The sequence below is a fragment of the Myotis nattereri genome (assembly GCF_964212035.1).
Source record: "Myotis nattereri genome assembly, chromosome: 15".
NCBI classification, from domain to species: Eukaryota; Metazoa; Chordata; class Mammalia; order Chiroptera; family Vespertilionidae; genus Myotis; species Myotis nattereri.
The window spans coordinates 34,657,820-34,729,908 of record NC_138090.1 but is presented as its reverse complement, the minus strand read 5'-3'; the positions used below and the strand labels follow the sequence as shown (position 1 = coordinate 34,729,908).

General features: G+C 44.9%; 1 protein-coding gene across 1 annotated transcript; it reads left to right on the top strand.

Annotated features, from left to right (window-relative positions):
* Positions 1 to 18,751: 18,751 nt before the first annotated feature.
* Positions 18,752 to 64,262, top strand: LOC308531456 (uncharacterized protein; the record flags this gene model as incomplete). Its single annotated transcript, XM_081108384.1, has 5 exons — positions 18,752 to 19,056; positions 19,640 to 19,818; positions 58,005 to 58,145; positions 60,342 to 60,485; positions 63,458 to 64,262. The coding sequence occupies 5 exons, from the start codon at positions 18,752 to 18,754 to the stop codon at positions 63,484 to 63,486; spliced, it is 798 nt and encodes a 265-aa protein (XP_080964510.1). The 3' UTR covers positions 63,487 to 64,262.
* Between the last annotated feature and the right edge of the window lie 7,827 nt (positions 64,263 to 72,089).

The following is a 72,089-nucleotide window of genomic DNA, read 5'->3' as shown; positions in this document are numbered from 1 at the left end:
CCCTGTACAAGATCAAGGATTAAAATAACCTGATCAGTCCCTGGGAGTTAACAGGGTCTGGCCTATAGAGGGATTTTCAATCCCAGCAACAACACAGCGCTGGTAACTAACTATTACGCAGCCAGCTCTGGGCAGTGAACTTCCACTGGACAGAAAGGCCCTACAGCCTCAGAGGCCAACCCCAAAACACTGCCACCCAGAGGCTGACCCACAAACTGACTCTTTGCTAAACACAAAATAAGGCAGTCTGGGAAACAAAAGCGGTCTGCTTTAAAATAAGGACTGTGGTTTACAACACAGAGGAACAGTGTATCGCAGGGAAATTCAACACTCTCCTGAATACCTGGCAGGTCTAAGGCGAGCCACACTGAAGAATAGAAGAACCAAGGGACCTTCACTACTGCAATTTTTTTTTTTCCACCTTTTAACTAAGAAACCAATTTTTTTTCTTTTTTTTTTTTCTTTTCTTTTTTTTTTCTTCTTTTTCCATCACCTGATTTTACCCTTTTAATTACTACCTTCTTATTTTTAACCAGTATTACTACTGCTACCATTTTACCATTTTTTAAAGTGCCATTTTATTTTCTCTTTATTTTATTTTGGGATTAGTGTTCTCCATTCTATTTTCATTGTTATATTATTGGTTGTTTCTAGTTTGCATTCATCTCCAGGGAGCTGTTGCTGGAATTTGTTGGGATTAATGGCTGTTCTATAGGAGTATTCTCCTCATATAAAAAGTCTCTTCCCCTCTTCCACTTCATTCTCTCTTTTCGCTCTTTTTTTTTTCTTTTCTTTTCTCGCTTTTATTTTCCCCCCTTCTTTTTCCAAATTTCATTTTTGCACTCCTTTTTTTTTTTGGTCCCTACTTTTCTTTTCTTTTTCTCTTTTATCTTTTTCTCTTTCTTCTTCCTTGTTCCCTAATTCTCTTAATTCGGGTGATCACCTTTATTTGGGGTTATTAATATCGTGAATATATTTGTGTATAGTGCCTGGTACGTGGTGCCTTGTTGTGTTGTATTTTGTGCCTTTAAATCAACGCAGCAGGTCCAAGCAACAGCAACCTCCTGAGCAACACACCCTCTGCCGAGGAACAGCAGCTGTACGTGAAACCTCGCCCCACCAGCCAGAAGAGCCACCACAGCTGTGAACAGAACCCACCAGAGGAGCTGCTGCCAACTGAAGAGCAGCTGCTACCGCAACCGCCTGAAGAGCAACCACAGATCAAGGAGTCACTGCCACCAAGGGAGCAACCACTGAACGACTCAACGTCTAGATATGTCAGTGAGATCAAACATGGGTAGACAAAGAAACCCCCAAAGGAAAGAGAAGGAGGACTCTCCAGAAAAGCAGCTAAGTAATACAGAGGCATGCAACATGACAGAAAAAGAATTCAGAATAAGGGTCCTAGAGTGCATAAACCGGATGGAGGAAAAAATCGACAACCTCTGCAAGAAGCAAGACGAAACAGATGAAAAAATCGATAACATATGGAAGAAGCTAGAAGAAACAGATGAAAAAATCAACAACTTAAGACCCAAGAAGAAATGAAGAGTGATATAGCTGCAATGAAAAACTCCATTGAAAGTATCAACAGTAGACTAGGAGAAGCGGAGGACCGAATTAGTGAATTAGAAGACAAGGAAGCAAAACACACCCAAAATGTACTGCAATTGGAGAAAAAAATTAAAAGACAGGAGGAGAGCCTAAGGGAGCTTTGGGACAACATGAAACGAAACAACATACGAATAATAGGAGTACCAGAACAACAAAAGGATGAACAAGGATTAGAAAACCTATTAGAAGAAATAATATCAGAAAACTTCCCTGAGGTGGGGAAGAAAAAAGTCACACATGCCCAGAGAGTCCCAAACAAGGTGAACCCGAAAAGACCCACACCAAGACACATCATAATTACCATGGCAAATGTTCAGGACAAAGAGAGAATCTTACAGGCTGCAAGAGAGAGACGGAAAGTTACATACAAGGGCTCTCCCATTAGATTGTCAAATGATTTCTCAACAGAAACACATCAGGCCAGAAAAGAATGGACTGAAATTTACAAAGTGATGCAAAGCAAAGGACTGAATCCAAGAATACTCTATCCAGCAAGGCTATCATTCAAACTTGAAGGGGAAATAAGAAGCTTCACAGACAAAAAAAGGCTAAGGGAGTTTATCACCACCAAGCCAGCAATGCAAGGAATGCTAAAGGGACTGGTATAAAAATAAGAAATAAAAAGCTCAGAAAGAAAACAGCCACACAAAAACAGAAATGGCTACAAACAAGTACCTTTCAATAATAACTTTAAACGTAAACGGACTAAATGCTCCAAACAAAAGACATCGAGTGGCTGAATGGATAAAAAAACATGACCCATACATCTGCTGTCTACAAGAAACCCACCTCATTAGAAGGGACTCACACAGACTGAAAGTGAAAGGATGGAAAAATATCTTTCAGGCAAATGGAAAGGAAAAGAAAGCTGGGGTAGCAATACTTATATCGGACAAAATAGACCTCAAAGTGAAGGCCATAACAAGAGATAAGGAAGGCCACTTCATAATACTAAAGGGATCAATACAACAAGAAGATATAACCCTGGTAAACATATATGCACCCAATGCAGGAGCACCCAAATTCATAAAAAAAACTCCTGGAAGATATCAAAGGAGAGATCGACAACAATACAATCATAGTAGGGGACTTTAATACACCACTGACAGCACTGGATAAGCCCTCTAGACAAACAATCAGCAAAGATACAGCAATCCTAAATGACTCACTAGATCAGATGGACTTAATAGACATCTTCAGAACACTCCACCCCAAAGCCAGGGAATATACATTCTACTCAAATGCTCATAAGACGTATTCAAAAATAGACCATATATTGGGTCACAAGCAAAGTATCCCCAAATTCAAGAAGATTGAAATCATAAAAAGCATCTTCACAGACCACGATGGCATAATATTAGAAATAAACTACAATAAAAACAACCAAAAATACTCAAACACCTGGAAGCTGAATAGCATGCTATTAAATATTGATTGGGTTACCAATGAAATCAAAGAAGAAATTAAAAACATCCTGGAAACTAATGACAATGAAAACACAACAATCCAAAACCTATGGGACACAATGAAAGCAGTCTTGAGAGGGAAGTTTATAGCTCTACAGGCCTATCTCAAAAAACAAGAAAACATGGTAGTAAATCATCTAACTCTACAACTCAAAGAATTAGAAAGAGAGCAACAAGAAAACCCCAGAGTGAGCAGAAGGAAGGAAATAATAAAGGTTAGAGCAGAAATAAATGACATAGAGACCAAAAAAACAATACAGAAAATCAATGAAACCAAGAGCTGGTTCTTTGAAAGGATAAACAAGATTGACAAACCTCTAGCCAGACTCACCAAGAAGCAAAGAGAGAGGACCCAAATAAACAAAATCAGAAACGATAGAGGCGAAATAACAACAGACCCCACAGAAATACAAATGATCATTAAAAAATACTATGGACTGCTCTACTCCAACAAACTAGACAACCTGGAGGAAATGGACAAATTCCTAGAAAAATACAACATTCCAAAACTCAATCAGGAAGAATCTAAAAATCTCAACAGGCAAATAACTATGGAAGAAATTGAAGCAGTCATCAAAAAGCTTCCATCAAACAAAAGCCCAGGACCAGACGGCTTCACAGGGGAGTTTTACCAAACATTCAAGGAAGAACTAAAACCTATCCTCCTCAGACTACTACAAAAAATTCAAGAGGAAGGAACACTTCCAAGCTCATTCTATGAAGCCAGCATCACCCTAATACCAAAACCAGGTAAAGACAACACAATGAAAGAGAACTACAGGCCAATATCCCTCATGAACATAGATGCCAAAATCCTCAACAAAATCTTAGCAAATCGGATCCAGCAGTACATCAGAAAGATCATACACCATGACCAAGTAGGATTTATCCCAGGGATGCAAGGATGGTACAATATCCGCAAATCAATAAACGTGATATATCACATAAACAAACTGAAAGAAAAAAACCACATGGTCGTATCAATTGATGCAGAAAAAGCATTTGACAAAATTCAACACCCATTTTTGATAAAAACTCTCAGCAAGGTGGGAGTAGAAGGATCATACCTCAACATAATAAAAGCCATATATGACAGGCCCACAGCCAACATCATACTCAATGGGCAAAAACTAACACCATTTCCGCTAAGAACAGGAACAAGACAGGGATGCCCCCTCTCACCACTCCTGTTCAACATAGTACTGGAAGTGTTAGCCATTGCAATTCGGCAAGAAGAAGAAATAAAAGGCATCCAAATTGGAAAAGAGGAAGTAAAACTGTCCTTATTTGCAGACGACATGATATTATACATACAAAACCCCAGAGACTCCATCCAAAAGCTACTAGACTTAATACATGAATTTGGCAATGTAGCAGGATACAAAATTAACCCCAAGAAATCTGAGGCATTTCTATACACCAGTAGTGAACTTTCAGAAAGAGAGATTATAAAAGCAATCCCGTTTACCATTGCACCAAAAAAATTAAGCTACCTAGGAATCAACTTAACTAAAGAGGTAAAAGACCTCTACTCAGAAAACTATAGGACGTTGAAAAAAGATATAGAGGAAGACATAAACAGATGGAAGAACATACCGTGTTCATGGATTGGTAGAATCAACATCATTAAAATGTCCATACTACCCAAAGCAATCTATAAATTCAACGCACTTCCCATTAAAATACCAACGGCATACTTCAGAGATCTAGAACGAACTCTCCAAAAATTCATCTGGAATAAAAAAAGACCCCGAATAGCTGCAGCAATCCTGAAAAAGAACAAAGTAGGTGGGATCTCAATACCAGATATCAAGTTGTATTACAAAGCCACTGTTCTCAAAACTGCCTGGTACTGGCACAAGAATAGGCATATAGATCAATGGAATAGAATAGAGAGCCCAGAAATCGGCCCGAACCAATATGCTCAATTAATATTTGACAAAGGAGGCAAGAACATACAATGGAGCCAAGATAGTCTCTTCAATAAATGGTGTTGGGAAAATTGGACAGATATATGCAAGAAAATGAAACTAGACCACCAACTTACACCATACACAAAAATAAACTCAAAATGGATAAAGGACTTAAATGTACGACAGGAAACCATAAAAATTCTAGAAGAATCCAAAGGCAACAAAATCTCAGACATATGCCGAAGCAATTTCTTCACTGACACAGCTCCTAGGGCACTTGAAACTAAAGAGAAAATAAACAAATGGGACTTCATCAAAATAAAAAGCTTCTGCACAGCAAAAGAAACCATCAACAAAACAACAAGAAAACCCACTGTGTGGGAAAACATATTTGCCAATGTCATATCTGATAAGGGCCTAATCTCCAAAATTTATAGGGAACTCATACAACTCAACAAAAGGAAGATAAACAATCCAATCAAAAAGTGGGCAAAGGACCTAAATAGACACCTTTCAAAAGAGGACATTCAGAAAGCCAAGAGACATATGAAAACATGCTCAAAGTCACTAATCATCCGAGAGATGCAAATCAAAACAACAATGAGGTATCATCTCACACCTGTCAGACTGGCTATCATCAACAAATCAACAAACGACAAGTGCTGGAGAGGATGTGGAGAAAAAGGAACACTTGTGCACTGCTGGTGGGAATGCAGACTGGTGCAGCCGCTATGGAAGACAGTATGGAGCTTCCTTAAAAAACTGAAAATGGAACTCCCATTTGACCCTGTGATCCCACTTCTAGGAATATATCCCAAGAAACCAGAAACACCAATCAGAAAGGATATATGCACCCCTATGTTCATAGCAGCACAATTCACCATAGCTAAGATCTGGAAACAGCCTACGTGCCCATCAGTAGATGAATGGATTAGAAAACTGTGGTACATCTACACGATGGAATACTATGCTGCTGTAAAAAGGAAGGAACTCTTACCATTTGCAACGTCATGGATGGAACTGGAGAGCATTATGCTAAGTGAAATAAGCCAGTCAATGAAGGAAAAATGCCACATGATCTCACTCATTCATGGATAATAGAGACCATTATAAACTTTTGAACAATAATAGATACAGAGGCAGAGCTGCCTCAAACAGATTGTCAAACTGCAGCAGGAAGGCAGGGGAGGGTTGGGGGGCAGGAGGTAGGGGGGTAAGAGATCAACTAAAGGACTTGTATGCATGCATATAAGCATAACCAATGGACATAAGACACTGGGGGATAGGGGAGGCTAGGGGACTGTCTAGGGCGGGGTGATAAAATGGACACATATGTAATACCCTTTGTAATACTTTAAGCAATAAAAAAAATAAATAAATAAATAAATAAAATAAATATCAAAAATATAAAAAAAAAGTAATTGTTGTGAAGTTATTTAATAGAAGTGTATCTTTATCTAATGTTGTTTTTAACTGTTTAGCTATCTATAACAATAAAAGCATAGTATGCTAATTAGACCAGACAATCTTCTGGATGAAGCTGGGGCTGCGAGGGAAGCCAGTGCTGGCAGGCAGGGGAAGGAAGGCCTACTCTTGCATGAATTTTGTGCATCGAGCTCCTAGTTGTTAAGTAAAGCCAGTGACCTGGATATTTGGTACATATTTATTTTCCTTTACTTTCTAAAAAAGGAAGCAGCTAAATTGTGATAATTTCAGCAACACCACTGTAAAAAAATACTTTTTTAAATATCAGATATAATATTGAAGGTTTAGTATAATTGGTGTTTCTGAAAAAACGTTTCCTGCTTTGCAACATTGAAAATACTGATTTGCTTGCTGTAAATGATAAATGTTGATATAACTGAATGATGGTAATAATTGTCATTAATCCAGAAAATATTTAAATCTCTCTCAACATTTATGTCCCAAAATTTTTTAAAGCTTCAAGTAGGATCTGGTTTGGGAAGACAGAAAGCCTACAGAATTCTTAATTGGAACATTATCTTTAGATTCATTTGTCAAATTGACCTGGAGCTGGTTTGTTTAGGTGATAGAATTTTTATTGCCATTCTGGTCCTCTCTCCCTAAAAAATATCTCCTGAAAAGTTAAAATACAATAAATATAGTAGTTGATGCCTTATTATTTTCTGAAACTCACCATTAATCTTTACAGAAATGTATTCTATTCCCAACAGTTTTAACTAGGATGAACCTTTTTTTTAAAAGGATGAAGAAAAAAAGGTGTGCCTTTGATTTGCATTTTTTAACTGCCAGTATCATTTGGATTTTGTTTCTGTGAATTGCTTCTTTTTACCTATTTCCTTTTTAAAACTTGGAGTTGTTTTTAAGCAATCTGTAGAAACTTTATAGAGATTGTTTTGTCATATACTTTGCAGTTTGTTTTCTGGTCTTGGTATGTATCTTGTGCCTTTCTTGTGGCAAAAGGGGTCAACAAACTTTTTCTGTGAAGGGCCAGATGGTAAACATTTTAGGCTTTGTGGTCATACAGTCTCTATTTCACCTTTGTAGTATGAATACCCATAATACATAAACCAGTGGTTCTCAACCAGTGGTAATTTTGCTTTCTCTTCCCCCAACCACAAGAGACATTCATCAATGTCCCAAGACATATTTGGTTATCACTGTGAAGGGAGATCCTGCTGGCATCTCAGTAAAGGCCAAGGATGCTGCTAAACATCTTAGGATGCATAGTGTACCCCTCCCCCTCATAAAATTATCTGGTTCTGAATGTCAGTAATACTGAATTTGAGAAATCCTGACCTGTAAATAAATGAACATGGCTATGTTCTAATAAAACTATAAAAACAAGCAAGAGGCCACATTTGACCAAGAGGCTGTAGTTTGCTGACCCGTTTGCAGCAATTTTTTTGCTATATGATATCTATTTTCTGGTTTTGTTCCCGAATTATCTATTTCAACTCATTTTTTCAAATTTTATTTTATTTTAAATTTCTTTGACTAAAAATGCAGAAAAATAGCACCTTAGTAATTAGGTATTTTATTGTTTTTAATTAAAATTTTAAAAAGAAGTAAATCATTTCAAAAGTAGGTGAAGTTTCTTTTCTCTTCTTCAGTCTACTTTTCTTCCTGTATCTGCTGAAGAAATAAATTGATGCACTTCATATCTATAAAATAATATTTATAAATGTTGACTTTATTGTACAACTCAAACATGATATTGTATGTCAACTATGATTCAAAATAAATTTTAAAAAACACTTAGATGTACATGAAAGGGTTAAAGAGAATAAAATGGGGCAGAGAAAAACTTATTGTGCTTAGCAGATATCTTGCAGAAAGCTTGCAGCCTTGAGCACAGCATAGCTCAGATAACCAGCAGACACCTGCCATGGAAGGAACCAAGAACGGACCAGACCCTTACGTCAGCAGAGTGGCTTGCAGCCAGCAAAAATTAATAAAAACCTATTGCTCCCTGCTCTCTTCGCTGATGCCTTTCTCGGTCTCAGCCCACCTGCACTCAGGTGCCTGGAATAAAATCTCTTTTGATACATTATGGCCTCATGTCATAGGTGTGCAACCCTGGCCCGCTTCAAACCTTTCATTTGGTGCCAAACACCGGGGAAGGTCTAGTGAGGGATCCGGTAAGAGCCATCGCAGGATTCCAGCAACCAGGCACTTGGCACTCAGAGAGACCTTGATCATCTGGCTCCTGAGCTCTCCTTGTGTCCGGGGAAGCCCCCCCCCCCCCCCCCCCGCTCCTCGTTCCCCCCCAGCCACGCTCCTACACAGCTGAACTTCTGCTGGACTCGTGACACTTACTTGGGCTCCCCTCGCCTTCCTCCGCATTGGTCTGGGTTGTGCCCATTACTGGATAGTGGACCTCTCCTTGCCTTGCCTCCTCCTGCATCAACACCAGACATACATTCATAGGTAAGTGGCTTTAGTCTGTTTTTCTCCGTCTGGACTGTCCTATCATTTTGGGTTTGGAGCCAGGCTCTGGGTTGATACTGTTCAGCCAGCCCCACGGAAATCCAGCGCTGGTCAGGACAAGTCCCCGGGGGAATCAGGTTCCCTCGCCCATTCTCCTGACCGGGACGCCTGTCACGGAGGGAGGGCTGCTTCCGTTTCTGGTGAACATTAGGGGGAGACAAGGACGCCTTTCTCAGCCTTAACTTCACGGAAAGCAGACCTGAAGCCAGTCGCCATGGGGAATTCTCAGTCGAGCATTCCCCACACCACACCCCTGGGCTGTCTACTTAAAAGCCTCCATACCCTAGAATTCACGCAGGACTTCTGGCCTCAGTAAAACAGCACTTTCAATTTCCAAATCCTAACTGACCTTGAAAATTCTGCCGCAGGCAGGGCAACTGGTCTAAGGTCCCATATATCCAGGCTTTTTTACACTCAAGGACACATCCTTCTCTCTGTAACAGGTGCTCTCCCTCACAGATTTTTCATTTTTTACTCTAAGCCCCCAAAGAATATCAAATCCTCCTCTTCCTTCACTACTTCTGATCTCACCAACCATTCCCCCATCTCCCAGCCTATGGCTCCTCAGTCTCAGCAGCCTGAAAGTCCGCCACCCTACCCAGCGGATCCCACCACCACCATTCCACCTCACACCTGCTCTGGAGCAGTCTTTGGCTCTCTTCCTCCCCCCACTCCAGCACTAGCCTTAAAGTGCCCCCTTTGAGAGATTGCTGGCGCCAAATATGGCTCATGCCCAGGGCCACGCAGATACCCTCTGCCAGCAGGCCCTTGCCCTCCCAGTCGGAGCAGATGCTGTCCCTGACAGAGACCCACTGTAAATCTATCAGGAAGGACAGGCAGGTCACAGGTCTCAAGACCACACAGTTCTCTGCCTAGGAGGACTGAAAAACGCAGACCACAAAGCAGGTAATTATAAAAAATTAGCAAAGGTCACCCAGGAAAGACATGAAAATCTGGCAGTATTCTTCTCGTCTTACACAGGCCATGAGAAAATACACCAATCTTGACCCTATAAGCTGAGAAGGAAAAACCCCTCAACGAGACCTTTTAAACATGACCTTTAAGGTCTCCAATAGTAGAGACAAGGAGACCCAAATTCAAAAACAAAAGACGAAATCAGGTCAAGGCAAAGGCCTTTCATCTCCTAGCCGCCACACTCACGAACCCCAAATGAATTGCAGGTTCCAAGCAAGAGTAAGCCAGGGGCTAAGTCTCCTCCAGGCCCATGTTTCAAATGCAACAAGAGAGGACACTGGGCCAAGTCCTGCCAAAACCTGAGACCCCTGCCTGGGCCCTGCCCAAGGTGAGGAAAGGAAGGCCACTGGAAATCAGACTGCAGTCTGGCCCCTCCAGGTCTGACCTCAACAAGGCTGCCCTCTGGATCTGCTTTGAAGCTCCCAGACCTCCTGGGACTGGCCACTGAAGAAGCTGTCCAGGCCTTGAAAAGGCCCCACAGAATTACACCACCAGGACAGAGCCTCTGGTAAGATTGTGGTGGCAGGTAAGCATATATCCTTTTTAATTGACACTGGGGCCACTTATTCTGCCCTCTCCGAATTCACTGGGACCCTTGTCCCTCCTCAGTCTCTATTATAGGGGTTGACAGATTAGTCTCACAGTCGTTAGCCACCTCACCTCTACACTGCATCTTACTAAATACCCACTTATCTACTCTTCTTGCCTGACCAAAACAGTACAGACAGTCCCTCATAAAGCCCAGCTGTCCCAAACAACAGTCACCTACTTCAGTTTCACTCACCCCCACAAAGCCATGCCATTCCTTAGACTATACACTCCTTATCTTCTTCATCACTGTCCCCTCCTCTAAACAAGAAATACTTTTCTTTCTCGGGCTCACTAGGTACTTTCGCCTCTGAGTTCTCAACTTCAATTTTCTTACAAAGCTCCTCTATAATGTAACATGGCAAAGGGACTCCTCACTGAGCCTTTAGATCCCAAGGCCAGCATTCTCACCCCTTTAATGCTCTGAAAACTTCTCTGACCTCAGCGCCTTCTCATACACACACCCCTTCCCAAAGAACAACTTTCTTTACTGCAAAACTACAAACTTCCCAAAGAACAACTTTCTTTGGAAAGTTGCAAAACTACAAACACTTAACGCTTCTGGCTATTAGCAGAAGTTGAACTCATTATCACTCAAACCTTAGCATATTATCTCTAAGGAAAAATATGGTAGTTTTAAATCCAAGCGGCTAGATGCCTGGGAACAAACTACTAGGCCTGCTCTCTCCTCCCCCACCTTTTCTGCAGTCTCATATGCCTATACATAATTTTTCAAAGTCTTTGGCAAATTAAAACTTTAAAACATTACTATATTAAATGATAAACATCTAAATATTTCAATGAGTTTTAAGTTCACCTAATTTTAGCTTTTATTACAAAAACCCTATAAAGTAAATTTAAAACTGTTAATATAATGTCATGCTTTGTTAAAAATATATTTCTTAAAAATGAGAATGTTCATCAATGTCAATCTAAGAAATGCTGGATGTTTACTTTTTAATCAGCATTTGAAAATTAAGGTTTAAATATTGTAAATGACACAGGCCAGTAAGCCAGAACAAGCATAATAGAAAAACTGAAATAATAAAACAGCAGTCTGCAGCCATCTAGTAAATCCTACCTTCCCTAAACCAAGGACACTTAAAAATAAATAATTTAAGAATAAACCTCATTTTAATATATTAGACTACAGCGCTCCAAACTTGCAGGTGTTCTGCAGGTGAACGGTGACACAGAGATGAGCTCGGCGTGCAGGATTGAGTTTAGAGAAGCAGAGGGCGACCGCTCACTCAGGCAAGTAGAAAAAACCTCCAAAGTTCTCATGGCTTTTATTGGGGAGTACAGCAAGTGACAATGACAAACAGGCATGCCTCTGAGATCATGTGAGCTAAGTTATACATTAAACTATTAATTTCCTCTATTGTTCAAAGACCTTCTCAACCTGCAGCTGTGTACCCTTCCTTGTACTTTCCATGCCCTCATGGACTATTTATCACCCAAGGAAACTCTGCCTCTGAACAATAAATCTTGTGTGCAAGACTTTGTTCTGACGTGGCCCGCTTGCAGGCCCCCGTCTGTTCTTGGCAGAACGTCCTCTTTTAGTTAACTTCTCATTTCACTTAACAGGCTACAAAACTAATGTCCCTTTCCTTCCACCAGACCATTTGTCATAACTCTTATTATTCTAACTTTTACCCCAATAATACTAAAATGTATAAAACAGTTTGTCTTTACCAGGTTACAAACCCCACTTGTACTCAGAAAATACCACCCCTAGATACCATCACAACCTCCTTTTGTGCCCAGGCCTCATCATCCCTGACCCCCAGAGCAAGGACAATAGGCCAAGTACAAATGTAAAAACTCATCAGGGAAAAAGCTCCAAATACCTAGCAAGGGGCAAAACTGAAAACACACACACACACACACACACACACACACACACACACAAAAAAAAAACAAAAAAAAAAAACCCAAAAACCAAAAAACTCGTTCCCAGAATAACTACCCTCCCACTAGCCTTCCTGGAAAATAGCCCCTCTCGCATATCAGCCAAATAACTAATAAATTATATACCTAGACTTCCACATTCCTGCAGATTATTAGTAACAACATTCCCCCACCAGGCACAGACTATCCCATCCAACAGTGCAAGATATTTTTTAACTCATTACAGACCTCTGGCTCCAGGGCTATTTACAGGATTTCTCTTCAAATCACATCTATTTGTTTACCATCATACTGCTTCTAAATCTCACAGATCTCTTATATCCCTAAAATGGTCTCCCTACTCACCCTAGACCAGTGGTCGGCAAACTCATTAGTCGACAGAACCAAGTATCAACAGTACAACGATTGAAATTTCTTTTGAGAGTCAAATTTTTTAAACTTAAAGTATATAGGTAGGTACATTATTAACTTAATTAGGGTACTCCTAAGCTGGCCTTTGCTAAAAACATCCTCAATCTGATTGAGGTACGTTCGTTGAGGTAGACCCCATCCAACTCTCTCACCCACACTCGTCTTGTATACTTGTTTTGTCTATCTCCTTTTGTTCATCCTCTCTATATGTCCAAACCATCTCAACATACCTTTCTCAACCCTCGACACTACATCTTTTTTCACTCCACAACGTTCCCTAAAATTAACTTAATAAACTTTACTTTTGTCACCCGCGGACAATTTGCGGACGCGACTAGCACTAACCGCTGCACAATGAGACTGCTGACTGACTGGCTCACTCAATTCGTGCATGAATCGCGTGAGCCTCCCCTGTGCCACGTCTCCCATCGCCTGACCGACAGACCAACACTCCCCACTTCTTCTAACACCACTTCTTCAAAATAGACTCGCCCAGGCCGAAAACCGACTTCTGCACATGGGCCACAAAGTTTCAATCGCACTGTACTTGCATGCCCACATGTGGTATTTTGTGGAAGAGCCACCCTCAAGGGGCCAAAGAGCCGCATGTGGCTCACGAGCTGCGGTTGGCCGACCATTGCCTTAGACCAGCTGTGGGCAAACTACAGCCCGCGGGCCGGATCCGGCCCATTTGAAATGAATAAAACTAAAAAAAAAAAAGACCGTACCCTTTTATGTAATGATGTTTACTTTGAATTTATATTAGTTCACACAAACACTCCATCCATGCTTTTGTTCCAGCCCTCTGGTCAGTTTAAGAACCCATTGTGGCCCTCGAGTCAAAAAGTTTGCCCACCCCTGCCTTAGACTATCTTTTAGCCAAAGAGGGAAGGCTTTGTTTAATTCCTAACACCTCCTGTTGTTTTTATCTAAACTCTACAGGTCAAATAGAGGAAAGAACACAACACATTCTACAGAATACTCAATGGCTCAAGGAAATCAGTCAGGACAGCATAGAGAAGTCCATATGGTCCAGCCTACATGCAGCTCTGCCCAAATTAACTGGCTTTTACCCCCTTACAGGCCCCCTAATACTATTTCTCCTACTCCTCCTCTTCAGGCCCTACATTTTTCAGAATAGCTACCAAATTTATACAAACAAGATTACAAGTCCTAGTTAAGACAGTAAGACAATTTGTCCTTACCCAAGAAAAGGGACCCTACAGGCCTATATTCCAAGAAATAATCTGAATTTACTCCTTAGGCGTCCACGACAGCCCCTCCCATGCATGAAGCAGACAAAGAGAAACAGCAACCCCATCCCCCTTCTTTTTCTTTATAAATACCCTTTAAGATGGGAATGAAAGGGTTAAAGAGAATAAAATGGGGCAGAGAAAGACTTATTGTGTTTAGCAGATATCTTGCAGAAAGCTTGCAGCCTTGAGCACAGCATAGCTCAGATAACCAGCAGACACCTGCCATGGGAGGAACCAAGAATGGACCAGACCCTTATGTCAGCAGAGTGGCTTGCAGCCAGCAAAAACTAATAAAAACCTATTTCTCCCTGCTCTCTTCACTGATGCTTTTCTCGGTCTCAGCCCACCTTCACCCAGGTGCCCCGAATAAAATCTCTTTTGATACATTATGGCTTCATGTCATAGGTGTGCAACCCCGGCCCACTCCGAACCTTTCAGTACATATATTATGAATTTCGCCGTAACTAAAATGGTGACATATATTTCTGTAACTGTCTTTTTTTTACAGTATCTGGTTTCTAAAACTACTAAAAAATTCTCATCTAATTATTTTACCCACTGTGTTGTATTTTTTTTATAATTTATTTTTATGTCTTTTTCTGAAAATAGAGAAAAACAATTGCAGATAAAATTCATTCAATATATTAGAGCAGCAAGGGATTTAATAAAGGATATTTTGTAATTTGAAGAATTTTCAAGAGTCCAAAGAATCGGCTTTATGGATTGTATAAGCAAGACAAAAAGGGAGGAAGGACCAAGACCCAGATATGCCACAGAGTTTGTTAAATGTTTCTTCATGATTAGGTTCAGAATATGCATCTTTACATTTATGAATGTTTGACAAATACTATATAATAATGAAACCAAATGTGGGGTGTTGAATCTGAGTTTATTGTTTCACAAAAACAAAGAATGAAGTCATGGACAAAAGCAGAGAGCAGAACCAAAGTTTATTGGGAGAAGCTAGTCCTGGAAAAAGTGTAGCTGTGGTTCCAGGAGCAGTCCTGTGTCCAGGGCTTCTTTTACCAGTACATGGCTATAAGCCATGTGGGAGGGATCTGGTCTCCCACAACAGGACCTTCAGGTATCCATTGGGCATGGGTGGGGGGGGGGAGCACCCCCCTTTTTTGGTATATATGATTGTTAGTTTCTGATTGGTCCTTTCAAGAATTTTGCCTTAGACTACCTTGTGATTGGTTATCTGCAAGCTGCCTATCTTAGCAACAGCCATACATTTTAAAGCTCATGTCTCCCACTAGCATTCTTCCTGCCCTACCCAGTTGGGGTGTCTCAGTAACTCCACCTAGTTTTACTTCCTCTCCCCATCCCCTACCATGGTCTTGTCCCTGTCTACCTAGCTTCCCTCTGCCTCCTAAATAGTATTGCTTCAGGCATTATGTCATGGAGTACATGATGTAATTGTCCTATTATTGGCAATGGTAACTTTAATTACCTGATTAATATATTACTTTCCTGGTTTCTCTACTGGAAAGTTGGTATTTTTCTCTTTATAATTAATAAGTGATATGCGAGGAGATGCTTTTATATTTTATTTTTATTAGAGGTTTTTTGTTGTTTTTAAATGTATTTTTATTGATTTCAGAGAGGGAGAGAGAGATAGAAACATCAATGATGAGAGAGAACCATTGATTGGTTGCCTCCTGCATGCACCACACTGGGGATTGAGCCCACAACCCAGGCATGTGCCCTGACTGAGAATCTAACTGTGACCTCCTAGTTCATAGGTCAATGCTCAACCAATGGGCTATGCTGACCGGGCTATTTTTATTGTTTTAATATATATTTTTATAAATCTTTATTGTTGAAAGTATTACATAGGTCCCGTATTTTCCCCCATTGCCCTCTTTCCTCCTCCCCCGACAAGTTTTCACCATCCTATTGTCTGTGTCTATGGGTAATGCATATACACATATGAGCTCATTGGTTGATCTCTTCCCTCGGCCTCCTTCACCCTCCCGTGCCTTTCCTCTGAGGTTTGACAGTCTGTTCAATGTTTCTATGTCTCTGGGTCTATTTTTGTTCATCAGTTTATGTTGTTCATTAGATTCCACATATGAGAGAGATTTGGCTTATTTTGTTTAGCATAATGCTCTCCAGGTCCATCCATATACTGCTGTGAGTTGTAAGAGTTCTTTCTTTTTTACATTTGCATAGTATTCCATTGTATAGATGTACCATAGTTTTTTAATTCATTCATCTGCTGATGGGCACATAGGCTGTTTCCAAATCTTAGCTATTGTAAATTGTGCTGCTATGAACATAGGGGTACAGTTGTTTATTTTTTCCTTAATTTCCATTGTCCTAGGACAGTGGTCAGCAAACTCATTAGTCAACAGAACCAAATATCAACAGTACAATTAAAACTTCTTTTCAGAGCCAAATTTTTTAAACTTAAATTATATAGGTAGGTACATTGTTATTAACTTAATTAGGGTACTCCTAAGCTGGCCTTTGCTAAAAACATCCTCAGTCTGATTGAGGTACGTTCGCTGAAGTCAACCCCTTCCAACTCTCCCATCCACACTCTTCTTGTATACTTGTTTCGTCTATGTCCTTTCATTCATCCTCTCTATATGTCCAAACCATCTCAACATACCTTTCTCAATCCTCGACACTACATCTTCTCTTGGGTTTCTCAGAAAATAAAAAAAAAAAATCCTCTCTCCATCATTTCTAAACCTCTCTCCTGCTCTGACATACCCAGAACATGATGCTGAAATACCTAAAGTATTCCCATGGTAAAATAAACCGTGCATGACGTGCAGTCCCCAATAGATAGCTGTGACTCCACTCCTTTTTCTCCCATTTAAGAATGCTTCTAGGAGCCTTGGCCAGGTAGCTCAGTTTGGTAGAGCATTGTCCCAATACGCCAAGGTTGTGGGCACATACGAGAAGCAACCAATGAGTTCACTGAGTGGAGCAACACATCAGTCTCTCTCTCTCTCTCTCTCTCTCTCTCTCTCTCTCTCTCTCCCTCTCTCTCTCTCAAGTCAGTTCTAAAATCAATAATAATGATAAAAAAGAATGCCTCTAGGAATGTAAATCAGTCAGAGTAATCTGCTACTTTCTAGAAAAAAAAATCTTAATCCAATTGCTATACATTAAACTACACACAATCAAACTATTTGCAGTACAGCTTACCACTGACCGCATCACACTTGTTGGGGCATTTTGGTTGAGGAGTGTGGTTTCAGATCGCGAGTGGTGACATTCATTCATTCATTCATTCATTCATTCATTCATTCATCAAATAATTTTCTGAGCACTTGCTCTGTGTTAGGAGCTTGGTGCTGGGCACTGGGAGCAGCAGCAAACAAGCAAACATGGCCTCTGCCCTCACAGAGCTCCAGTCAGGTAGGGAGCATCCACGTGGAGTGAGCTCAAGTGCAGTGAGCTTACAGCTGGAGCAGCATCGGGCTTTCCAGGATAGTGTCGCCAGAGTCCTGGCCTGGTCTACAGGCTCCCCAAGAGCTTCAGGGAAGAGGTCCTGATGAATAAGCTGGCGGAAGGGGGTGGGGCGGGGGGATTGATGAAGCCTGTGCTGGGGGTGGGGGTGGACAGTGGCCCCGCAGAAGTGAGCACCAGTGTTGGAGGGCGTCTACCTCCACTCAGGTCTACACCAAGGCCAGCCTGTCAGGGAAGGAGGAGGGAGTGGCATGAGAGGCAGCAGCAGAGGCAGGCAGGGGCCAAGGGTGCAAGGCATTGGGTCCTTATCAGGAGAGCAAGACGAAGAGCTTTAAGTGTGTGCTGAGGGGAGAGGAGAGGGTTGAGTGTGTCAGATTTGTTCTAAAAGAACCCTCAGGTGTCTATGGAATGGGGTGTGGTTGTACATGAGAAAGACAGCAAGTGTCACTTGTATGCAGACAGGGGCACTGCATGAATTCTCTTCCAGCCCTATTTAAAAATATGTTTTTATTGATTTCAAAGAGGAAGGGAGAAGGAGAGAGAGAAACCGCAATGATGTGAGAGAATCATTGATTGGCTGCCTCCTGCAGGCCCCACATTGGGACTGAGCTTGCAACTTGGGCATGTGCCAGAATCGAACCGTGACCTCCTGGTTCACAGGTTGACACTCAACCACTGAGCCATGCTGGTCGGGCCCTTCCAGCCATTGGACCAGGCATGGCTGAGGATTTGGAAAGTGACTGGGGGATGAACCGCATGGGCAGCCTCCTGCTTGTGTGTCCTACCTCTGGAGCCTGGTCTAGTTTGCCTCTTTCCCTCCCTTCCCTTAGGAAGACCCAACAGGCCAGTTCAGCAGATAAGGACTCCAGTGCAGGTAAACCCACCAGGCCAATTTGGGGACGAGGATGTAGAAATGATGGAAATGGAGGCCAGAGGGCTGTCTTAAGGGACTGGACAGCAGTGAGCATGGCATGGGGCCTGGAGTGCAGAGACCCACCTGAAGAATGCGGATTCCGCAAGTTTGGGGAGTGCCCCTGAAATCCCTATTTTAAGGAGCCCCATCCTCTCCCCCGCAAGGCGATTCTAACTTGGGCGGCCCGGCGACCTTCCTTTTGAGAATGCCTCAGTGCTGGTTGGCTTCTGGGCCTTGCATCCTCAACCCTCTCCGCTGTCTCTCACCAGCTTGTGCCTGAAAGCTTGTTTCAGTCCTGCATTAAGGATGTGGATAACCACATTCCAGGCCCGGGTTGGGGGGGGCTGCCGATCCTGCGGTACAGCAACGTGCGGCCGCCAGGGGGCGCCAGAGGCCTCGGCTCGTGCGCTCGGGCTCCTCCGCCAACGGGCGCCGCGCCCGAGCGAGCGGAGAGCGGCAGAGCCAGAGCGCTGCGGGCTCACAAAGCGCCGGACTGTGCGGCGGCGGCGGCGGCGGCGGCAGGAGCGCAGGAGCGAGGCCAGAGCTTCCCCCGCGACCGCGCCACCGGAGCTCCGGCGACTCCGACGCGGGGACCCGGGCCAGCCCCCAAGGTACGTGCCCGCCAAACCCCGCGCCCCAACTTGGCGTAGTTGGGACTCCCCGCGACCACCTAGGGCTGGCAGGGTCGGGGGCCTGGGGTGTCTCCGCGCACCCCTCTGGCCGAGGCGGCAGGATGGGCAAGGAGAGAGCCTCCCAGCCGCGGGTACTCCCCCACTCCCCATGCTGCCCGAGCCTGGATGCTGCTCGGAGCCCGGCTGCCCCCCTCTATCAGCTCTGGGGGCCGTCCGCGGGAGGCGGCGTGCGGGGCCAGGGCTCCCGGTTTGTGGAGGGCACTGGAGCCTCCGTCTGAGAGTAGCGGGGTCCGGGGCACCCAGAGAACGGCTGGCAGGGCTCCCCTGTAGGTTGACAGCAGCCCCTAATCTGTGACGCAGCCTCTTCATTGATAACTGAATCCCCCCCATTCCCGAGAGGGGTCCCCGGGTCTCTAGATCCTCGACAGGCGCCCGGGGTGGGCGAGAGATGGCCCCTGGCCCGCCGGGAGACCCCCGCCCTGTCGCTGGGGCCGGTGACGGCGCCCAGTCCTCGGGGCAGCGGGGGGCTCGGCCCGCTACCGCCCCGCGCCCTGCCCCGCAGATGCCAGCGATCGCGGTGCTCGCGGCGGCCGCCGGTGGTGCTTCCTCCAGGTCCAGAGCCGGCGGCTGGAAGCGCTCGCGGGGCGCGCGGGCCCCAACGGCAATTTCCTGGACAACGACCAGTGGCTGAGCACCGTCTCCCAGTACGACCGCGACAAGTACTGGAACCGCTTTCGAGACGTGAGTACCGGGGGCGGGAGCCTCCGCGAGGGGCCCAAGGCGGGCGGAGGGCTGCGCAGGCCTCCAGGGCAGCTGGCGGGTCCTGGCTCCCAGGCTGTCTTGCCTGAGAAGAACTTTGAAGGGGAACTTGGAAGACCTGCGCCTCTTGGCCTGTTACCTGTAGTCCAGGTGTGTGTATTTGTAGGACGGATGGAGGCGACTCAACTGAGCATGGAATGAACCCTGAGCAGCTGCAGAGAGAGAGGCTCCCGCAGCGTCTGAATCCTCCTTAGGTGGATGGCTGGCTGTGCCCAGCCACACAGAGAACCTCTTGGGCAGCCGTGATTGGACCGTCTCTAGGGTGTGCTGCAGGGGTTAGGTTTGGGGGTGAGCCCAGCTGGTTAGGGAGCCAGGTGTTCCAGGTGCTCCAGATTTTTGGAGGGACATGGCAGTGGGCTGGATGAAATGGTGGTGTTGACCTTTGGCATCTTTAGGGGAAGGGGCAGGGAGCAGGGAGCTCATGGAGTTGGTCCCTGCCCTGAAGAGGAGACTGGGTGGCAGGATTGCGCCTCTGGGGAGCCCTGAGTGGAGGAAGTTATTCCTGGGCACCCAGAGCACATCTGCTGTCTGTTTCTGCCCCCAAGTCTGGCTGCTGCTCCCCAGGTAAGCCCCAGCGGATGCAGGGGCAAGAGGCGCCTGGTACAGCCTTTCCGGCAGATGGCATCCCTCTGTGCCATGGGAGCTGCTGCCAGCTCTTTCCTAGGTGGACGACTAGGAAGAAGGTTTATGATATGTACCATTGGGAATGCCTGCCACTGAGAGACTCCTACCCCAGAGCCTCTTCTCATGGATGAACACAGGGCTCTGGGAGGTGGGAGATGGGTGGTAGTCACCCTCTTTCACTGGATTGCCCTCAGCCCCATTCTGGGTAACCCCGTCCCTTGCAGGAGGAGAGTCTGAGGATTCCACTAAATTCAGATGGTTTCTTGTACTTTCCAAAGAGCATCTCTCCAGGCCACATTCCAGAGGAACAGGTGTGCCCATAGCCTTGCGTGGGGCCTTAGTTCTCTCTCTTCTTTCTGGGGGTTGCTTCTCTTTGAAAGGTGCTTTCAAACACTTTTCATAAACCTCCACAGTTTATGGGGGGGGGGGGTCTTAGTTTTGCAGCAGATATTCTTCCTGCTCCTCCCACCTGCCCATGGGATTCCTGCCATTCTTACCCCTGTTCCTGCCCTGCTCTGTAAACCATCTTCAGTCCCTTCCGTTCAGCTCTGAGGAGCCTTGGACTGACTACCTGTGCCCGTGGCTGAGAAAGATGCCCAAATTGCCCAAAAGATGCCCCAAAGGAGTCTCTGTTCATGGGCTCATATAGAGTAGAAATCATTTTTGAGAGTAGAAATTATTTTTGTTTGTTTTAGAGAGCGGCGAGGAATAGAGCAGTTGTTTAACTCTGCTCACGATGGGAGAATTGGGCCAGGTGTCCCTTTGCAGGTGGCATGGTTTGCGGGGCAGCTGGGTCACATTGAGGGGGGTTGTGGTCTTAGAGATGTGGAACTGTTCACTGAGCTTCCGTGCCTGTTCAAGGTTTTCTCATGTCAGTGTGCCATAAGCACGGCATTATTCTTATTTCCCATTTGTCCTTAAATTTTTGAAATTGGACTTTTCTCCATTTCCCATCTTTCTTGAAAATGGTGATATTTTTTATCCTTGGATCAGGTGTTTTCCAAACCTGACTTACCATGCCACTCACCTGGTTGCTTGTTAAATTACAGCACCCAGCTTCTTCCCTGAGGTTCTCACCCCCCATTTCTGGGATGAGTGCTGGAAATCTATATTTTAAACAAGCATTCTTATGATGTTTAGGAACTACTGCCTTAAATGCTGAAAAATGTCCAAAGCGTAACAAAAAGAGAAAAGCTTCTCTGTTCAAATGTGCTGCTTTTTTGTTTCTGGAGTAATTTTAGGTGTAAAACTAATATTTTAAGCAGCATATATTCTTTTTTTTAAAAAAAAAAAAACATCTTTATCGTTAAAAGTTTTTATTATATATGTCCCCTTTTTTCCCCATTGACCTCTCTCATCCTGCCTCCTCCCCCTCAGCCCAGGCCTTCACCCCCCCATTGTCTGTGTCCATTGGTTATGCTTATATGCATGCAATTTCATTGGTTGATCTCCCTTGCCTTCCCTCTGAGGTTTGACAGTCTGTTTGATGCTTCTATCTTTGGATCTATTTTTGTTGATCTGTTTATGTTGTTCATTATATTCCCCAAATGAGGAGGATCATGTGATACTTATCTTTCTCTGACTGGCTTATTTTGCTTAGCATAATGCTCTCCAGGTCCATCCATACTGTTGCAAATGGTAAGAGTTCCTTCTTTTTTACAGCATCGTAGTATTCCATTGTGTAGATGTACCACAGGTTTTTAATTTACTTGTCTGCTGATGGGCACTTAGGCTGTTTCCAAATCTTAGCTATTATAAATTATGCTGCTATGAACATAGGGGTGCATATGTTCTTTCTGATTGGTGTTTCTGATTTCTTGAGATATATTCCTAGAAGTGGAATCACTGGATCAATTGGGAGCTCTCTTTTTAATTTTTTGAAGAAACTCCATACTGTTTTCCACTGAGGCTGCACCAGTCTGCATTCCCACCAGCAGTGTACGAGGGGTCCCTTTTCTCCACATCTTTGCCAGGACTGTTTGTCGATTTGTTGATGATAGCCATCTGATAGGTGTGAGGTGGTACCTCACTGTCGTTTTGATTTGCATCTCTCGGATGATTAGTGACTTTGAACATTTTTTCATATGCCTCTTGGCCTTCTGTATGTCCACTTTGGAGAAGTGTGTATTTAGGTCCTAGCCCATTTTTTAATTGAATTGTTTATCTTTCTTTTGTTAAGTTGTACAAGTTCTCTATAAATGGAGATTAACCCCTTATCAGATGTATCATTGGCAAATATGTTCTCCCATGCAGTGGGCTTTCTTGTTGTTTTGCTGATGGTTTCTTTTGCTGTGCAGAAGCTTTTTATTTTGATGTCCCATTTGTTTATTTTCTCCTTAGTTTCCATTGTCCTAGGAGCTGTATTGGTAAACAGATGTCTGATATTGCAGTATATATTCTTTTTAAATGACAATTTAATCCATAGTAACATTAAAAACATCTAAAAATGTTTAGAAATCCCAAACATCTTCAATTACAATCATTTTATATGCTTTTTGGGGTTCTCTGATGCTAGCCATGGAACAGACATAATTTAAGGCCATTAACCTCTTTAAAGTGTTGTGAAACTCAAACTAGATAATCTTTTAGGCCAAGTTCAGGTGTCTTCATGTGGGTCATTTACTTGGAATATCCACAAAGCCTCAGTCCCTGGGACCAGGGAGTAAAAGCTTGCTTTCTATGGAAACCAGCTGTTCAGTGGACAACAGACAAAGCCCCAGCTAGGGCAGTTGCTCAGCCAGTCTGATAGTTTTCACTGAGCCAGGCCTTGCTAGAGGTTGACAAAACTCAACTTCTCTGCTGTTGTTTTGTTGAATCTACCAATGACTTGGAAAAACTGCCCGGAGATTATTGTTACAATGCTTGTCAGTTTTTTAACGTCATTGTAAAAGGAAACTTTTTGCCTTTCCTGAGACTCATCACTTTTCTGCGCTTGGGGGAGAGATATTGGGAAGTAATTTTTGAACTTGTGAAACTGAAAAGTGAAGGCTCCCTTTAGAGAGCAGATGATGCCCATTGGTGTTATTGGGCTAACTTGGAAATAGAAATGATGGTGTCTGTGTGCTCCATGCTCCCCAGCCTGTAATGTGTGCTGTGACATTGTCAGAGATGTCCTGGTAGCCGGTACTTACCACTTTGAAGTGGTCCTATTGCTCTAGGTACACAAAGAACCACTATCTCCTTTCCAGAAGAAACATCTCAGGATTTCTCCATGTCGTATTACCTGGAGCAATGAATCCAGGAGCAACATACCATTATTAACATGTTAGGAGATGTTTGCTCCTTAAATGTATTGGTGGTCTGTTAGGCTGGCCATCATTCTTTTTTATTAATTTACTAGAGGCCTAGTGTATGAAATTTCGTGCACTTGCGGGGGGTGGGGGAGGGGGTGTTCCCCAGCCTGGCCTGTGCCCTCTCACAGTGTGGGAGCCCTGCGATCAATCTCCCCAAAAGGTAGGTCCCGCCTCTACGCTGCACGCACAGCATCAAGTCCCCACCCACCCACGTGTGCCTTGCCACGCACCCAGTCCCGCCCACCCATGCACACCCGCTGGGCACGCAGCCTCCTGGGGGTGGATTGTTACGGTGTGAGGGCGTCACGGAGTGAGGGCGTGATGACCACATAGGCTTTTATTAGTATAGATTTTCCAATTATAGAATTTATCATTCTTTTATAAAGACTAGCCCTTGGGATGTTTGGGCCAGATGGAGACCCAGACTTTTGTATAAATACAGTATGAAGGAGGAGAAGTTGAAGGATAGATGTTTGTATTTAGTTGCACAATTATTTAACATTTCCAACTCTCATGCATTTAATTTCTCTGTGGTTTGAGGTTGAGGGGTCACAATGCCACAGCCATTCTCCTGATTTTTTTATGTATATCATTTGGCTTTCCATACCTATTTCTGTAAGGAAATTTTCCTCTGTTTATTCAAACATTTATCTGTACGTTCATTCATTCTAACAAATACTTGACTGTCTACTATGTACTAGGGTGGTTGGCTCTAAGGGTGAGCAAGATAAAGTTTCCTCTTTACTCAGGTAATCTCTCTCTTTTTTTTTTTTTTAGTTTCCTGTTTTTTTCTTTTTTTTTTCTTTTTTTAAAATTAAATCTTTATTGTTCAGATTATTACATTTGTTCCTCTTTTTTCCCCCCCCATAACTCCCCTCCTCCCAGTTCCCGCCCCACCCTCCGCCCTCACTCCCCACCCACTGTCCTCATCCATAGGTGCATGATTTTTGTCCAGTCTCTTCCTGCATCTCCCACACCCCTTTCCCCCCCAAGAATAGTCAGTCCATTCCCTTTCTATGTCCCTGATTCTATTATAATCACCAGTTCATTCTGTTCATCGGATTATTTATTCACTTGATTCTTAGATTCACTTGTTGATAGATGCATATTTGTTGTTCATAATTTGTATCTTTACCTTTTTCTTCCTCTTCCTCTTCTTAAAGGATACCTTTCAGCATTTCATATAATCCTGGTTTGGTGGTGATGAACTCCTTTAGCTTTTCCTTGTCTGTGAAGCTCTTTATCTGACCTTCAATTCTGAATGATAGCTTTGCTGGATAAAGTAATCTTGGTTGTAGGTTCTTGGTATTCATCACCTTGAATATTTCTTGCCATTCCCTTCTGGCCTGCAAAGTTTCTGTTGAGAAATCAGCTGACAGTCGTATGGGTATTCCCTTGTAGGTAACTGACTTTCTTTCTCTTGCTGTTTTTAAGATTCTCTCTTTATCTTTTGCTCTTGGCATTTTAATTATGATGTGTCTTGGTGTGGTCCTCTTTGGATTCCTTTTGTTTGGGGGTCTCCGCGCTTCTTGGACCTGTAAGTCCATTTCTTTCACCAGGTGAGGGAAGTTTTCTGTCATTATTTCTTCAAATAGGTTTTCAATATCTTGCTCTCTCTCATCTTCTGGCACCCCTATAATTCTGATGTTGGTACGCTTGAAGCTGTCCCAGAGGCTCCTTACACTATCCTCGCATTTTTGGATTCTTTTTTCATTTTGCTTTTCCGGTTGGGTGTTTTTTGCTTCCTCGCATTTCAAATCATTGACTTGATTCTTGCGCTCCTCTGGTCTGCTGTCGGGAGTCTGTATAATATTCGTTATTTCAGTCCGTGTATGCTTAATTTCTAGTTGGTTCCCCAATATAACATCGAGGGTCTCATTAGTTTTCTTGTAGATCTCATTAAGTTTATCGGCGGCTTCTAAACAGTTCTTGAGAGACCTTAAAAGTGTGGTTCTGAACTCTATATCTTCCATTGACAATTTTGTCCTGTTTCTTTGTCTCCGCATTTTGTTATGCTTCCTTGGTGCACCCCCTAGTGGTCTTTGTTCACAGTCTTATAGTTAAATCTTGATTGTTGTAGCTAATTCCAGGGAGGGTTTGACCTCCAGGCCAAGTGGCTATGGGAATCAGCTGTGTCAGCAGTGAGAGAACTTCTGTCCTCTAGGGAGGTGCTAATCTAGCCTTTGCCTGAGGCTATCTGGCAAATGCCTCTGTGCAGGGCTTGGGCGGGGCGGGTCGCACAGGATCAACAGGGTGGGCTGGAGAGAGAGCAGTTATGGCGGCTCTCAGTCCTGTCCCCAGGGGCTCTGCCTCTCTGAGTCCCAGCACCCGCTGCAAACCTCGGAGAGAAAGCTGCACTCGCTCTGACCTAAGCTAGACAGTCCCGCTTCTCCCGTTTGAGTCTGGGTCCCTAAAGACTCACCTGTATCTGGAGCTCAGAGTCTGCGACTCCCTCCCGATTGAAAATGCCAACCGCTCCCTCCGCCGCCAGCCCGCTCCGCGCACTCCGCACCTCAGAATTTGACTTCAGCACTGCGCCTCCTCTGAGTGTCCGTATGCGTTTCTCTTTCCTCCTAGTTGTAGGACTTCCACTCAGCCAGCGTTCCTGTGGTTCTGGGTGATGTCCCTTCCGTCTTTTAGTTTCACTTTTGAAGTAGTTGTTCAAAGCAGCAAACTCCGGCGTTAACCTATGCCGCCATCTTGGTTCTCTCATCAGGTAATCTCTTATCTGCTGGATGAAACACTTTCTCTTATGCTATCACACATTTCTTTGTTATCATGTTTTCTTTTTAAATAAGTTTTTCTTACAAAGGTAATATGTACTGATTGTAATTAAAAATTAAAACTGCAGAAATAGACAATACTTAACATCAATGAAGCACTTAGTGTGCAGGACATTTTTTAAGATACTTTACATATATTATCTCATTTAATTTATAACAATCCTAGGAGAGAAATACTATTACTGTCCCTGATTTACTGGGAGGGTAAGTCCCTTGCCCAGAGTTAATGGAGCTGGGCTGCCGAGGAGCCTGGCTGGAACCAGGAACTCGGCTTCTAGACTCTGACTATGCACAGTGGCCAAGCAAGAATGGAGTGGATTTGGGTGTGAGCCTCCACTGGTAGCGCATGGCCAAGTCTTTCCTGCTTTATGTGGAGGGGTAACTAGTGAGGAACCTTAAGTTGAGACACAGTAGAATAGGAAGCCAGGTGGACCAACAGCTTATTGTAGGGGTCGCGACAGGCCTTATCTTCTGCTAATAATGAGCTTCTGATTTCATTAAAATAATATTGTTGCTTACACCAAACATGGCATTTTCTTTCTTTTGCACACGTGAAACTAGCCCTGGCATTTAACTCCAGGGTAATTACCTTTAGCGGGCTCAGAGAATCACAAGTGTTGCTTTCGCTGGCATTTATCTCACTCCTAGTGGCCTGGGTTTGTAATTCTAATGAGACCACAAGGGCCAGCCCACTTTCTTTCCCCACAGGCTCCCTGGGATTTGGTGGTCTCTTTAGCAGAACTGGGGTGTCAGTGAGCAGCTGACCTGCTCATTTGATCTTAGCAGCTCAGCTATAATGAGTTTCAAGGAGAAGTGGGGCTTATTGATGGAACGGTGGCTGGCGCACTCGGTGGGGTTGGTGACAAGAGAGGTGTATGGCTTAGTGGATCAGTCATTAATCTGTCACCACAGAAACTCGGCTTGTAATAGAGAATAGCAGAAAATCATTTTGATTAAACAGGTTCAAGGGGACTTAAATGAGTTTGTGATCCTAACTCTCTTTAATGAACCCACTCTCTTAAATCCCCTGTATGAGATGACCACTGATAGAAATAATTATTTCACAGGAACCATTAGAAAGGGTCACTTTGAAAGTGGACAGGCCTACAGCCGTGTTGTGCTCTCTGTCCCTGCCTTCAGTTTGCCCTTGACGGAGAAAGCCTAGTGCTGTCCTGGCAAGGATGGCGGAGCTTCTTGTCCCAATTGACCTTCCCAGGCTGAGCTCCGGGCTTCTCCTTGTCCTACCCAAACCCTGCTCCCCCCTCCCCCAGTACTGCAGCTTCCTGGGATTGCTGGGGGGATAAATACTCTCCTATATGCTGGTGAGATTATTTTCAAAGGCAAGAAGTGGTCCAAAATGGATCCCTGGACCTGTAATTCTCTCCTATAGGGGTGGGACCTGATCATTGGCCGAACTATTCAATCTTGCTTGGGGAAACAAAGTAATGTTAGTAATTGAATGTTTTGTAATAAGTCATTTCTTACTCATTTACTCAATATAATATATTTCCAACCAAACACTCTCAAAGCTCTCAAAGTTGAGTCATGCCAAGGTGAAGAGCCCGCTCTTAACCTGAGTTCACATTCCAGTCTTGCCAAGCTTATACTTGGGTCTTGGCTCGAGCACCAGTTTCCTCATCTGTAAAACTGGTGTGACCCTCCCTACTCTGTGGGGTTTGGAGGAGGACTGAGTGAACCCATGGCACCAGGTAGATGCTCATGATCTTTCAGTGGCTGATGTGCCTGCTATTTTGCTTTGCTTCCTGAGGGTCACTTCTCTTCACGTAGGCTCTGTGAGCATGAGTGAGTTGCTGGCACCCAGCTATAGAGAAATGTCTCAGAGAAAGGTTGGGGAGGTTTGTTCCATTATCTTTGAGGCTGTTCTCACTCCTTTGCTTGTCAGTCTGGAAGGCTGTGTGAGGTTCCACGGGGTCCAGTCTGTTATTTTCCAGTTGCAGCTCCTGGCACAGACGTCCTTCCCTTCATATTTCACAGCATCAGTGAACCTCTCCAGAAACCCTGAAACCGGCACCTCTCATCATGATGTATCTGAGAGGAGGTTTGCGCCCAGCTGTGCCTGAAATCCTAGTTGTGTCAAGAGCTCCCCAGGGAGCCCTGTTATGCCAGCTAAGCCCTAATTGGTTTCACTTTTAACATTAAGCTCTGATCCAGTTGCCTCCAGCCCATCTCAGAAGATAAAAACTTCATCTGGTTCTGTAGAGTGGTCCCGGGCTGGCTTTGGGGTGGATGGGTTCTGCATCACTGTTCTTGGGGAAGCTCTTGCAGGGTCTAGCAAATGCTTCTTCTTGTTGGTTTCAGAATCAATAGAAAATACTTAGCAGGATCAGCCAGGCCTTTGTTCCTTTGTCTATCACAGACCCAACTCCTCAGTTCCACCTCATCACAGGCCGCCAGAGGACCCATACCTCACTACCGCCGAAGCAGGCTAGCGTGGTTTAGGAGAACCCTAACAATAATAAATAGTCAGCACAGGGCATGGTGATGTGTTGGTGCAAAAATGTTCTCCAAATGCCAGCTATGCACCAGGACTTTGCTAGGTGCTGGGTGAAGAATCTAGACCCAGTTTGTATCCTCCTGGAGTTTACGCTCTAGCGTGGCAGACAGAAGAACAGCCACAAATAATGATTTAGGTACAGTTGAGAAAAGTGCTACAGGCAGAGGTGCAGGTGCTGGATCATGTGTAATGGGAAGGGGAAGGGGCTGATGAATTATTCTGGTTGGGGAATGCTGCTGGGAAGGCACTGGAGCTGGGAGCACTGGATGATAGGAGGGAACCAGGAGAGTAGGGAGGTGCTTGTGTTCCAGGCTGCGAGTGGGAAGTGCAGGCCCAAAGGTCTTGAAGTGGGAAAGACCTTGCTGTGTCTCCATCAGATGTGTTTGCCCCAGGATTCCTTTAAGTAGCAAGCTCTTTCTCAGTTCATTTAAAAAGCACGCTTTGGCCTTGGCTGGTTTGGCTCAGTGGATAGAGTGTCGGCCCGAGGACTGAAGAAGGGCCCCAGGTTTGATTCTGGTCAAGGGCACATGCCCAGGTTGCGGGCTCCATACTCAGTAGGCGGCGTGCAGGAGGCAGCCAATTGATGAGTCCCTCTCATCATTGATGTTTCTCTCTCTCTCCCTCTCTGAAATCAATAAAAATATATTTCAAAAAAATAAAAATAAAAAGCACGCTTTGCACATTTTCAATTTGACACACATTTTGGGGGCGGGGGTATGAGTCTCCTATAACAAGTGAGGTACACAGATGGGCCAAGTACTTGGAGGGATGGCCAGTTCTTTCGTCCCTGCACCTTTCCCCCCTCCCCCCTTGTCTCTGTGCTGTGTTCTGCAGCGACTCTGCTGTGTAAATATCCCTCACCCCACTTTCCCCTTTAAAAAAATACTTCCTAGCCTTCCAGTGATGGGGGCCAATGAGTTCTCTTTCCCTCTGTGGCCAAGAGTCCCGGGCTGTAGAATTCCTACAATCCCAAGTGCTGTTTAGAAATAAGGGCACCGTAGAGTTTCTTGGACAGAGTAATGATATGCGCAGTTTATCTTTCAAAAATGAGGCTGGAGTATATGGGCTGCTCCTTGCCCTCCTCCCTGTGCCCCTCCCCCACTGCCATTGCTGAGAACCAGCTGGGCGCCAGGCTTGGAAGCTAAAGATGAAACCCAACATTTCTGTCCTCAGGGTCACAGTTCAGGGGGGAGACGGCACGCATGCCCTTTCTGCAGCACCGTGTCAGAGTGCTGCCCAGTATGTGCACTCTGGCTCCTGGCCTGGGTCCTCCCAGACGAGACCGAGGCGAACATGAGGATAATGGTTTTTTTCTGGGAGGAAGAAAGGTGAGTTCACAGACTAGAGATGTGAATTATTGGAGATTCTCCTGGAGGAATAACACTAATGTCTAAATTCACTTGATTGGGCTGCTTTTCTGATGATTCTGTGCAGATATGGCCCTCAGGTGACACCCTCCCTTGATCCTATATAAGGACCTTCTCTATGGCACAATGCGGGAGGGAGGAAGGAAGGACATATTATAGAACTCTTTGTAATAATTTGCAAACTCTTCCTGGGCAATCTTCGACACGACCCACTGCATAAGGCACCGTCAGTATTCCCCAGTGTAATTATGTGGTGGGTGAGCAGCATTTTTTCAGAGTCTGTAGGTGCCTGTGATTGGAGCCAGGCAGCAGAACCTACTGCAGGTGTGCCGGGCGATCTTGGCACGGAGAAAACAAATAGGCAGAGGGCAGAAGCCTCCACTCTCCTATTTCCGCTCCACCCTTTCTGTTCCATCATGTAGATGGAATCACTCTCCCTCAGTTCTGAAAAAGGCCAGGCCAGGGTGAGATGCCCAGCCACAGCCAAGGCAAAAAGAGAGATGCCCAGAGCCCGGTGCTAGAGCCCTGCTTCTCAGACTTACATCTTCCCAACCTCAGAAGCCCGCTTTGGGCTGATTGACAGTGTGGACTCCAGCCTCCTCACCTAGAGCACAGTCTCTGATAGCCACGGTGGCACCCGGAGCCTGCATTTTAAACAAGCAGTCAGGTGATTCCGATGCAGGTAGTCCTCAGACTGTATTTTCAGAAGAATCCTAGAGAATTATTCTTGCCAAACCGCCAACACCATTAGCTCCAATGAATAATAAAATTGTGGACAAAATGAGCATTTTGTCTTGTAAATTGTCATGTGTGCATTGTTTTCCCCTATGTCGGCAGGGCTATCGTCGGCATCAGGGGGAGGCAGGCCTTGCTTTGCAGTGTGCGTATCTGCACAGGTCTGAGCAGCAGCCACCGTGTCGAGGTGCTGCTGGGGTAGAAGAGCCCTGGACTCCTGACTGGCTTCCAGGGCATTATGCACGTTTGTTCCCACAAGCACCCCAGAATCGATGTGGGACCTTTTCCATGACAAAGTCCTTGGGGGTCATCTCAACAAACCTTCTTGTGTCCAAAAGGGCCTGAACCCAGCCAGCTCTGGCCTGACTTTCATCTTCTCCAGCAGAATCCATGTGTTTTGTGCACAGCTGAACTGAAGGAAATTGACTCTGACATTGGCTTTAGTTTATAGAGAAATGGGTGTTGGAGCTGAGTGCAGAGAGTGCAGAGAGCATGCGCTGGATGAGGAATGGTGGATATATGTAGAATGTTTACTCGCGCAGGAGGTGTTCCCTTGGGTGCGGAGATGCAGATACTGGCAGCTGGGAGCACAGAGAAGGCTTGAGGGATATGGGCGGGACAGTGTCACTACCTGCTACTCTCTTTTGGGAGCAGTAAATCCTTTTGCTTGGTCAGGCAGATCATTTTGGAAAGATCAGAGGACACCAAAAACACTCATCAAAGGTTAGAAAATTTATGAGGCTCAACAAGATATGGAGATATTTCTTGTTCTAAAGCCATTCCATTGCCCACTGAACAAACTCTCAAATTTTGCTTCATCCCACCTTGCTGAATTTCCTCTAATTAATGGTACCTAAATTGATAAAATCATTGCCAAGATGGAGAGAGAAAACAGTTAAGTGTATTTAACAGACTTGTGTGGCTAATTGGGGTCTTTCCGTAGCCCCATTGCTAAGGGACAGTTGGGTAGTTTGTGGCTCTTTCTGTGCTTGTTGAACATGCTGATTCCTTTGTGACTTTGGTGGCCTTGGTTGGTTGGTGTTCAATACTTTTATTTGGCCAAGACATCACCTCCCATCTGAGCCAGCTAGTCTTGCTGTAACTCGACCTGGTCTATAACCATTAACCAGTCATCTTGGATGAGGCTTATGTCACTTTCAGTGAATGAGAGAATAAAAGTGCTACCCCTGGTTAAGGTAAATAAGGCTGTTTTTACTGGTTTTAGATTAATTATATAATTTTTATATCACAGGGTTGGTGGTTTAAAAATTTATTCCTATCTCAGAAAGACCTCTGTATGTGTTTTAAAATATTTTATTTTCTTCGTTTCCATGGGCATCCTGGACCTGGATCCTTGCCTTTCCAGACTCTGGCACACAGGTCTGGAAAGGCAAGGATCCAGGTCCAGGATGCCCATGGAAACGAAGAAAATAAAATATTTTCAGTAGTGATGCTTGTTTGCTCATGTGTTCATACATTGACCCCACAGACACTTACTGGCTAGGCGGCTATGTACTAGACCCTGTGCTGGCCACTTAAGAGGTAGCAGGGAGCAAAACAAACCTGACTCCTGTCCTCTGGAGTCTACAGACTTTTTGTCTGAGATGAGTGAAGAAGAAGGGGTGCTTGGTGGTCAGGGACCTACTGGGGGTTGTTCTGCAAAGGATAAGGCCTGGTCTACAAGGGAAACAGCAATCCTCGCAAGCCAGACGTCTGACTGAGCCACGTCTCAGTGGGAAGTAGCTCAGCATTCATCTCCACATCTGCTGGTGGCCAGGCCACTTCAGCTTCCCTCCACCATTCCTGACATACCTGGGCGACCTCCGCTGTTTTGCCGAGTTCAGTGACCCAGACACTGCTGATGGAGGGGGAGGGGCTGAGGAATGTAGGCGGACCATTTAGACAAGACAGGACATGATGAATGTGAACGCTGAGTGTGACGCGTTTAGCCTTGTCAGGGCTGCAGGTCCAGGCTTGTAGTGAGTGGAGAGAGAATTGTAGAAAAGATTCTCTGTCTTCAGCAGCCCTGGATTGGTAGGGAGTACGTTTCATTGAAGTAGAACATATATAGAGCAAAGGGCACCAATCCGAAATGTACCCCTCGTACGCTTTCACAAAGTGACACACCCACACAGACCGGCCAAGAGATGGAATAGTATCAGATTTGAGAAGCCCATCCTGTGTGCCTTGTAGTCACTACATGTTCCCTCCCGAGTAAGAACTTAACAACACTGACTTAAAGCACCATAGATAACTTTTGCCTGCTTTTATACTTGTGTAGTGGAATCATACGGATTTTTTTTTGGGGGGGGTGGGCTTGTCTTTTGCTCAACATCAAATTTGTGATGTCGTGTGCTGTGTGTGACTGTAGTTTGTTTATTCTCATTGCTGTGTGCATATTCCACAGTGTATGTACCTCTTCTATTGTGGAAGGACTTCACTATTGTGTCTAGGCTTTACTATCATAGAATAGCACTTTCTTGGGCATGTCTTTTGGTGAACCTATGTATGCTTTTTTTTTTTACTACTACATACCTTGGTGTAGCATCCATTGGTTACAAGAATGTTCAGCTTTTAGAGATGTGACTAAATAGTTTTCCTAAGAGGTTGTGCCAGTTACTCTCTCACAGCTAGTGTATGAACTTCCCTGGTAACAATATTATTATTTTACTGCCCTACAGTCTAAGTTGTATTTTCGATTCAACAAAATGCATTGAACATCTATTACATATCAGGCAACTTGCCTACTGTTATGGAGCCTGTATTCTAGTTGGGGGAAAAAAAACAATACAGAGATTAAGATACAACAGTTGGTTGTAAATTCTATGGACAAAAATATACTAGGGTCACTCAATGGGGAAAGGATAGTCTCTTCAATCAGTGGTGTTGGGAAAACTGGATATTCACATAAAAATGATGAATTGGACCCCTTCTTATACCACTCACAAAAATTAATTTGAAATGGAATGAGGACTTAAATATAAGACCTGAAACCATAAAACTATTAGAAGAAAACATTAGGAAAAAGATCCTTGACATTGGTCTTAGCAACAATTTTTTTTTTGACATAATACAAAAAGTATAAGCAACAAAAACAAAAATAAACAAGTGAGACTATATCAAACTAAAGAGCTTCTACACAGCAAAAGAAAGAACAAAATGTAAATGCAACCTACAGAATGGAAGAAAATATTGGCAAACCATATGTCTGATAAGGGGATATTATCCAAAATACATAGAAAACTCGTAACTTAATAGCAAAAAACAAACAAAAAACAAATAACTTGATTTAAAAATGGACACAGGACCTGGATAGAAATTTTTTCAATAAAGGTATAAAAATGGCCAACAGGTACATGAAAAGGAGCTCAATATCTCTAATCATCATTGAAATGCAAATAAAACCACAATGAGATAACACCTCCTACTTGTTAGAATGGCGATTATAAAAACGACAGGAGATAAATGCTGTCAAGGACGTGGAGGAAAGGGAACCCTTGTGCACTGTTGGCGGGAATGTCAAGTCAATTGGTACAGCCACTATGGAAAACAGTGTGAAGGTTCCTCAAAAAATAAAAAATCTTCCTATCATAAAATCTAGTGATCTCACTTCTGGCCGCATATCCAAAGGAAATGATCACTTGAAAAGATATCTGTACCTCATGTTTATTGCAGCATTATTCACAGCAACCAAGACATGGAGACAGATGAATGGATAGAGAGGAAATATGTACACACACACACATACACACACACACACACACACGGATATTATTCAGTCATAAAAAGAAGACAACCCTGCCATTTGCAACAACATGGGCGGACCTCGAGGGCATTATGCTAAGTAAAATGAGTCACAGGAAGAAAGACAAATACTGTAGAATCTCACTTATGCATGGAATCTAAAACATCTGATTGGTGTTTACTAGTGTGTGTGTGTGTGTGTGTGTGTGTGTGTGTGTGTGTGTGTGTGTCGTTGGGGGGATGTTTGTGGGCATGAAGATATTTTGATCAAAGGGTACAAACTTCCAGTTATAAGATAAATAAGTTCTGGGGCTCTAATACACACCTTGTTGACATTAGTTAACAGTGTATTGTATACCTGAACGTTGCTAAGAAACTAAGTCTTAAATGTTCTCACCATATCAACAGCAGGAACAAGAAGATGGTAATTATGTATGGTGTGAAGGATGTGTTAACCTTACCCTGGCAATCATTCTGCAATATATACGTGCATCAAATCATCACATTGAACATTTTAAACATATATCGTGGAATGTCAGTTACATCTCAGTAAAGCTGGGAGGGGAAGTCAGGATAAAGGGAATATGGAGGGGGATGTGTTTATGCCCTAGGTGTGGGTTTACCATTATTCTTTTGACTTTAAATTGTTCTTTTCCCAAATGTAAAAGAATAGATGATTAAAAAGAGACTTCAGAAGGTGCAGGGAAAGAGAAAAAAGTCACTTCCCTCCGATATGCAGTCACTGTTAACACTGTGTTTGTTTTGGGGTCTGTTTGCTTCCAGAAGGCTTTTTATTGCCAAAGTTTTATTTTTCATGGTTGATATTATGCTGCTGTTATGATTTGGTCTCTCTCTCGCTCGCTCGCTCTCTTTCTTTGTTTAATGACAGAGCATAAACATTTTAGCATAGCATAATGCTTTTCTTTGTAAATGACATTTTAATGGTGTATATTAGTCTAGTGAATGTATATACTACAATATACCAAACTAAAATATCTGACAATAGACAATTGGTTGTTTCCATTTTCCTTATTCTAAATAATTACATGATGGATGTTTGGGGCATATGAGACTTTCTATAGTTAGATTTATGTCCTTATGGTATGTTCCCAGAAGCAGGAATACATGGGGTACTGGCCCATACTTTCTAAAGATCACTGATGTGTATTAACCTTGTCAGACTGACTCTGCCCCAGGAGTACAGAATGTATACCTTCCTGCACCCTTGCCCGCATTGGCTGCCGGTGGCCATGTGCAGTTACCGAACCAACACAGGCAGCACGATGCATGCCAGTGCCCTGGCCGGGGAGAGGGCTTCTCTGATCCCTCTGGATTTTGTTAGGGAAATGGGCCTGAGAGGCTTGCAGCTCATCCTGGCTTGGGGCACAGGAGCCGCTGCCCTTTCTCACATGTGTACTGGCCTGTGAGCGTTTTGCAGAGCCTGTCCTCTGAAGAGCCCTGTGAACTGGCAGTGGAGATATTAACGAATCCCAGCCTCGTTCATAATGAGGAGCAGAAGCAGATGCTGCGAGCCAGATTTCAAGTCCAGTTGCTGCTGACGGCTCCCCTGCTCCCGTACAATGTATAGATTCTTTAATGCCCTGGTGGTGGAGGAGGGTAAGTGGAGATCATTAAAAACCAGCTCCATCTGTGCCGTGGCAGTAAAGTGGTTTCTCCTGTCGAATACAGACAAGGCCTGGGCCCACATCTCAGTCTTCATTTGTGTTCAAGACATCTGCCTGCTTTTCACTGCCCAGTATTTCCTCCCACCGCCCTCACCGCAGCCTGCCCGGTGCGCTCACCTCAGTGTAGGCAGGGAGCAGGGTTTCCCCGGCTGCTGTCTCAGCATCATGGAAAACACAGCCATTCTTGGGTCTGTCAGCCCTTTGGGAGCTCTCTGCAGGCCTGGGCCAGTGGTTCCCACCAACAAAGGCTTGCTCCCAGGGGACATTGGCACAGTCTAGAGCAGTGGTTCTCAACCTGTGGGTCGCGACCCCTTTGGGGGTCGAGCGACCCTTTCACAGAGGTCGCCTAAGACCATCGGAAAACACATATATAATTACATATTGTTTTTGTGATTAATCACTATGCTTTAATTATGTTCAATTTGTACCAATGAAATTGGGGGTCACCACAACATGAGGAACTGTATTAAAGGATCGCTGCATTAGGAAGGTTGAGAACCACTGGTCTAGAGACATTTTTGGTTGCTGGGACTGGGACTGGGGGTGGGGCTAGGGGTACTACTGTCAGCTAGTGAGCCCAGGCCAGGGATGCAGCTAAACATCCTACAATGCTTGTGACAACCCCTCTCCCCTTCCTCAAATGTCAATAGTGCCAAGGTCGAGAAATGCTGCCCTAGAGATACGGTTGCTTCTTTTATGATTTATCTTTGTGTGTGTGTGTGTGTGTGTGTGTGTGTGCACGTGTGCGTGCGCTAGGCTGTGGGACATGGCCAAGAACAAAACAGACTTAGCTGCTCTGCCCCAGTGGAGCCTGCCTTCTGGGGCACAGGCACCTCTTTTTTTTTTAATATATTTTATTGATTTTTTTACAGAGAGGAAGGGAGAGAGATAGAGAGTTAGAAACCTCGATGAGAGAGAAACATCGATCAGCTGCCTCCTGCACATCTCCGACTGGGGATATGCCCGCAACCCAGTTACATGCCCTTGACCGGAATCGAACCTGGGACCTTTCAGTCCGCAGGCCGGCGCTCTATCCACTGAGCCAAACCGGTTTCAGCGCACAGGCACCTCTTATTCTAGACTTTTCCAGAGCTAGGAGAAGGGAGTACCAGCCAGATATGTACATTAGTCTTTATGTCCTCAGGAAATATGATGTCTTATGCACCCAATCAGGTATAATAAAAACCATGTAATTTTTATTATTTTTGTCAAGACAAACGGCCATAGGGAGTTATTGTGTGAAATGTGTATTTATCTGAGTCCCAGTAAATCGGCTGCTCTATGAATGAGAGGGGCCATTTGATTTTGTTTTCCTGAGGGGTGGGAAAATGCAGCATAAAAATATTTCTGTTCCCGAAGCACTGGCAGTCTCCAGATGGAAGGCTGGTTCCTCTTTCCGGATCTTGTTTCCCATTCCTGTGGTAGGAGCTGTTGTTTCCAACAAGATGATCCTTGTTCACACCTCACTTCTTCACCTACTGCACAGCAAACTTCAGTGATCCACTCCCCCAAATCCTGTTGTGGTGACACAGCTCCGTCTGGGGAACCTGTTCCCACACTGAGTCTGGGTTTCTCTGTTGGAGGCGCACCTGCACTGTGAGTGCCTCCATTCCGGGACGCTGGCTCATGAATTCTGGCTTGAGGCTGCCAGATGCTCCACACAGACCTGAGGATGTACTGGGAGCCTTTTCTCTGTCCCTGTGTCATTGAAGCACTTTTCCCGGGGAAGGGAAAGGGGACACAGCCCAAAATAAAGTGATGGAGTCCATGTAGCCTCCAAAGGATATCTGTTCAAGCCTTTCCTTCTGGTGTGAGTCTCATGTGTCCACATGGTAGGGAGATGGGAGAGTCAGTCTCTTCTCTATTGGGATGTTTCTGTAGCTTCTGTTCATGGACGGGGAGCCTTAGTTCAGGATTGCAGGGTGTACTGTGCTCTCTGACCCATGAAGCACCCTCGGGCATTTCCACCGCATCCCCTTCCCCACCTGAAGACCACTCTTCCATTCCTCTTTATCCCACACCCTCCTCAAGCCCACCAATTCCTGTCTCTGTTGGCCAGCACGGGTTGCTTCCTTCCCTGTCTGGTCTCACTCCTGGGGGACTGGGTTGTCTTAGGCACTAGTGTGGAGACAAGGTCTTCTTTTAGGTTGGTCTGAAAGCTCCTTTCCACTTTGAAGATGAACTTCAACAGTACTCCATAGTGACGCTAAGCTAAAAGTGCATCTTTCTCCTTTCTGGCCTTGAGTTACATCCGAAGACCCACTGAGTTCCTGGGCATACATGAGGGGGGTGGGGAATGAGTAGAACCCACTATGGCCACACTTCTTTCCACAGCTCTGAGGACCCCTCCTCGGTGGTGTTCCCATAGGCCAGAGCTGACTCCGCCATTCTGTTACTAGTGGACACCCGAATGAATCTTTTGCATGTTAATCAATTTGCAGTAATTTTTAGATACTTCATATTTTAAAAAATTTACACACTCTTCTGCTTTCTCCCACCCTACAGAAAGTTAGTATTTGTGTGAGATGTTTTTATAGCACGTGACACTGACCTGCAGAGTAGCCGAGCCCCTTCAGGTAACAGATGTGGATGTACTGGCAAGAAGTGCAGATGTGTCATGTGCACAAGGGGAGCAGGTAGGAATCTCCATTCCTCCGATGATTTTGGCCAAGTAAAGTTTTGAGTTTGAGAGAGACTAGATCATCTTAATTACTGAATACCTGTGTGTTAGGCATAGAGCCAACCCCAGGATGTGAAATTTAAGACTAAATCTTGGCCCTAAGGAGCCAATGTTCTTCTTGAATAAATAAACAGATAGACAACTGTAACACGGTGATGTGAGTTAATGTAGGGAGCACAGGCCGCTGTGGGAACCCCAGCGAGGTTCTGATTCCATTGGAGAGTTCAGGGAGGCTTGTAGAGAGAAGGACGCCTGCTCTGAATTGTGCCAGGCCTTTTGGGGAAGATGCTGTGAGCAAAGATGGTTCTGCAGAAGAATCTTTCGCCCAAATACATCCCAGGCCCTGCACAGCCAAGGCCTTGTTTCAAGTCCCATTCACAGATACACAGTCAAGCAGCCAAAGGATTTCCAAAAGAATCCCAGTTCTCCTTCTGTCTCTCAAAGTGTGTTAGAGAAGGCCCGACTCATAACCCACACTACAGTTCTCAAAAGCACCGTTCTCATTCTTTCGCCCCTGTGTTGCTCAGGAGTCTTATAATGGACAGCCCCAGGAAACTCATCTCCTTACCTTCCTGCCCCCTCTCCCAGCCATTTGTTAGGCAGCTTGACTTAGTTCCTCCTGGTGAAAGACCTCCCACTTTCTTCTGGCTTCTGAGGTGCCTTCCTACCTCCTACCTCTTGACCTGTAGGCTGGAAAAAGAATTGTTCTTCAGAGGGCAGGGGGTGTGGGTGACATGGAAGGGAAGATGGGGAACCTGTACAAGTTCATGAATCTCCTCCCTGTCACACCAGGATCCATATTTGTCTATTGTGTGCACCCCTACTCCCCCTCAGGAGCAGGGGTTGAGCTCTGATCCACTTCTCTTGTGTTTTCAGGTATCCTATTAATCTCTCTCCCTGTAGGGTGTACCCTCTTTGTGCAGACAAAAACAACCTTACCTCTAAAGCGAAGGAGGAAGGACACATAATAGGATTAGTGTGCTGTGGCTGGTAGGGCTGATTAGAACTGATTGTCGTGGAGCGATATTGATTGTCTTTGGACAATTATTTCAGCAATGTGTGTGTTACAAGGAGAGCAAATGTGAACAGCTGCAGCTTTCTGAGGCCACTCAAAAGCATATGTCCCTGTTTACCAAACATGTATGGGGAGCCAGCGTATTGAGAAGTTTTAATTTGGGAAATAAACAGGCGTCAGTTTTGTTTATTTTTAGTTGCTGCTTTCCCTTAATAACATTTTGGGCAGATTCCATAGTTTTTCATCATTTTTAGCTTTAAAACCAAGTCCACTTGAGTTTAAACTTCCATCTCAGATTGGATTTGAGCTTTTCTCTTGCTCTTCGCCTCCATGGTCTAAACTTGCAGCATGAAGAGCAGGGTGGTGCTGAAAAACCTCTGGAGGGTCAAGAAGGGGACCTGACTACCACACAGCTCCTTGAAGTGGCTCTTGACTCCATGTTAAACTCGTGCTTCCTATCTCCTCTTCATCAGGAAGGATAGGCCAGGTTTTGTGGTGGTAACAAATAACTCCAGAAGTCATATTTTTGACTTAAAACAATGAAGGCTTATTTCTCCCTCATGCTACACATCTCCCATGGGTTGGTAGGGGCTCAGATCTGTTTCATCCCCAGGACAACAGGCTGATGGAGGCTCTCACTTGCTTTGGCAGGGGGAAACATGTGCAGCAGAGCCTTGCCTTAGCAACTCAGTGCATCTTACTAGTAAATGAGACACTTTTTTTTTTTTAGCAAAGCAAGTCACATGGCCAGACGCCACATCAGTGGGGCAGTCAGAGTGACCTTACTATGTACCTGAAAGGAGGAGAGGTCACATGGTTGGCCAATGACATCGATAACACCCACGAGCATCCTCTCCTAGATGCCTGTCTGCCCCTCAGCCATATGCTCATAAGGCCCTCTCACCTGGCAGGTGACCCCGGGGGAGGGAAGAACACAAGATGACTCCAGTTGAGTTGCCGTCTATGTCCTTTTGTTTCCTAAACTCTCATCCAAGGTGACTGCTCTACAGGGTTGGAGAGATGCTTACCCAGCTGTCCTCTCTCTCCATTGGCCTGTCCTCTTGGATTCTTTCCTGTTTGTTCAGTTGGTGACAGGACAGATGGCCACACCCACTGCCTGAGGAGACTTCCAGTTGGAGAAACAAATACTCCCTTGCTGTAGGTGGCCTCGCTTATAGGCCTTCTCCGTGATACCCTCTTAAATTGCACTGGAGAGGGCCTTACACCTCACTGGGAACCTCCCGTGTTCCCAGAGGCTCATGACCACCTTGTCCCCTCTCCATCCTCTTCCCCTAGGGCCTGGGGAGCAGATGAGAGCATGTGGGGGAGTGGTGGGACCAGTTCTGCCCTTTTATGAAGCACTGTAGGTAAGAAGCATCCTTTAACATCTGGAAGCTTGTTGCCTGACACTTTATTTTATTTTTATTTTTTAATATATTTTATTGATTTTCTACAGAGAGGAAGGGAGAGAGATAGAGAGCCAGAAACATCGATGAGAGAGAAACATCGATCAGCTGCCTCCTGCATATCTCCCACTGGGGATGTGCCTGCAACCCAGGTACCTGCCCTTGACCGGAATCGAACCCGGGACCCTTCAGTCCGCAGGCCGACGCTCTATCCACTGAGCCAAACCGGTTCCGGCAACACTTTATTTTTTAATATATAGGAATTTGGTGCCAAACTTTGGTCTTGGTCAAGTTTGGGGGGCAACGTAAGTCCCACTCAAACAACACACTCTTGATATAAGGGGCCTAAACCTCTGCTTGACAACATAGTAGCTCATTGATAATGGGAAATCTTACTAGTACATTCTAATTTAAAAATCCTCTGGACTGGCAATCTAGCTTATATTGGTTAGCACTGGAACCTTTGCTGAATGCAAATTTCTTTAACCTGTTCAAATTAACTAGGGGTTTGAGAGAGTGTGTGTTTAATTTCTTAAACATTTTATTGGGTCATTTAGTTGAAGTTCCATTTAAAGTGGGACCAGTGATTATTATAAATCTGAATGCCCCTGATATGACTTAGATGTGATTATGTTTTAAATTCCCTTCCTATCTGGGATACAGATGCCAGTCCCATCTCCTGGAGACTTTGAGTTTAGCCACAGGCGATTGGGTCCCAGGCCTGTCGTGTAAGACTCCCTCCACGTTTTGCGTGGAGTAGGGTTCAGTATCTGAAAAAGGGGCCGCACACAAATGAGAGAGAAATGACACGAGATAATTTTGCAATATTGGGGGACCAGGCGGGCAAATCCTGAAGGACTTCCACTGATGCTTAGGCCGCTCCAATCTTTTATTGATCTGGAGTAGCCCTTAGGGTAAGGAGGTTTCAATGACACACAGATCAGCAGACAATTTCCAGGAATACACAGAGTATCTGATTAGCTCATCAGTAGATGATTTCCAGGAATGGGCAGAGTATCTGATCAACAATAACCAAGGAGGATCTACATAAGTATCTAAGGAATTAAGTGAACTAAGGTGGGGATGATGCTTCAACTGTTATTACCTAAATTAGCTGGGTGGTTCCTAGATTAACCGGGTGGTGCGCAGTCCTGACCTTTGCTGGGACTTCAAAGGTTACTAGCTTTTGGGGGTCTCTGCTAAACTCAGCCAGTGAAGACAATGAATGGACTCCGGCACAGGCCCTTGTGTTCGGTTTATCTGATCTGTGTGGATGATGCTAGCTCACTCATCTTTGCTCTAGCAATAACAACAGCTGATAGTTATCAAGACTTAGTGTGTTTCAACAATAAAGAATTATTAAAAAAATAAAAACAGCAGCAACAACAACCACCATCAAACAAAATGACTTAGTGTGTGTGCCAGGTGCAGTTCTAAGACAGCCTCCTCACCCTATTGCTTTGTGCTACTTCTCCTTCTGTGCCCGTGTATACTGCCCCCTCGGCACCCGCTCCCCCCAGGAGCAGGCACTCAGTGAGCATTTATTGCGATGGCAGAAGAATAAGCCGGTGTGTGGTGACCTGCAAACTGCTTTTACACCTCTCCTGTGGCTTTGGTTTCATCTTGCTTGATGCCCGCGGATTGGTTGAAGGGGCAGGAGATTTGGGGGGTGTGAGGGATGTCTTAGCCAGCTCCCCTCCCATGCCTCTTTTTGAGGAAGCAGGCTTCCCTTCCAAGACTAGAAACTTCGAATCAGTGCTTCTGAAACTTTACTATGTATATAGAGGGTGGGGCAAAAGTAGGTTTACATTGTTTGTATGGAAAGTGATATAATAATTAATAAATAGTAATACAAGAATAAACTGTGATTTATGTACTTATAACTGTAAACCTACATTTTTTAAAAACAACTTAAAGGATTTAAAATATGGCTGACCACTGGCAAACCTAAGTCTGGACTCAGTGTTCTACAAAGGGGGTGATTCTTGCCCTGAGGTGGGCTAAGAGTGAGGATGTTATAAACCAATGAACACGTCCCCAGAGCCCAAAGGTGTCAGTAGCCGGGCTCTCCCTTGCCAAGTCTCAGTTCCCAGACAGACAGTGTCACTGAATGTATGGCCTCTGGCCTTGAGGAGCTCCAGGGCTCAGAAGACAGAATTTATGGTTTATATATCTGAGCTTTAGCTTGGGCCTCAGTCTGCAGACTCTCCTCCATCTAGAATTAAATTAACATAAAGGGAGAGTGCAAGCACTTGGTTTGAAAATCTGTTTGTGTAAACCCACTTTTGCCCCACCCTGCATTCCAGAAGCGGGCTCAGAACCATCCTGCACCCACAGTTAGCTCCCAGCACAAGGCCTGGGGACTTCAGAGCCTAAATCCATAGTGCTCCCACACATTAGCCTTTCCCCTAAACATCAGACATGCTGTTCTGTTACATTTTTAGGTCTATAGATAAAAGAGATAAAATGGAACATAAGTTAAAAGGCTTTATTGCTGTTTTAAATACTCAAAATGCCACACTCTGCCGCAGACAGAGTAGTGTCATGTGGCTGAATGTGCAAACAATTACTCAATTTAATTTCATCTTGCAGAAGTTGAAAAACAAGCTGTAATCACGGTGGATGTTGTTCATTTTATTCCAAAAGCCGCCATCTTTTATGCTCCTGCTTGGACTTTCTTCTTGGCCACAAGAAGAGTGGGCTTCCATGCCAGACATGCTAATTCACAGGGCGGAAGGGGCAGGCCTGAGTACGAGACAGCTGGGTCTCTTCCAGGAGCTTGTTCTTCTCCTTAAAGAGATAGCGTCCAGGCGAGCCACTGCCCAAATCCTCTTGTTGGTGTGTCAGTCACACCCCACTGTACTGAGTCCTGGAAGTCCACCGCCAGGAGTCCTGGCCTTTAGGTGAGGATGGAGCTCAAAGCCACCCCAGGTTATATTCTACCGTTAGCACAGGCTCCCGGATCCCACCACCAGTGTCCTGCCAAGACCTGGGGCAAGTTACTCAACCTCTTTGCCTCATTTTTCTCAACTGTAAATTAGAGATAGTAATAGAACCTGCATCACAGACTTCATATGAGGAATAGATAAGAGCATACATATTAAGTGTTCAGCACAAGACTTGGCATATATTAAGTTCCCATGATCGTTATTAATATTATCTAATAACCTTACAGAGAAGATCTGTGTATTAGTTACCTAGGACTGCATAACAAATCATCCCAAAACCTAATATCTTAAAACAATAAGCATTTATTATCTGACAGTTTCTACGGGTCAGGAACCCAAGCACAGTTTAGCTCAGTGACTGCCCATCCTCAAGGGGAGGGATTACGCAGGGCATGGCTACCAGGAGGTGGGATTATTGAGGACCCTCTTGGAGCTCTGCCTGTTACATTCAGAAAAGCTGAAATCTTCACAATGAGCTTCCAGCTCTTCCTTCTTCTTCCCACAATATCTGAGCCAAGCACTGCACAAAGGCCCTGGGAATATATTAGAGAACAGAGACATGCCTTTGCTTTCATGAAGCTGAAAATCTAGCAGGGCAAACAGACATTAAAGCAGTAAGACAAATTATTGAATTAAAGTTGTGACAGGTGCTGGGATGAAAAAGTACATCATGTAACATGGCAGGGAGAATGTGATCCGTGCAGGATTCAGCGACGACCTCCCTGAGGAAGAGAGCCAGGCTGAGACTAAAGGACGAGGAAGAGTTAACCAGGCAGGAGTGGGGCCAGGAAAGAGAGCAGAGGCCCAGGCACACAGGAACGGTCTCTCGGAGCTGTGAGGTCGGACATACCCTGCACATGGCGGGCTCTGTAAATACTGTAGTGTCCAAGGAGCATTAAACCGGAAAGTTTCTAATTGGCCCCTGTTCTCAACTAAATGAAATTCACAAAACAAAGTTCAGGTATACTGGGCCTCATGATTTGGGTGAGACCTATGAACAACCAACCACATAAACAGTTAATAAAACCCACGTTGGTCTCAGTCTTCCAGATCCTCAAACTTCCAGTTTCTTGGGGGCTTATGTTTATTTTGATAATATGTCTGGGCTTCTGTAATAGGACGCAATACCCTTAACAAAAATCAGAGATCATTCTGATGAATTATTGCTACCCCAAAGCACTCAGAACAATGAAGACTCCTTCTCATTCCATTTCATTAAATTAAAAATTTTCCACAAATAATGCTGCTAAATGACTCCTGGAGTTGAAGGGAACACAAGAATGCTGATCCATGGCAGAAGTAGACATAAATACTTAAAGATGCTTCTCTGTTGATTCCCAAGGTTAGAGAACAGACCCAGAAACAGATGCAGCCCAGTGGGGGTTTAAATAAAAAACTTTCCTCCCAGGCATTCAAATCCTGCCCAATGCCCTCTCTTCCTTACCAGCAACCTGCCAGTTCAAGTGTCATATAGCCACAAAGGGCACATTTCAATATGTGTGCAACCCTATGCATTTGCACAGGAAAAGAAATTAGCAATCTGGAACTAAAATACTTAGGATACATACCTACATTGTAATCCTGTTGACAAAGGACCATTTATCCTTTCGACCCTGTGAATACCCCTGTTACATTGTGGTAGTTAGTACCTACATAATAATGCAATTAAAGTTTGGGGATTGATGACATATTTATTATGCTCAAAAATTGAGTGTCAGCCCTAACCGGTTTGGCTCAGTGGATAGAGTGTTGGCCTGCGGACTCAAGGGTCCCAGGTACGATTCTGGTCAAGGGCATGTACCTTGGTTGCAGGCACATCCCAATGTGGGACTGCTGGCTCCCAACCACTCGCCTGCCTGCCTGCCTGATTGCCCCTAACCGCTTCTGCCTGCCATCCTGATCACCCCCTAACCATTCCCCTGCCAGCCTGATCGACGCCTAACTGCTCCCCTGCCAGCCCAATCACCCCCAACTGCCCTCCCCTGCCGGCCTGGTCGCCCCCAACTGCCCCCCCCCCCGTTTCCATCTTGGTCACCCCGAACTGCCCTCCCCTGCTGGCCTGGTCATCCTTATCTGCCCTCCCATGCTGGCCTGATCGCCCACAACTGCCCTCCACTGCCGGCCAACTTGTGATGACATGGGGGCAGCCATCTTGTGACCACATGGGGCAGCCATCTTATGACCACATGGGGCAGCCATCTTGTATGAAGGCATGATGGTCAATTTGCATATTACCGCTTTATTATATAGGCTAGTTAGTGTTTAAGGTCTTTGTTATAACTCCAAGGTCCCCCATAGGTTTGGGGTCTGCAGGTAAGCTAGGATTCCCCATCACACACACACACGACCCTCCTACTTCATTCTAAGACTACATGTTCAGCCCAAAATGTTTCAACCCCTGCTCTGGGAGAAGTCAAATAATTTACTTTTCGCAACCTTAATCCCAACCCAGGCAGAAATGATGTTCTTAGGTAACAGCTTATGATATTTTTATTTTACCAGTAGGTGATTTTGCTTCAGGGCTCAGAGATCACAAGGGAGTGTGCAGACTCATTCTAGCCGTGTTAGCCCAGCATGCACACTGAGCCCTCCATTCACGTGCTCCACCTGTGAGAGTTGTGGACAGAGCACAAACCATGGCTAAGACAGAGTTTGGGTTCTCACCAAAGAATAATTTCCCATATTTGTTCTGTCTGCCTGTAGCTGTAGCCCTCTAGTTCTCCTGTCTCAGTACCTCATTCTGGAGAATCCTTAACATGGTTCACCATAAGAATATGCTGGGCTCCTGCAGTGCTGGGCCGTAGCTCTGAGCTGTGAGGAGCTCAGTATGTATGGGCAGTAGAAGTCTGAGATGTGAATGATGCTTATCCTGGCTGTGGAGTAAGTTGGTCCCACGGAGGAAAGGGGTCCTGAGCTCTGATGCAGGTGAGGGTGGAGTTATAGTCACACTCTGGTTTCATGCCAGCATCCCAAGCACCATCCTCAGCTATTTTGTTTGTTCCAGGAAAGCTCTATGCTGTTGGGGGTTATGATGGGGCTTCCCGCCAGTGCCTGAGCACCGTGGAGTAGTACAACCCAGCGACCAATGAGTGGACATACGTGGCGGACATGAGCACCCGCCGCAGTGGCGCAGGTATGGGGGGAGCCTCAGGGCACAGGCCCTGTCTGATCTGCTCACAGGTAGGTCTGGAAACCAGCAACATCCTATCTTTTAACCTCCCTCTTCTTTCCTTTCAGAGTACATAACCCCAGTTATTCTTTCCCTGGGGATTACTTTGCTAGAAAATGGATGAGATAATATTCTCTTCATCATCATCCCTTCATCACTTCCATTTCTGTTGGGATGCCTGCATCTCATGAAAGTAAGGCTTGGTATGTGCCAGGCTCTGTCCTAATGACTTTCTATGACTCAGTTTATTTAGTCCTCACCACAGCCCTATGAGGTAGACACAGTATCAATTTCACTTAACAGTAAGTCAGCTGGGGACTGAGTAATTTGCTCAAGGTTATATCCTTAGGAACTGGCCGAGTCAGGATTCCCACTCAGACCTATCTTACTTCAAAGTTAAGCTTTTTTGACCTCCAAATTATTATTATTATTTTTTATTGCTTAAAGTATTACAAAGAGTATTACATATGTCTCCTTTTTATTCCCCCGCCCTTGACAATCCCCTGGCCTCCTCTACCCCCCAGTGTCTTAAGTCCATTGGTTATGCTTATATGCATGCATACAAGTCCTTTGGTTGATCTCTTACACACCCCCTCCTGCCCTCCCACCCTCCCCGGCCTTCCTGCTGTAGTTTGACAGTCTGTTCGAGGCAGCTCTGCCTCTGTATCTATTTTTGTTCATAAGTTTATAATGGTCTTTATTATCCAGAAATGAGTGAGATCATGTGGTATTTTTCCTTCATTGACTGGCTTATTTCACTTAGCATAATGCTCTCCAGTTCCATCCATGCTGTTGCAAATGGTAAGAGTTCCTTCTTTTTTATAGCAGCATAGTATTCCATCGTGTAGATGTACCACAGTTTTCTAATCCATTCATCTACTGATGGGCACTTAGGCTGTTTCCAGATCTTAGCTATGGTGAATTGTGCTGCTATGAACATAGGGGTGCATATATCCTTTCTGATTGGTGTTTCTGGTTTCCTGGGATGTATTCCTAGAAGTGGGATCACAGGGTCAAATGGGAGTTCCATTTTCAGTTTTTTGAGGAAACTCCATACTGTCTTCCATAGTGACTGCACCAGTCTGCATTCCCACCAGCAGTGCACAAGTGTTCCTTTTTCTCCACATCCCCTCCAGCACTCGTTGTTTGTTGATTTGTTGATGATAGCCAGTCTGACAGGTGTGAGATGGTACCTCATTGTTGTTTTGATTTGCATCTCTCGGATGATTAGTGACTTCGAGCATGTTTTCATATGTCTCTTGGCTTTCTGAATGTCCTCTTTTGAAAGGTGTCTATTTAGATCCTTTGCCCATTTTTTGATTGGATTGTTTATCTTCCTTTTGTTAAGTTGTATGAGTTCCCTATAAATTTTGGAGATTAGGCCCTTACCAGATATGACATTGGCAAATATGTTTTCCCACGCAGTGGGTTTTCTTGTTGTTTTGTTGATGGTTTCTTTTGCTGTGCAGAAGCTTTTTATTTTGATGTAGTTCCATTTGTTTATTTTCTCTTTAGTTTCCAATGCCCTAGGAGCTATATCGGTGAAGAAATTGCTTCGGCATATGTCTGAGATTTTGTTGCCTTTGGATTCTTCTAGTATTTGTATGATTTCCCATCATATATTTAAGTCCTTTATCCATTTTGAGTTTATTTTTGTGTATGGTGTAAGTTGGTAGTCTAGTTTCATTTTCTTGCATGTATCTGTCCAATTTTCCCAACACCATTTATTGAAGAGACTATCTTTTTTTTTTTTAATTGCTTAAGGTATTACAAAGGGTATTACATATGTGTCCATTTTATCCCCCCCGCCCTAGACAGTCCCCCAGCCTACCCTATCCCCCAGTGTCTTATGTCCATTGGTTATGCTTATATGCATGCATACAAGTCCTTTAGTTGATCTCTTACCCCCCTACCTCCTGCCCCCCAGCCCTCCCCGGCCTTCCCGCTGCAGTTTGACAATCTGTTTGAGGCAGCTCTGCCTCTGTATCTATTATTGTTCAAAAGTTTATAATGGTCTCTATTATCCATGAATGAGTGAGATCATGTGGTAAGTTTCCTTCATTGACTGGCTTATTTCACTTAGCATAATGCTCTCCAGTTCCATCCATGACGTTGCAAATGGTAAGAGTTCTGAAGAGACTATCTTGACTCCATTGTATGTTTTTGCCTCCTTTGTCAAATATTAATTGAGCGTATTGGTTGGGGCTGATTTCTGGGCTCTCTATTATATTCCATTGATCTATATGTCTGTTCGTGTGCCAGTACCAGGCAGTTTTGAGAACAGTGGCTTTGTAATACAGCTTGATACCTGGTATTGAGATCCCACCTACTTTGGTCTTTCTCAGGATCACTGCAGCTATTCGGGATCGTTTTTTATTCCAGATGAATTTTTGGAGAGTAAGTTCTAGGTCTGTGAAATATGCCATTGGTATTTTAATGGGAAGTGCGTTGGATTTATAGATTGCTTTGGGAAGTATGGACATTTTAATGATGTTGATTCTACCAATCCAAGAACATGGTATGTTCTTCCATCTCTTTATGTCTTCCTCTATCTCTTTTTTCAACGTCCTATAGTTTTCTGAGAAGAGGTCTTTTACCTCTTTAGTTAAGTTTATTCCTAGGTAGCTTAATTTTTTTGGTGCAATGGTAAATGGGATTGCTTTTTTAGTCTCTCTTTCTGCACATTCACTATTTGTGTATAGAAATGCCATAGATTTCTTGGCGTTAATTTTGTATCCTGCTATATTGCCGAATTCTTTTATTAAGTCTAATAGTTTATTGATGGAGTCTTTAGGGTTTTTTAAGTATAATATCATGTCATCTGCAAATAAGGACATTTTTACTTCTTCTTTTCCAATTTGGATGCCTTTTATTTCTTCTTCTTGTCTAATTGCAATGGCTAATACTTCCAGTACTATGTCGAATAGGAGTAGTGAGAGTGGGCATCCCTGTCTTGTTCCTGTTCTTAGGGGAAATGGTGTTAGTTTTTGTCCATTGAGTATGATGTTGGCTGTGGGTTTGTCATATATGGCTTTTATTATGTTGAGGTATGATCCTTCAATTCCCACCTTGCTGAGAGTTTTTATCAAAAATGGGTGTTGAATTTTGTCAAACGTTTTTTCTGCATCAATTGATATGACTATGTGTTTTTTTTATGTGATGTATCATGTTTATTGATTTGCGGATATTGTACCATCCTTGCATCCCTGGGATAAATCCTACTTGGTCGTGGTGTATGATCTTTCTGATGTACTGCTGGATCCGATTTGCTAAGATTTTGTTGAGGATTTTGCTATCTATGTTCATGAGGGATATTGGCCTGTAATTCTCTTTCATTGTGTTGTCTTTACGTGGTTTTGGTATTAGGGTGATGCTGCCTTCATAGAATGAGCTTGGAAGTGTTCCTTCCTCTTGGATTTTTTGTAGTAGTCTGAGGAGGATAGGTTTTAGTTCTTCCTTGAATGTTTGGTAAAACTCCCCTGTGAAGCCGTCTGATCCTGGGCTTTTGTTTGCTGGAAGCTTTTTGATGACTGCTTCAATTTCTTCCATAGTTATTGGCCTATTGAGATTTTTAGATTCTTCCTGATTAAGTTTTGGAATGTTGTATTTTTCTAGGAATTTGTCCATTTCCTCCAGGTTGTCTAGTTTGTTGGAGTAGATTTGTCCATAGTATTTTTTAACAATCATTTGTATTGGTGTGGGATCTGTTGTTATTTCGCCTCTATCATTTCTGATTTTGTTGATTTGGGTCCTTTCTCTTTGCTTCTTGGTGAGCCTGGCTAGAGGTCTGTCAATCTTGTTTATCCTTTCAAAGAACCAGCTCTTTGTTTCATTGATTTTCTGTATTGTGTTTTTGGTCTCTATGTCATTTATTTCTGCTCTAATCTTTATTATCTCCTTCCTTCTGCTCACTCTGGGCTTTTCTTGTTGCTCTCTTTCTAATTCCTTGAGCTGTAGATTTAGATGATTTACTACCATTTTTTCTTGTTTTTTTTTTTGAGATAGGCCTGTAGAGCTATAAACTTCCCTCTCAGGACTGCTTTCATTGTGTCCCAAAGGTTTTGGATTGTTGTGTTTTCATTGTCATTAGTTTACAGGATGTTTTTAATTTCTTCTTTGATCTCATTGGTAACCCAATCAATATTTAATAATGTGCTATTCAGCTTCCAAGTGTTTGAGTATTTTGAGTTGTTTTTATTGTAGTCTTATTTCTAATATTATGGCCTTGTGGTCTGAGAAGATGCTTGGTATGATTTCAGTCTTCTTGAATTTGGGGAGACTTTGTTTGTGACCCAATATGTGGTGTATTTTTGAAGATGTCCCATGAGCACTTGAGATGAACGTATATTTTGTGGCTTTGGGGTGAAGTGTTCTGATGATGTCAATTAAGTCCATCTGATCTAGTGAGTCATTTAGGATTGCTGTTTCTTTGCTGAGTTTTTGTCTAGAGGATTTATCCAGTGATGTCAGTGGTGTATTAAAGTCCCCTACTATGATTGTATTGTTGTCGATCTCTCCCCTGATATCTTCCAGGAGTTTTCTTATGTATGTGGGTGCTCCTGCATTGGGTGCATATATGTTTATCAGGGTTATATCCTCTTGTTGTATTGATCCCTTTAGTATTATGAAGTGGCCTTCCTTATCTCTTGTTATGGCCTTCACTTTGAGGTCTATTTTGTCTGATATAAGTATTGCTACCGCAGCTTTTTTTTTCATTTCCATTTGCCTGAAAGATATTTTTCCATCCCTTCACTTTCAGTCTGTGTGAGTCCCTTCTAATGGGGTGGGTCTCTTGTAGACAGCAAATATATGGGTCATGTTTTTTTATCCATTCAGCCACTCGATGTCTTTTGATTCGACCATATAGTCCATTTACGTTTAAAGTTATTATTGAAAGGTACTTGTTTGTAGCCATTTCTATTTTTTTGTGTGTGGCTGTTTTCTTTCTGGGCTTTTTAGTTCTTCTTTTTACACCAGTCCCTTTAGCATTTCTTGCATTGCTGGCTTGGTGGTGATAAACTCCCTTAGCCTTTTTTTGTCTGTGAAGCTTCTTATTTCCCCTTCAATTTTGAATTATAGCCTTGCTGGATAGAGTATTCTTGGATTCAGCCCTTTGCTTTGCATCACTTTGTAAATTTCTGTCCATTCTTTTCTGGCCTGATGTGTTTCTGTTGAGAAATCATTTGATAATCTGATGGGGGATCCTTTGTAGGTAACTCTGTGTTTCTCTCTTGCAGCCTTTAAAATTCTGTCTTTGTCTTGTACACTTGCCATCGTTATTATGACGTGTCTTGGTGTTGGTCTTTTGGGGTTCATCTTGCCTGGGACTCTCTGTACTTGTGTAACTTTTTTCTTCCCCATATCAGGGAAGTTTTCTGACGTTATTTCTTCAAATAGGTTTTCTAATCCTTGCTGCTCTTCTTGTCCTTCCTGCAGCCCTATTATGCGTATGTTACTTTGTTTCATGTTGTCCCGAAGCTCCCTTAGGCTCTCCTCCTGCTTTTTAATTTTTTTCTCCAGTTGCTGTTCAGATTGAGCTTGTTTCTCTGCCTTATCTTCTAATTCACTAATTCGGTCCTCTGCTTCTTCTAGTCTGCTGTTGAAACTTTCCATGGTGTTTTTGATTGTAGCTATATCACTTTTCATTTCTTCCTGATTCTTGCATAGGTTGTTGATTTTCTCATCCATCCAGTGAGTGAATTGTACAACCATTATTCTGAATTCTTTTTCTGTCATGTTGCATGCTTCAACTTCATTAATGTCCTTTCTTGGTGACTCCTTATTGTCTTTCCTCTGGGTGTTGTTTCGTCTCTTCATTCTGATTATCTCCCGATGGTTCAAACGTCGAGTTGCGTGGGCCTGGGCCATGTGCAGTGGGAGCCTCCCACCACCCTAGTGTCACTGAAGAGCTCTGACACTAAGATGTGTGGTTGTTGTGGGTTGGTGGGAACCAGGCTCACTCAGAGTCAGTGTTGTCAGCCCTCAATTTGGCCTCGTACACGCCCTTAGAATCAGGGACCCTGCCTGCACCATGCTGAAACAGAGACCCCCCTGAAGCGTGTTGAAAACCAGAGCCCCCTAGCGTGCGCCAGGAGTCAGAGTTCCCCAGAATCCAGTATCAGAGTCTCTGTTGCTTTGCGTGCCCTTGCCTTGAGAATCAGGGTCCCTGTATGCCCTTGCACCAGGAATTGGAGTCACTGGCTCTTAGTATGAATGCATAGGAAATCAGGATCTCGGGCGCAGGTGAAAAGAAACACAGTCAAGTCACTGGTGCTTGGTGCTGCCTCCTGCCCAGAGAATCTGGGTCCCTGGGCCTGTGATAGGCAGGACAAATTGCCGGTGTTCGCGGGATTGCTCCCAGCCCAGGGCTCCGAAGCCCGCAGTCTGCGTAGGCTCAGTTCCTGAGGTTCGCACCTTTGCTCCCAGCCCAGGGCTCAGAAGCTGGCAGTGCATGTAGGATCATTTCCAAGGTGCTTGCGCACTTCCAGGCTAAAGTTCCTGGAGCGCTGAGGCCCCGGCAAGGGGTGGGTCTATCAGTTAGTTACTCTGGTGCTGCCCGCAAGCCTGCGGGAAGGGGTGATGGGCTCTGTTACTCACGGATCTGCTGCGGGGATTTCTGAACTTTTGGTGTCCGCAGGTCTGTAGCTGTGGTCACAGGTCTCTCTTGACCTCCAAATTATTAACATCTCATTCTTACAAAGTAGTAGGACAAGCACGGCTATCCCGTCTTCAGTGGAAAAGCTAAAGCTTGCCTGTCTTGAGGGTTGAAAGCCAACATGTTAGAGTTCATACTTGGAGATAAACTTAGGTCGCCCCAGCTCACGTTCCCTTCTTCACGCCTCCCCCACATGGGAAGAGAAGGACTCCCCACTTTCACTTCCTGTGGGAAGACTAGGAGCTATGTGGCCCTTCGGGATTTTTCAGGAAGTGGAGCAACATTCCCTTCTTCCTGTTTTGTCTACCTCATCATCTTAGAGGCTCAAAGGAGAGGACCTGAGAGGCCTGGAGCGTGGGCACTGGATTTCTGTCCCAGTTCCTGTGGGGACCGATGACCAACCTTGCCCTGGCGGGGAGGTGGTGTGACTTCTGGGAAGGGAAGCAATGATCGGGCATTTTCCCCCACAATGTTAAGCCTTTCTCTTTTGTGAATTTATGAAGATTGATTTGTGATCTCATTTTAAAGTACTTCCTCAGTGAAGTACTTTAGGATCATAAAATTCAGTATTCCACACCTATGACCACTTCCTCAGCATTCGTTAAAAAGTATGCCATGCTAATATTTTAAAGAATCTTTGGTGTTCACTGGTCAGCAAAGAAAAGCTGTATGATTCCACTCAGGCAGCGCTATGGTTGGCATGCAGTTTTCAGGGAGCTTGTCTCTGCTGACCCCCACGGGCTGGCACTTCCTGAACATGCGGCAGCGGTGCAAGTCAGGAGGCTGGGCTGGGCCTGCCCGGTCTGCTCCGCCTGCTGTGGGCCTCGGGCAGGTCCTTTCCCTCTGGCCTCCGGTTCCTGACATGTGAAATGAGTGGGTTGTAGTGGATGGTCCCTTGGGGCCAATTCAGTTCACCAGTCCCATGTTTCTTCTGCCTTACAGAGTTCTTCTAGTGATTTTGGTTTATAGAGTCTTGATAGAGTCTTCTTTGTTCTTCCTCGAAGTGATTTGAAAGTGAGAGCAAGTGTTTAAGCCCGAGGAAGCAGGGACAGCTCAGCAGGGGTGAGCAGCACCCACTGAAACGTGTGGAGCTGTGAGCACAGACCTGCATTAGGATTTCGGGCTCAGCTGCGGACAGAGCTGCCTTGGAGGCCACACGGCTCTGTCTGCCAGGCTGCTCAGGGCTGCTGCTGAGTGGCGATCACTCGGGCCTGCTCCTGCCTCTTACCTGGTTGGGAGCCCTGGATGGTTACAGCGCTGCTGCCTGTGTTCTGGGGAAGCAGTGACCTTGATTTAGGCACTGGTCTCACCTCTGGTGTTGGGAGCCCACCATGTGGTTGTGGGTAGTCTTTGGTGGCTGAGGACCCGGAGGCCCTGCCCTCTGGTTACCCGAGGCCCTTTGTGGTGCCAGGAGCTCCTGTGGCTGTAGGTTCAGGAAGCCTCTGCCTGAAGGTTACAGAGGCGGTGGCAAAAGGGCAGTGTGCCCTGAGCTGGAAGGTGCCTGCCTCCTCAGGCACGGGCAACGCCAGCAGATGGCTGTGGGGAAAAGGCCATTTTTGATCCCGGCGTGTGTCAGTTCCTGCTGCGTGTGGAGGGCAAGGTGTGGAACACTGAGTTTTATGATCCTAAGCCAGTTTCACCCATTTTCATCTCACCACACACAAACTAATTACTAAAATTCTGCGGCACACCAAAAAATATATTTTTTGCTGATCAGCAAAAAAATAGGTATAATTTTGATTCATTCACACGAAATGGCTATTGTTGTGTTTTTTATTTGACAGTCTAAGGGGAAAGAGGTCAGTACCCCTGACTATAGTCAAATAATGCCTGTTTTAAAATTATTGCGGCACACCAGTTGAAAATCCCTGTCCTAAGCCCATTAGATAGTCATTGCTGATATATCACTACCATCTGCTGTCGGTTTAGGGCAACTGCAAGGAGCCACTAGACAACCAGCATAATTGCTGAAGGAGATTTTACGTATTTTGTCATTCAAACAATATTTGTTAAGAGCCTACCTTCAGGCACAGGGAAACATTGTAAGTCCTGGGTCTGTGGGTTTAAAACCTGGCTGCACCTCCCCATCACGTGAGGTACTTTTTCTGATTCCCGCCCAGGTCTCTGGGAGTGAAGCCCTGTAGTCCGCTGGTTCAGCTGCAGCGTGTCCGGAGGAGTCCGTGGGGCAGTGGACCGCTGATCTAGTCCAGCCCCCTAACAACGGGATGTGAGAGACTTGGCCAGGACCCGGTGTCCCAGCCACCAGGTTGTTCTTCCTAGGGTACTGTGCCACCCTCCTCCCCTCTGGCTTTGATTTTCTTGACTTGTATTAAAGGATTTTTGTTTTATATTGTGAATCCTCACCTGAGGATTTTTTCCCGTTGTTTTTTAGAGAGAGTGGAAGGAGGAGAGACAGAAACATCAATGTGAGAGCGACACATGCATTGGTTGCCTCTCCACGTGCCCACATGCCCACGTGCCCACGTGCCCAGACCAGGGCCAGGGGTTAAGTCTGCAACCAAGTTCAGCCCTGACCAGAACTGAACCCAGGACCCTTCAGTCTGCAGGCCACTGCTCTAGCCACTGAGCCAAACTGGCCAGGGCTATATTAAACATTTTTTAAGGGTTATACTAAAACTTGTGAATGATGCAATTCTAGCACTCAGCTGAGGCCTATCAATACTGAGTGATTTGATGCCCTTCCCTGCCATCTAGAGGAGAACAGGGGTGGGGGGAGTGGAGAAGGGCTTCTGCTTCCAGACTAGCTGGGAGGTCGCAATAATGACCTCAGCACACCCACTGTGTGGCTGGGTTCCTCTTTAACTCTTCCTGTCCAACGGCTGATAAAGGGCTGAGTAATAAAAGTAATATAGCAGTGAAGGAAAACTAGGCGAAAGGAGAAGAAAAACCATTTTACCACTCAGAAATAACTCCTTTTAATGTTGTGTTCTTTCAGTGCAGGGGTCCTCAAACTTTTTAAATAGGGGGTCAGTTCACTGTCCCTCAGACCATTGGAGGGCCGGACTATAGTTTAAAAAAAAACTATGAACAAATTCCTATGTACACTGCACATATCTTCAAAAAAAACCAAAATGGGAACAAATACAATATTTGTATTTGCATGTGGCCCGCGGGCCGTAGTTTGAGGACCCCTGTTTCAGTGCCTCCCCCCTTTTTTGTATATAAACCCCCACTTATTTACACTTACATACACATATTATGTATATGCACATATAAAATATGTTTTTGTTTTTTTAAGTAGAAATGGGGTCATATTTGCTTTTTATTTTGATGTGTAAAGGCTGACAATCATATGAGGCGGCAGGTTATCATATTTGTTTTCCAGATGAGGACACTGAGGTACAAGGGAACAAACCAGCACTCCCATGTCACCCTGCTGGTGGTAGCTGCTGGGACTGGACACCAGGCCTCCTGGTTTCTGGTCACTACAGCCAGCCTGAGGCGGGGACACTGTGTTCTGCCTTTCAGGGGTTGGGGTTCTCAGCGGACAGCTGTATGCCACAGGTGGGCACGATGGGCCCTTGGTGAGGAAGAGCATTGAGGTTTATGATCCTGGAACAAACACCTGGAAGCAGGTGGCAGACATGAACATGTGCCGACGCAATGCAGGTAATGTGACTGCTCTCTCTGTCTCCCTCGGGTTGTGGTCTTTTTCTCCCTGCAAACCCTGGCCCTAAAGACTCCCAGGCTGGGGCTGAGCTGTCTCATGAACAGGGAGTGTCCATTTGCTGGTGGGCTCTGGGTGAGGGGAGGGAGAGCTTGGAATCCCAAAAGTTAGCCACAGGGTCCCCACTGAGATGCACTGAGAGGGAAGGGTGATGACTCTCAGTGCACAGAGATGGACATAGAACAGCCCTCTGGTTGCCATCGATGCTTTGAGGACATGACCGGACAATAGCACTTGGTTTTATCTTTTCTTTGCCAGGACCTGGCTCTGAGAACCTCCCACTTCCCGCCTGAAACCAGTCTGCTTCCTTTCAGGGGAACCTGTGTAGGGATTTATGATTCATTCTCCAATAGAGCCACTTCCCTTACTCCCTTCTTTGTATTTCCTGTCTTTCCTTGCCTACCCTTTTCCTTTCTTACAGAAATGATTTTCCTTAGAGCAGCGGTTCTCAACCTGTGGGTCGCGACCCCTTTGGCGGTCGACCAACCCTTTCACAGGGGTCGCCTAAGACCATCCTGCATATCAGATATTTACATTATGATTCATAACAGTAGCAACATTACAGTTATGAAGTAGCAACGAAAATAATTTTATGGTTGGGTCACAACATGAGGAACTGTATTTAAAGGGCCAGAAGGTTGAGAACCACTGCCTTAGAGTGTTTAGGTTTTTCTTCCTGGAGCTCAAGACCCCTATTCAACTGTTTTATTTTAGAACTTTGCCCTTTGGGCCATGTCCTGTGTTGGTGATTCTACTTTCTGCCTCCTTACTCTATGAAAGGTTGGCTTAGCCCAGCTTCCCAGGTTAGAAAGACAAACAGGTGACTTCCAGGCAGATTTATTTCCTTTAACTCAAATGACCTGTTTGTTAAACCCATTTGTAGCTGACTTGTTGAAACTGTAAACAGAGAGCTTATTCATTTGCTCATTGTCTAAGCCTGCTGTGATATAACTTGTCCTTTAAGCCACCTGGCTGAGGAATTACAGAATCCGCAAGACAGCTAGTCTATCTGCAGTCTGAGAATTAAATTTAGATGTAAATGTGTATTTGTACACACATTCACATATAGATATTTCTGTTTTTTATAACAGAAATCAAATCACTCTGTAATAGTGTTTGATAACCTGCCTTTTTAATTCACTTTACAATCTTTCATGAATATCTTATAAATATATTTATGATATTATTTAAATGCCCGTATCATAATTTAACTAATTTACTATGGGACATTGTAGATTATTTCCACCCTTTCTATAAGTAATGCTTTGGTTATTATAAATTGTCCTTATAGTTAATCAATGCATACATCTAAAATTACTTTTTAGAATAAAAGGCCAGAAATGCACTTTTGAGTCAGAGGGGGCGCATGTGCTTTCGACACCACCTGGGAAGAAGGTGCAGTATTTGAGAGGATCTTCACCAATACTGATAGTTACTACTTTTTGAGCATCATCAGCCTCTTATTCTAATTTTAAAAAATGCACAGTATATTAGACTATGGCCTTTTAAAGACTTGATGAGCAAGAATTATATTTTTCTACGTTGAGTTCCCGCTCATGACACCCTGCCCCCAGACCAGCTCCCTCTGAGAGGAGGGTGAGTGAAGTGCCACATCCCTGGGAGCAGTGTGTGGACTTAGACCCCAGAAATGTGAAGGGGTCAGAGACACCACCATTAGCTGCACACGGTATGAATATAATAGGGTTGATCAGGGGAAAGCTTTCAAGCAGAGTGGAAGCAGGGTACGTGAAATCCCTTGACCTGTCTCATCCTGCAGCTCAGGCTGGGCATGAGTTGTGCGTGCACCGGTGGCCAGCACTCCGGTGGATGGGCCTGTCCCCTTAGTGCTCTACCTACTTATAGAGTCGGGAACAGGGAGCGATTGCAAGGCCCTGTAGTATGAAAGCTCCCTGGTCAGAGAAGTGACCTGTCAGAAAGGGGGCGGCAGAGCCAGTGGCTGTTTTCAGTATGTGCTTTTATTGAACAAGCTTAGACCTGTGGAGCCAGCTCTCTTTTTTGCTCCCATGAAGCGGAGAAGAAGAGCCTCCAAGGCAATCCAGATTTATTGGCCGCTTGTCCATGTCGAGTCCTTGGTGCTCCTGCTATCATATTTCCCGTGGCTTCTGTTTGATGCCCAGGGGTCTGTGCAGTGAATGGGCTCCTGTATGTGGTTGGAGGGGATGATGGATCCTGCAACCTGGCTTCGGTGGAGTACTACAATCCTGCCACTGACAAATGGACGCTGCTGCCAACCAACATGAGCACGGGGCGGAGCTACGCAGGTCAGTGCACCCCACCCCACCCCACCCCACCCCACGGTGGTACGGGTGGGGGGGGGGGCGGGGGTAAGCTTGCTGACTTGGAACTGAGAGCCTCCTCCAGGCATGGCCACTCCTTCATTCTGTACTCATACAGATACTCAGAATTAGCACTTGTTTCCCCAGCAAACCTGAACGTATCCTCGGAAGTCTTTTCTTTTTCTTTCTTTCTTTTTTCCCTCCTTTGTATCTGTAACCAAACTTACCCCTGGGCCCAGCAGAGGCGATCATGGCCCCTGAGTCAGTGTTTCTATGGCAGCCTCCTGGACCAGTACCTGCCATGAGAGGGCTGGCACTGAATTTCACAGGGCTGCCCAGAAATCTTTACATAACGCTCTAGGGAGCCTCTTCCAATTGATCTAAGTCAATATAAGAGGCATTGGGATTTTATTGCCATTCCTGGTTTGTTTTGTGCTGGTCTAGGTGGAATAAGATGCAGTTCTTGCTTTCCAGAAATTGGAAGTTAAGATCTGCCTACACAAAACAGGACATACAAGATGATGCACACATAAATTCTAAGCCTATACAGGCTTTAGGACACAGCAGGTGAGAGCTGGCAGAGTCAGGAAATACCTGCTGAGGAGATGGGGCTGATTAAACGTTGAGGGCAGATGGAAGCTGACCTTTGCTGTGCCTCCTCCCTGTGCCCCCGAGCAGTGTGTTAGTACAGTGTAGATGTTTTCAACAGCCAACAGCCCTCTGGTCAAATGGGACTGTTTTCTTCCATGTTATGACACTGAGGTTCAAGGGTTGGGTCTGATGAAACTAAGACTTAGAGGGTTTGAGTAATCTGCTCAAGACCACGCAGCTAAAAAAAATGGCAAAGTTAGAATTCAAACCAGGTCTGACTCTCAAACCATGCCCTTGGTACGACCCCAGCTCCGAGTTGGGGGAGAAAAGCATTCCACACAAGAGACTGGGGGAAGGAATACAGGAGGCTTATTCCTGGGGAGTGTGTGTGATGGGTTTGGTGCAGGGGCAGGATCAGAGCTGGTGTTGCAGAGGTCAGGGGTCAATAGGGAGAGAAACAAACATATTTCCATCATGTAGCCCCACGCCTTGTATCTGGTTCTCCAGAAACTGGAATAATTAGAGTTAACGTGCTTATTGAGCACATACAATGTGCCAGGCATAATCCTAAGTATTTGAAGACCCTTATCTCATTTAGTCCACATAAGGACGACGCTGACGGTATTCCCATCCCCTTTCTGTGTTAGAAAGGTCAGTCACTCCTCCTTGTTTGGATTTCAGGGCAAAGGCTCACCTCCCACATTCTGTCAACACAGGGCTTCAATTGCAGTGAACTTATTTTACTTTCACCCGCTCATTTAGGATTTTTCTCTACTCAATATAAGAGATGTTAGAGGTATTTTTGTCCTAGAGTGATTCTGTTCTCAAGGTTAATTATTAAAACCAGGACTGTCATTTTCTTCCTGAAGTCGTCATGGGACAGGCAGGGCATTTCTAGTAGGAGGCAGTGGGGCCAGCGAGGGACACTCCTTGGCTCCATGCATGCCTGACCAGAGGGGAACGCTCAGGTGTGATGCTTAGAATGACCTTGCCCTGGGACTCTGGGCAAGGTAATCCATCTGACTGAACCTCTGTTTCCTCATTTGTAAAATGAGAATGAAATTATACCAAGCCTCTTAGGGCTGTTGTAAGAATGAAATGCGATTATAGTTGGAAAGTGCTTAGCACATGGAAACCACTCAGAAAATTATTGTGATTATATTAGAAGCCAAATATTCCAAAAAGGTAATGGTGATTCTCTTTGTATGAGGGACTAAAGTTCTTTTACTTTGTATTCTTTTTTACTTTCCAAATTATCAATAATGGGAATATTTTACTTTTAAAATAAAAAGAGAAAGTTTATATTAAAAAAAAAAAAAACAGGAACCTGCTTTTTTTTAAAAAAAAAAAAAAAAAAAAAAAAAAAGCTACCTTATTAACGGGAAGCCTGAGATGCAGTGAGATGTCCTCAAGGTCAGGCAGCACATCGGGTCTGAGGACTCTGGTTCTGATACAGGTAAGCTTTTATGTCTGTACCTTTGTCTAGAAGTGACCATGAAATGGATTTCTTAGCGGAATCTCACTACTGGGGTTGCGGTTTCTTTTAGCAATGCTCTCTTAATTTCACCTTCAACCAGGAGGTTTTATAGTCATGGGAATATATTAAAATAAGACTCCAGGTACTATCATTCTAGACCCTACATGTAAGGGTTTTATTCAGCTGCAAGTACCAGAAAAGTTCACAGTTACCTGTTCAAGTATGAAAGGATTGTGTTTGTCTCGGGCAGAAAGAAGTTAAGGGCAGGTCTGTAGGCTCAGATGGTGAGTGAAGAGCCAGGCTTTACTCTTTTCTGTCCTACCAGCTTCATCAGTAGCTTCTGCTGCCCCTTGGGCCTTGCCTGAGCACTCCAGGCAGGACAAGGGGCGAAGCCAAGGTCGTAGCACTGGCAGACTTGCATCACAATCGTGTTGGCCAGGACTGGGTCACATGGCCCTTCCAACTGAAAGAGGGTCTGGGAAGCTGCTGGCCTCTGTATGGAGGTCAGAAACTAGGGGGGATGTTGACGGAATCAACCTCCCCAGTATCTGCTATGTGGCTTCATCCATTGCAGAGGGGTGCAGGGTCATACATGGATTTACAAGTTGGCTGTTGAGTGTGGTTCAACTTGGCTAAAACTGCACCACATACAGACATGTCTGGTTTATTCGAGGATAGAACTTAGCACTGGGGGTTGGGGGGTTCAGTTAGATGACACTGAATCATATTGGAATGGAGTCTAAAGAGGTCAAGAGGCTATAGTGTAGCTTGACCCAGTGGCAGAGGTAGGATTGCAATTTAGTTTTCCCTTGCTGCGGCTTAGGATGTCTTATATTCATGGACTCTTTGGAGAGACTGAGTTGATAATATTCTCCCCCTTTTGTCTTAGGTGTTGCTGTGATTCACAAGCCCTTGTGACCCCCAACTCCCACTTCCAGGATGTGGGGTGAGGGAGGGGTGCTGCCTGGGACTCAAAAGAGAGGGGTCATGATGGCTGGATCCCACTTGGCTGGATCCCACTCGCTGGGAGAGTCTGCAGTGGAGTGAGAACCGCCCTCCTCTGACTTGGCAGAGTGGAGTCTGGAGTGAAGACTGGGCCCCACCTCATGCACCTCTGAGGGTGTTTGGCCTCTAGCCCGAGCAGTGGGTTCTGGTAGCTTTGGGGAGAACGTGTGTCTGAGAATGTGGATGTATGTGTGTGTGCGTCAGAGAGAGTGTTGTGTATATGTGTGTTTAGAACATGATATCTCACTAAGTTTGGGGTGGGGTGTGACAGTCTACTGGATTTCTGAACTACTGATCCTTTCGCTGTGCTAAAAATCAAATCACAGACACTCTCTTCCTGTGGGCACCTGAGACTACTGCCGCCTCTGTCTCCTGGAGGGCAGGGATGCGAAGAAATGACTGGCAGGAGAGGCAGTGCTCTGGCCATGCCCACATGCTGGCCTTGACTCTGGCACTGTCGGCAGAAGAGATGAGCATTCTCGAAGCTGCACTGTGACCTCTCTGTGCTAGAACTAGGAGCACGCAGGTGCCCTGCCCCTCAGCTGGCTCTTCCTTGGTCTCTCCTACAGGAAGCACACAAGAGCTGTTCAGTCTGTGGACCACTGGTTTTTGATGTCATGAATTCCAGGTTTGGGAAGTTTGTGTCTCTTCAGCTAGCTCTTCAGAGAAGCCCCAAGTAATACACTAGGAAAAAATATACGAAAAACAAAAACCAAAGTGGGAAGGCTTCAGTCCCTGCCCACAAAGGTCTCAGAGAGAATCCTACTTCTGGATTTTTCCAGGATATGCAAGTCCCCATTATATTTATTATCCAGAAGTAATTATTCCCAACATCCTTTTTACTATCGAAAGTGTTCTGATATGGAGGATAAGTAAAAGGTCACCCTACCTCCAACCCACAGCCTGGTTTGTCCTGCATCGGATGGGGTCGCATGTGCTTCAGACGGTCATGGATGGAAGGAGTGTACCAGCTGGGCTGCTCGTTGGCACTTCGTGATGGTGGTCAAGTCTGTCTCAGGTCCTTGTCTTCCTTTCCTTGTGCTCTGTACCCTCTCTCCAGCCCTCAGGACACTCCCCTCCTCCTTGCTTCTCCTGTGGGGAAGGAGATGGTAGGCTCTGGATGTGTGATGTCTCTCAGGGAGACCTGCATTTTAAGAGAGGAGCTAAAGAGAATTTTGCTAGTCCACAGATAAAAGTTATTAAAGACAGAACTTCAAGAATCTGCAGGGAGGTATTTGAGGGGGCACATAGTCATTTGCATTAAAAATAACCTTAAAGCTGTGCTGCTCCTAAATTAGCAAGTTGCTTATGTTGGGATTTCTGGCATAAGGAAGGGAGGTCTTGTGTCTGGGGTTTAACCTTCCATGATATTATGGTCCGCCCAGAGGGAGCCAAGGGGCTTATGAGCCTGATACTGGACTTTTGATACATCTGGGCTCCTTCCAAGCAGATGTTGTAGGAGACCAGCATTCCCTCCACCTCATGCTCACAATTAGAAATGCAGGATCTTCCCCGCTAGTTGGCCACTTTGTGTATTTACAGGATATTGTGCACTAAACAATGAACTCTCTTGAAGAGGAAACTTCTGATGTTGAGCAGATGTCATTTCAATGAGACATTTGGAGAGGACCAAGGCACCCAGAATTTCTTGGGAAGAGGCCAGAAATACCAGATTTGGTGGGGCCAGGAGAAATGCCTCCAGGGGAGTTGGGGCGCACTTTGAGTCGGTGCTCAGCTCTCACTGCCACGGAGGCATGGAGACACGGAGACATGGAGACACGGAGACACGGAGACATGGAGACATGGAGACATGGAGACGGCTAGTTCTAGAGCTCTGCTTGGCTCTGGGTTGGAAGCTGATGGAATGAGCTTTTTGTTCCAAATGTCCTTCCTCCCTCTCTGAGGAAGGTTTGGGACTTAGTTGTGTGTGTGTGTGTGGTGGGGATGAGGGTGAGGTTGGGTCTGATGTGTGCTGTTCCCATAGCTGGTTTGAGATCCCATCCCCTCCCCTACACGTAGCAGCTGGACTTCCACTCTGTGTGGGAGAGGCTGGGTGTCATCTTCCCAGAGGGGCCCTTCCCTGAAAGCTAGCCATGTTTCCTGCTTTTGGGCTTTTGCTATTGGTTCCCCCTCCCTCCTCCCTTCCAAGGAAGCACTGCCCCTACTGGTGGTGCAGCTGAGGCCATGTTCATTTTCTCCTCGTACCCTTTCTCCTGGGGACTGGGACACTGGTGTGTCATCACTAAAAAGCCAAACTGCTCTAACTGCCCACAGATGCCATAAAAACTAGTGCCTCTTTGTCACCAGGTACTATTCTCTCTCCACTGTGGACACAGCAGATTTATTTCAAGTCTATGCTGGTCATGTGGTAGATGAACCTCCAACCCCCGTTCAGGTGGCCACAACTACTTGTGAATGCAGCCTTGCCAGTGGTTTGTCTGAAATCCGATCACAGTCATGAAATGGAATTGTGGCCCAAGGTTACAAGCAGCTTAGACGCCACTCGGATACTGATTTGGACTACATAGAAGTCAGACTGAATTCCAAAGTAATTTCTCATACGTACCCAATGGCATCTCTCCATCTAAAAGTTGCAGTATTATGCAAATGAAAGTGACCTCATCTTCTCTATGCAATAAGAATACTTCATTTTGTTTCATGGCACACCAGTTGCAACATCCCTTAAGATGCTTTTTGAGCTGTCTTACTTTTGATATCTGTTGTGTGATGTTCGTATATTCCTGAGCCAGATCCTTAAAGAGACTGCCTTTTTATAAAATCGATGCTACAGCATTCAGGCAAAAATTTAATGTAGGTATTTTTATAAGATAATCTTTCAGGATATTTGACTTGCTTTTTGTTGTCCATGATAATGAAATGTTATGTTCTGTCTGTCATTCCCTATGTTTAAGAAACATAGTCCATGCCTGTAGCTATCTTCCCTTCGTTTCTCGTGTTCCCAAAACGGATTTTCAGTGGCTCCAGGTAGAAAACACAATCACCACCGGTGTTTCTTGAAACCCTTGGGACTCACGTTAAGCCTCCTCAGCACTCAGCCATCTGCGTCTGCTCTTTTGGAGTTTGCTTCCTGCAGTGGTGAGGCTGGTGGGCTCTCCCTGCCTGGCACAGCCTGGTCACTGTGGCATGGGGAAGCCCCAGCAAAAGGCCTGCCCCCCAGCACCTGCTCCCAGGGGTGCCCTAGGTCCAGTAGACCCATCCTCCTTCTCTTCCATCTCCTTGTTCTTCTGAAGCTTGCAGCAGCGTAAGGCCCTTGCTGCCGGGTCATGCCCCTTTGGAAGTCTGTTGCCTGTGAACTTTATAGGAGGGTCACTCTCATGACCCCAGGAAGAATGTGTCAAGCATGTGCTCCCTGGCTGCTCACACTACACTTACAAAAGTACTTGTTTTGGGCTGTGTCTACACTCTAGGTCTCTTTTGTGTGTTTATCTGCCATTAGCCTCATTAAACATACTTTATTTTTATTACTAGTGGGACAGGTGCCATTTGAATTGCCTCCATGCTCCCCAATTGCACCTTGTTGGGTCTAGCTGGGAGGCTGAACAAACTCATTCCAGCCAGCTGGAGTTTTCAAGTGCTTGCCTGGAGAAGCAAGGCGGCTGGAATGTATTTTCTTTAAGTGTTTGCACTATTCAGAGTTCTAAGCCCTCACGCCTAGCTGTGCTGGGTACCTACTGACCAAGCAGGGGAGCTGGCAGCACTGCCCGCATTGGGGACGGAGAGGCTTCTCCTGCGACGGATGATCACACCTCGCAGCCTGTGCAGCCTCGTCATGGGACTCAGTGACTCATGGATCAGCCACGGCAAGAGCACCTGGGACTGTGGCATTTGGAGAAACAAATCGTTCTAGTGCTATGTTCTTGCCTTTGGTTATGACTTTAAAATTCTTTCCCTCCCTTTTCACCGGCAATAAAGGACCCTCGTTGGACTTAATTTGTTTTTTTGTGTGTGTTTTTTTTATTATTATTTTTTTATTAATTTTTTATTTATTATTTTTTTAATTGCTTAAAGTATTACAAAGGGTATTACATATATGTCTTTTTTTTCCCCCGCCCTTGACTATCCCCTGGCCTCCCCCACCCCCAGCGTCCCATGTCCATTGGTTTTGCATATATGCATGCATACATGTCCTTCGGTTGATCTTTTATACCCCTCCCTCCTGCCCCCCAACTTTCCCCAGCCTTCCTGCTGCAGTTTGACAATCTGTTTGAGGCAGCTCTGCCTCTGTATCTATTACTGTTCAAAAGTTTATAATGGTCTCTATTATCCATGAATGAGTGAGATCATGTGGTATTTTTCCTTCATTGACTGGCTTATTTCACTTAGCATAATGCTCTCCAGTTCCATCCATGCCGTTAGCAATGGTAGGAATTCCTTCTTTTTTACAGCAGCATAGTATTCCATCGTGTAGATGTACCACAGTTTTCTAATCCATTCATCTACTGATGGGCACTTAAGCTGTTTCCAGATCTTAGCTATGGTGAATTGTGCTGCTATGAACATATGGGTGCATATATCCTTTCTGATTGGTGTTTCTGTTTTCCTGGGATATATTCCTAGAAGTGGGATCACAGGGTCAAATGGTAGTTCCATTTGTAGTTTTTTGAGGAAACTCCATACTGTCTTCCATAGTGTCTGCACCAGTCTGCATTCCCACCAGCAGTGCACAAGTGTCTCTTTTTCTCCACATCCTCTCCAGCACTTGTCGTTTGTTGATTTGTTCATGATAGCCAGTCTGACAGGTGTGAGATGATACCTCATTGTTGTTTTGTTTTTTGTTGTTGTTTGTTTGTTTGTTTGTTTTATTGCTTAAAGTATTGCAAAGGGTATTACATATGTATATGACATGTAAAATACTTCCTTTGAAAGGAGACTCAAGACACTGAATGTGTATGTCTGTGTGGGTGCACTCTGTCTCTGATTGTCCATAGGCAGGCAGACTTGACCACTGACACCCATCCAATACATTGCATAGGAAAGGCCCTTGTCTGGTGTTTTCTGCTCGGACATTAGGGGCTGTCTGTGTTGTAAAAGAACACTCATCACATGCTCTCTGAAGAAACAGTTCCTTGGATGTATTAACACGAATCATGTTCTAGTTTCCCACACTTTGTTACTTTCATTTTAATAAAAGCTGAACTCTGAGAACCTTTCTCCGTGTTGGTACTTCATTTCTGTAGTCATTTCTCTGTGTCTCAGACGTGGAAAAGATAGATTAAGTCCTACATGTCTTCAGATTAAAAGTGTTTTCTCTGTAAGATCTCCTGGATAGGGTCAGGGTTCCTTTGGTCTCTGTTCACTGACCAAGAACAGGGCCAGACCCACAAAGACCTTCTTTAATCAGGCCCAGTGAGGCCTGTCCCTCCAGTAGGTGTTTGGTGGTGTGGGCAACTGCCCGCTGATCATTGTGATGTGGGTGTGTTGGTCTCAGGCACAGGGAGGAGGAAACAGAGATTCAGCTATAAGCATTGATTTTTAAAAGTTTGTTATTAGACCTAGAGGATTTTATAAGTATTATGTTTTATTAAATATACAAATGTTATTAAAAATACAAAAATATTTTATTAAAATATACAACTATTAACTATGTTGGTTCATAAGATATCAACATGTGAAATAATAATAATAGCTAACATTTATTGAGTACTTATTATGTGCCAGGCATTTTTCCAAGTGCTTTACTTATTATCAATGCATTTAGTTCCCATCACAGTCTACTGAGTTACTATTATCTTTTTACAGATGAAGATATGAAATGCGGAGAGGTTAATCAACTTGCCTAAGGTAGCAATGTCTGCAAAAGGATGGAGCCACTCCAGAGTCTGTGTCCCTAATCCTGTCACTCAGCCTTGAGGTGAGGGGAGAAGGATGTGCCGAGGAGCACCCAGGAGAGGAAGGCACCAAGGGCCCGGGGAAGTGCAAACATGGTTGAAAAAAACCACCGAAGCCCAAGTTTTCAGACCCAAAATGTCCCCATCTTCTGTGGCTGGTAAATAACCATTTGTTACTGTGATGATAGTAGCAGTAGCCACTACCATCAGTACATTGATGATGTACTTATTTGTGCCAGACGTCCTGCTAATGCAGTACCTTGGCCTTTAATCCACAACCTCCTGGGGAGGTAACCCGGCCCCTTTGGAGGCTGGATGTTCCCTTTTGGCTGCCCTGCCTTGCCCCTTTCCAGACTCTGCCCCCCATATTCTGCCCCCCCCCCATTACCTGTGGTTCCTGGGAGTCAGGTCGGGCCTCACCACAGGAGGTGAGCCTCTTGTGAAGGAGGCTTGGCTCCCAGGCAGCTTCTCAAATCTGCCTGCTTAGATCTTGGGCTCCTGCGCTGATGAACAGACTGGACAGTTCCAGGCCCTGTCCAGGTGTCAGTGGCTCTGCCCTGTTCCAGGTGACAGGTGGACGGCACAGAGGGGTTAGGCACAGCTTTAAGCTGGAGAGACCCAAGGAAAGAAAGGAGTTGCTTGGCGAGATCCCTCCCGACACTTGGAAAAGTACATTGTGAGCTCCTGAAGGACATGGGCCGCCTGAATTTCTCTGCATCCATGGTGCCCAGCACTTGGTCCCTCTTGAAGTATTTACAGAGAAGGCAGAAAGGCTTGTGAGGAGGGGTCAGGTGCTGATGCCTTCACCTCCCAGCTCCTCCACCTCCTCCCCGCTCCCCTGGGCCAGCCTCCTGCAATGTCTCTGGTCTTTCATCCCAGGCACTGAATGGGGAGTGAGAGGCCTGGTGCCGCTTACCCTTTGCATCTGCAGAACACAGCCTTTTTAGGACTCTGAGCCCATAACAGCCCCACAGATGACAGGCAGGTAGGAATTTGCGTGCTCTGGGGAGAGGGGAACCCAGAGAAATGAATCCACTTATCTCAGCGTGTGCTATAAGTGAGAGTGGAGCAGACCCAGATGAGACTCAGCCTGAGAAGAGGGCTCAGGCTGCAACTATTTTAATGAGCATTTATTGTGCACTTACTGTGTGCCAGGCCCTGTGAGGGACACTTTAATTCCAGCTAATCCTCACAGGGCCTTGGCGAGGCAGAGGATGCCCACTTCACAGGATCACAGGGGTTAATTGGCCCAAGGTCCTGTAGAGCCTTGAGGAAGATGCTCCCCCATTATCTGTTGAGGCTACTGGCTGAGTGTGCCACCCTCACATCCCAGAGGGTGCATTCTGGAGGGAGGAGGTTGCTCATGTCTGTCTCTCAGGGGCAAGCAGTGAGGCAGAGCCCAGAGCCAGGCTAGAGACATGCTCTGCTGTGGGCCCACCGTTCTGGGCTCTGCCACTGCCTCCCAGAGGGCCCTGGGGAGTGTCGTCAGCACACACACCTTTCCTTCTCCCTGATCTTGGTGTCCCTTTACCCAGGAAAAGTTCCAGAGTGAAATCATATTTGGCAGTTCTTCTACCAACTTATTTTTCTAGTTTACAAATAGAGTCTTTTGACCCTAACTCACTGTTTTATTGTTGTAAGTATTACATAGGTCCTCCTTTCCCCCCCCATTAACCTCTTCCAGCTCAATCCCATGCCCTCCTCCCGCAGGTCCTCACCACCTTGTTGGCTGTGTCCACAGGTTATGCATATATGCATACAAGTTCATTGGTTGATCTGTTCCCACCCACCTTCCCCTGCCTTCCCTCTGAGGTTCACCAGTCTATTCATGCTTCTATGTCTCTGGGTCTATTTTTGATCATCAGTTTATTTGGTTCATTAGATTCCATATATGAGTGAGATCATGTGATACTTATCTTTCTCTGACTGGCTAATTTCGCTCAGCATAATTAATACTCTCCTGATCTATCCATGCTGATGCAAATCAGGAATGAAAGAGGTGAAGTAACAACTGACCCCACAGAAATACAAAGAATCTTACAAAAATACAATGAATTACTTCATTCTGACAAACAGGACAACCTGGATGAAATTGACATACTCCTAGAAAAATACAACCTTCTAAAACTCAATCAGGAAGAACCAGAAAACCTGATTAGTCCAATAACCATTGATGAAATTGAAGCAGTAATAATAAAAACTCCCAGCAAACAAATGCCCTGGTCCAGCCGGGTTTACAGGCGAGTTTTACCAAATATTTAAAGAAGAACTAACACCTATTCTTCTCAAACTATTCAAAAAAATATAAGAGGAAGGAATACTTCCAAACCTTTCTATGAGGCCAGCATTACCCTAATTCCAAAACCAGATAAAGACAGGTCAAAGAAAGGGAACTACAAGTCAGTATCTCCAGGACCTATTCTTGCTTCCACTTGACTGGTGAGAAGATGAGGCTCAGAGAGGCCAAGCGACAATGGGAGCAGGGTCTGAACTCACATCTTCCGTGGAAGTAGTTTTTGATGACTATGCCACACATATTTAAGCTCTTAGGCCACTGGGCCCTGTCAGTAAACATGCATGATATAGATCAGGGGTCCTCAAACTAAGTCCCGCAGGCCACATGCAAATACAAATATTGTATTTGTTCCCGTTTTGTTTTTTTACTTC